This window comes from Capsicum annuum, chromosome 7 (assembly GCF_002878395.1).
Source record: "Capsicum annuum cultivar UCD-10X-F1 chromosome 7, UCD10Xv1.1, whole genome shotgun sequence".
In the NCBI taxonomy this organism is placed as follows: domain Eukaryota; kingdom Viridiplantae; phylum Streptophyta; class Magnoliopsida; order Solanales; family Solanaceae; genus Capsicum; species Capsicum annuum.
This window is the reverse complement of record NC_061117.1, coordinates 46,196,056-46,268,144: the sequence shown is the minus strand read 5'-3', so window position 1 is coordinate 46,268,144 and position 72,089 is coordinate 46,196,056. Positions and strand designations below refer to the sequence as shown.

Genomic DNA, 72,089 nt, shown 5'->3' with positions numbered 1-72,089 from the left:
TAGATTTTAAAGAGTCCTAGGATATCTAAAAGTCACATCAAGTAGAGTCTTGTGCATGGGTGTGTAGCACACCACACTTATAGGCAGGAGGCTATGAGGTATTTAGGAAAAGTTTCCCTTCTTTCAGTATTCATGTCGTCCGAGTGAGCATGAGTTCAAGTTAAACTTTCAGTCTAATCTATTTCTTTCTTCTGTGTACAGAACATGCCTCCCAAAAAGAATAACAGAAGAGGAGTGAAACCAGCTATCACCTCTGTCTGTCTAAGCAGATCCTTTGGATAAGCATGTCTCTTACGTAGAATTCAGGGCTGCATGCACCACTCTCACCAACTTCATAGCATCTCAGAATGAATGGAAAACTATTGTTCAGTCAAACCCAGTGGCTAATACTACTGTAGTCAAGATTTAGGACTTCACCCAAATGAATCCTCCTTCCTTCACGGAATTCAAGTCTGAAGATGATCCACAAGAATTCTTAGATATAGTGTAAAAGGTAATGGATATTGTAGGGGTAACATTTAGTGAGAGGGCTGAGTTGGCTGCATAGCATTTACAGGATGTAGCCCATACTTGCTTTAAGAAGTGGAAGGTTGATAGGGGTTTTGATGCAGGGCCTGTAGAATGGGAAGAGTTTTCTACAGCTTTCTTAGACAGATTATTCCCATTGTAGTTGAAGGAGACCAAGGTGTTAGAATTTATTAACTTGAGGTAAGGCAACATGAGCATAAAGGAGTATTCCCTCAAGTTTACTCAATTAGCTAGATATGCTCCCCATGTAGTGGCTGATAACAGATCCAAGATGAGCAAGTTTGTGTCTGGTGTGTCTGATAATGTGGTTAAGAAATATAGGACCGCAATACTGATTAGGGAGATAGACTTTTCTATGTTGATGGTCCACGCTCAATAGATAGAGGAGCAGAAAATTAAGAAAAGAGATAGGGAAAAAGAAGACTAGGACAGGTAGTTTCAATTTTAGTTAGCCAAGGTCAGAAGGTGGTAAACGTCCCAATTTCATCAGAGGTCTTCAGCCCCAGCACCCTCTTCAGCCAGTTCCCCAGTACCAAAATTCATAAATGATAATCGGGATAGGGCAATAGGCTCTAAGTCCCAAGGCAGTGTTAATAGTGACCGTACGAATCCTCTATGTCAGAAATATAGCAGACACCATTAAGGTAAGTATAGAGCATTCAATGATGTGTGCTTTAGATGTGGAAATCCAGGCTATCAGATTCGGGAGTGTTGGGTAGTTGCTCAAAGAAATAAGGAGGTGCACCAGCAGGGCCAGTCCAATCAGTCGTCAGTTCTATCCAATCGCCAAACTCAGTAAGGTGCCGCTTCCAGTGCAACTAGTGGTTAGCGTCCGAATAGATTATATGTTCTTTAGTCCCGACAAGATCAGGAAAATTCTCCTGACGTATTTACCAGTATGTTGTAGGTCTTTAACTTACATGTTTATACCTTAGTAGACCCAGGAGCTTTTCTTTCTTTTGTAACTCCATACATAGCCATCAATTTTGGATTCAGTCTCCAAACTCTAGCAGATCTCTTTTCAGTGTCTACCCCAGTAGGTGTTTCCATTATAGCTAGGCAAGTATACAGGAACTTTTCGGTCATAATAACTCAAAAAGTTACTTCAGTTGATCTTGTAGAGTTAGAGATGATGGATTTTGATATCATTCTCAGCATGGATTGGCTCCACTCATGTTATGCCATAGTTGATTGTAGAAACAGAATAGTTTATTTTCAATTCCCAAATGAATCAGTCCTTAAATTGAGGGGTAGTACTACGCTCTTAGGGGTCAGCTTATTTTGTACCTTAAAACGAGAAAGATGATATCCAAGGGGTGTATTTACCATATTTTTTGAGTCAACGACTCAAATTTGGAGACTCCAACCCTTAAGTTAGTTTCAATAATCAAGGAATTTCCAATTGTGTTCCCGAAAGATCTTCCCAGAGTTCCTCCCGGAAGGAAATCACTTCGAAATAGACCTTCTCCCAGACACTCATCTCATATCTATTCCTCCATACAGAATGGCTCTAGCTGAACTTAAAGAACTAAAATAACAGTTGAAGGATCTCCTAGATAAGGGATTCATCAGACCTAGCATCTCTCCATAGAGCGCACCAGTTCTATTCATGGGTAAGAAAGAGTTCTCTCAGAATGTGTAGTGACTACCGTCAGTTGAACAAAGTCACCATCAAGAATAAGTATCCACTTCCTGGAATCGATGACTTGTTTTACCAACTTCAGGGTGCCAGTTACTTTTTCAAGATAGACCTCAAATCAGGATATCATCAGCTCAGACTTAGGGAATGTGACATTCTAAAAATAGTTTTCTGAACCTGGTATGGTCACTTTGAATTTCTAGTCATGTCCTTTGGTCTTACTAATGCCTCAGCATCTTTCATGGACCTAATGAATCGCATGTTCAAGCAGTACTTATACATGTTCATTATAGTTTTCATCGATGACATTCTTGTCTATTCTCGTAGAGAGAATGATCACGTAGAATACCTTAGAATCATACTTCAGACTCTCAGAACCCATCAATTGTTTGCCAAATTTAATAAGTGCAAATTTTGGCTAAGGTCTGTAGCATTGCTTAGTCATATTGTCTCAGTGATAGCATTAGAGTTGATCCTCAAAAAATCAAAGCAGTGAGAAACTAGCCAAGACTCATCTCTCCATCAGATATCAAGAGTTTCTTAGGTTTGGCTGGCTATTATCATTGGTTTGTTGAAGGGTTTTCATCTATTGTATCCCCTATGTCCAGATTGACTCAGAAGAAATTCAAGTTTCAGTGGTTAGATTTTTGCAAAAAAAGTTTTCAGGAGTTGAAGACTCATCTCACCTCAGCCCTAGTTCTTACTTTGCCAGATGGGTCTGTTGTGTACTGCGATACATCTAGATTAGGTTTGGGTTATGTCCTCATGCATAGAGCTAAGATTATAGTCTATGCATCTAGACAACTTAATCCCCATGAGAAGAATTATCCTACTCATGATCTTGAGTTAGCAGTTGTAGTGTTTGTCTTAAAGATTTGGAGTCATTACTTATATGGGATGCATGTTGATATGTTCACAGATCACAAGAGTTTGCAGAATGTGTTCTTCCAGAATGATTTGAATTTGCATCAGAGAAGGTGGTTAGAGTTATTAAAATATTATAACATGAGTGTTTTGTATCATCCAAGCAAGGCCAATGTAATGGCAGATGCTCTCAGTAGGCTGTCTATGGGTAGTGTTGCTTATGTTGAGGATGGTAAGAAAAAATTAACCCAGGAAGTTCATCAGCTAGTTCGACTAGGTATCCAATTATTCGATTCAACAGAAGGTAGTGTATGGATATAGAGTAGTTAAAAATCATCTTTTGTTTTCGAAGTGAAGGAAATGAAGGATAGAGATCCCAGTCTTGTTAATTTGAAAGAATCAGTCAGAGATTAGAAAGTGAAGGTTTTCTCCAAAGGGGAGATATTATGCTGCGTTGTCAGGCTCGGCTATGTGTGCCTGGAGTAGATGATTTGAGGTAACAAATTCTTGCAGAAGCGCATGGTGCGCATTACTCGATTCATCCAGGGACAAATAAGATGTACCGTGATTTACAAGAGATATATTGGTGGAGCAAGATAAAGAAGGATATTACAGAGTTCATAGCTAAGTGCTCTACGTGTCAGCAGGTTAAGACTGAGCACCAGAAGCCTAGTGGGTCCATGCAGGAGTTCAGTATTCCCACATAGAAGTGGGAGGAAGTGAACATGGATTTTGTGACAGGCTTGCCTTATACTCGTCATAAGCATAATTATATTTGGGTTATCATAGACAGGATAACCAAATCAGCTTATTTCTTATCAGTCCATACCTCTTATTCAGCCAAGGACTATGCCAAACTCTATCTCAGAGAGTTGGTTGGGTTGCACGGTGTTCCATTATCTATCATCTCTGATAAAGGTACCCAGTTTACCTCTTATTTTTGGAAAGCATTCCAAAAGGTCTTGGTACCCAAGTCCACCTTAGTACATCTTTCCACCCTTATACAGATGGTCAAGCAGAAAGGACCATTCAAACTCTCAAAGATATGCTGAGAGCATGCGTAGTTGATTTTAAAGGTATTGGGATGACCAACTACCTTTGATCAAATTCGCGTATAATAAAATCTATCATTCCAGTATCAAGATGGCTCCATTTAAGGCTCTTTATAGTAGGAGATGTAGATCTCTAATTAGTTGGTTTGAAGTAGATAAGGCCGCAGTAGTAGGGCCTGACTTGGTGTTTGATAAATTAGAAAAGGTCCAATTGATCAGAGAAAGACTTAAGGAAGCCTAGAGCCAAAAGAAATCATATGTAGATATGAGGAGAAAGGATCTCGAGTTTGAGGTTGGTGATTTTATGTACTTAAAAATCTCTCCCATGAAGGGAGTGAAGAGGTTTGGCAAGAAAGGGAAACTCAGTCCCCGATATGTCGGTCCTTACAGGATTCTCAGTCGTTTTGGAAAAGTAGCTGATGAGCTTGAGTTGCCTTCACATCTAGCTTCAGTTCACCCAGTGTTCCATTTCTCATTATTGAAAAAGTGTATTGGTGATCCAGCTGTAGTTGTTCCCATAAAAAGTGTAGATATTCAGAACAATTTTTCCTATGAGGAAGTTCCAGTCGAAATTCTCGATCATCAAGTTCGTAGACTAAGGAACAAAGAAGTTCCACTAGTCAAACTTTTTGGCGAAATCAGTCTGTTGAGGGAGCCACTTGTGAAGTACAAGAAGATATGTGGACCAAGTACCCTCATCTTTTCTTCGCGAATTCAGATTTGGTTTATGGTATTAATCTTCTTAAGATTCCTCTCTATCATGCTCAGTTTTAGCTGCAAAACATGTTCATGTCAGTCATCCATTTATGAATCAGTTCAGTCATGCAGTCCATGCATCAAATATGCATTTTCAGTGTGTAATCTCAGTCCGTCAATTTCCTCATCTTAACCAATCTCATTCAAGGACAATAACCCCAAGGGGGAGATATTGTAATACCCCGTATTTCCCTAGCATAACTTAGGTCTCAATACATGAGTATTCATATATATAAAATTTTTGAAATACTTGTTATTTCTTAGTTTAGATCCCACCAAGATGTGGGAAATTGAATTAGCTTTCCAACGATATAAAATTTGCCTTAAGCCGATAACCGAGTAAGAAGTTATGGTGTTTTTACGTTTTAGTCGTAACCCCATGATTTGGGACCGTAGCGCATCGCGAAGAAGTGTAAAACCACAATTGTCAAATTCTAGTGAGACTCCATGATTCTACCGCATCGCGGTGATGTCCCATCTCACAATTATCCTTTTCCAGTGAAGCTCTACTATTATGGCGGATCGTGGAGGTGGCCAAAATGGCATTCCAAAGGCTTACCATGATTTCACCACATCGCGCCAAACTTCCAGGTCCCAGTTGTCAAAATCCAGTGGCCTGACGCGATAGCACCGCATCGCGTTGGAGCCAAAAATTGGGATTTTCAGCATTCAGTTGAGAGTTTTTAAATTCCTTTAAGGGTATTTAGGTCTTTTTTCACGGCCCTAATCAACCTAAAACACGATATTTAAGCCATTAGTGACATAAATAATCATCATTATTCAAATTCTCTTAAAAATTAATGATCCTTTTCTCAAGAACAAAAACCCTAGCTCTCAAATTTAAGTCCAAATCTCAAGAACTCTCCATCAATCCTCTCAAATTCATTAACTCGGGTATGTTAGATGTTCATCCATAGGTTCCTTGCTCCCATGGAGTCCAAGTATCCGATTTGAAATAAAAAATTATGATCTTTTCAAGTTATCTTGATTTTAAATTATGATTAAATCATGAATTTACATGAATCTTGTTTTATACCATGTTTTCATGAAATTAATGTCTATTACTACACTCCATATGGTTGAATATTCCTTTCCCCTGATCTAATTCATGATTTGTGATAATGATGTTGAAGTTGTGCTTTACTACAAGCTTTAAACTAATTCATATGCTCTATATACACCATGCATATCAAGTATTTGATACAATGTTTACAAGAATGATTATTTAATAAAAGCCTTCATGATATGTCCTCCAAGTTTTAGTGTTGTTTTATTATTATCGCTTTTGAGTCCTGGAGGCATTAAATACCCAAAAATCATATTTTTTTACTTAGTCTCATCTCAGTATCTTTAGAATAACTTCATAATACATCATGAGCATTACTAGACCAGTCAGTTAAACACAGAAATAGTCAGTAACTCAGTGTCATTCAGTTGGGAGTAGGATGTAGCACCGAGTGAGTGTAGGGATGGTGGCTTCCCCGTTAGATACGCAGAGTCACTAGTAGCAGTGCTTATACTCCAGAACTACATAGCCAGTATAGGATATGAGAAGTCACCCATCAGTATAGGCTTGACTATCTTGCAGGGGTCACCCGTCAGATTAGGCTTGACATCCTTCATCCTTCGAGACAATACAGTATACCAGACTAGTGGATCCACATAGACAGCATTAGAACTCGTGGCATGGTATTAACACTCTTCTAACTGGGGTTATAGGTTGGACCCTGATTAGCTCAGATTGGGGCATATCGGTTAGATGATAACTCCCACAGTCTCAGTCCAGTAATCAGACTAGTAGTTCAATCTCGGTGTTGTTTGACCGAGGCATACAGATATCAGTTATTTTAGTATTTTAGTGTACAAATTTTATTCAGTTCATGTTATATGCTTGGTCATGCATCCCCAGAATCTACAGATTTCACGTACCTTTAGTATTTACAAACTTTTATGTATACACAGTATTTATAGATTTCATATATTTTTAGTATCTATAGATTTCATGCTCTCTATTCAGCACTCCGTGTTTTACATGTATATTTAGACAGATATTATTCCTATTCATGAAACCATGCATCCCATCCGACCTCATTTAGCATACCAGTACATTCAAAGTACTGATCGCATACTTTTCTTTTGGGCTATGATATATTATATCATAGGTTCTGACGCTCAGTTCCTGGATTATGCTTCGACTTCTTAGACTCTCAGCAGTAGCAGTGGTGATTCCTCATATTTCGAGGACTGATTATTTTACTTTGTCTTTAGTTCAGTAGTTAGTGGAGTTAGTTGGGGCCTGTCCCATCAACTCACAGTCAGTCAATTTAGAGGCTTTTAGACATTACAGCTAGTTATTCAGTATTCAGACTTTGCTTGGCATGTCAGTCAGTTATTCAGATTTTCTTTAGATTCAAATAGTCATTTCTTCATATTCATAATTCAGTATTTATTTTAGATATTAAAACCTTATGGCATATCAGTTATTCTTCAAATTTATGATTATGTTATTCAGTGATCATACCAGGTACCAGCTCATGGGTTAGCTTGTGGTCCCTTGGGACTATAAGCACCGTGTTATGGCTGAGGTGTACTCTCGGGGCGTTACAGAGAATCACTACCTTTGACCCTTGAGACACTACAAAATCAACTAACCGAATATCACAGCCTCTTATTACTATACTCTTAGACATCATGATACATCTCCTTCATAAACATAGCATGATTAGAAATGTTAATTCCTACCAACAGTAACAAAACTCTTCATAGCCATAGGAAAAAGAAGTCTCAATCCTCAAACAAAGAATCAAACCCTCTAATAATTGATAGTCAAAATAGAGGTGGCATGCTTAGCCAACTCATAATATTGAGCCTTATACTCCAGAATAGTGATAGAGCCCTACATCAACATCAAAAATTGATCCCTCAAACAATCTCTAAGGCTACGAGGCATATACTTCTCTAAGAAGACCTCGAAGAACTGAGTCCATGTCATTAGAAGTGATCCAACTGGCATGGATCCAACTAGATCTTGTACCAATAATACTAGTAAATCTAATGTTGTAATACCAATTTGTCACGACCCGATGTACGAGTCATGATGGAACCTAATTTATCCCATGAGTAGTTAAACCCAAACATTGCTCGGAGCTAGAAGTAATGGGCTAATTTAATTTAAAAGGGCATAAAAGCCAAAAATTTGCATGTACGGACTTACAAAAATAATAGAAGAGATAATAATAATTAAAATACTAATACGAAGGATAAATAAGGTAAAGATAACATCCTATGAACTATAGTGTCGGTACAAGAGCTACTAGCAAAAAAGAACATAAGTAATGTAATAGTCAAATACAACTAAATCTTAACTAATGAAAGATTATATTAGATAATAAATGGAAAGATGTCAACTCCGACTCTAAGAGCTCACCCTATCTCCAAACCAAACTCAATATGAACATCACATTATTGGTGGCCACTAGTACTCGAATCTGCACCAAAAAGGTGTAAAAGTGTAGTATGACTGATAAAAGCATAAGTACTTAGTAGGCATCATCAGTCGACTAAGCTACATCATGATATAAGTATAATAATATGCAAGATAAATTAGCTAAGTCAAGGTAAAAGAGCAAACCTGGAATAATGATCCAAATGCTATAAAATAATGAATAAATAATCCAGATAATAATTTAAAGAACATACAATTATCACTACAACACTGGTCCTTATATGTCATAATATGTGGAAAAGTAAATAATGCAATGCTGGCCCAGAGGGTGCAATCACCAAAGTAAATAACTAGAGTATCATTAATTGCCCGTGTCTCAAGACATAACCAGTAATCCATCTATACCGTAAACCTCAGACTAGAACCAACTCCATAACCGTTATACCCATCACTGCCGGACTTGAATCGGAACTCATATAATCAAAATACTGGACTTGAATCAAAACTCATATAATGAAATGTCAGACTTGAACCAGAATTCATATATATTCCCAATCACCAAAATAGCATAATAATCATATAACAACCATTTTCAAGCTAACAAAATATCAATTTAAGGGATATAACTCATCTATAAAGATAAAATGTGCTAATAATAATCTTGGCCTAAGATGGTTGGAGGTGCCCATTTATTATCTCCCAAAATCTGTTTTAGGGTAAATTCTACCCACGACTTGGCTAAGGTATCTAATCTTTCTTTGAGATATAAATGCATTATAGTATGTCCTAAGCTAGCAATTCTATCTTAAATATGAGAAACTAAGCCAATCACACCTAATTTATGGTTACTTAATAGGCCAAAAGTCCCAAATTGTTCTAATTATACCTTTAATACTTAATTCATGACCCATGTCGAATACCTTATTATAAATATAATAAGATTAAGCTCAATCTACAAAAAAAGGTAAACCTAGACTACCTCAACATTGAAGAATGCCTGGTGAAATCTGCTAAATTGATGAATTTCCCTTCCAAAGAGCCTTCGTAAGATGCCACGCTATTAAAATTATAATATAATCATCAATGCAAGAATAATGATTCACTTATTAACTTTTTGTGTTGTGGATCCAAAATTACATAAAACTCTTATGTAAGGTCCGTTTGCAGAATCGCACCTTTAAAACTATCAACGCATCCCACTATGCTCAAGAAATATTTGCACCCAAGAATGGAGTGCTATAATCGACCAACCAATATTTTAAGAATTTTTGAAATGATAAGGAATTTAATCATAAAATTGATGAAAGCTTACCAGGAAATTAGATAAAAAATGTGTTACTCGAGCTTATGAACATCCCAAAATCACCCAATAATAGTTCTCCCTTAGCTTTCAAATTTCTTAGTGTTCTATGCTCTTGAAAATGAGTTAAACATATGGGAGAAAACAGCTAAGAGGGGTATTTATAAGGTTCTAAAGTACCCATGTATTGTTTAAGCAGACACTAGGTCGCTTAATCAATCACCATTTTTATGGCCCAATGTTGCTTTAGTGACATCTCTCATCTATACGGCTACCGCTTAAGCGGCCCCCTTACCGCTTTGCGAAAAGCACCATAGTTAGTCCAGCTTGGTTGGTTAAGAGGTTTTCTAGCTACTTTAGTGGACATCCTCTTAAGATATCCAAAGGGTGCTTAAGCGTGTGCAGCAGTTGGAGACTTGCATGTATTTTAAGTCTCCACCGACCCCTCAAAATTCATTTAGAATCCCATAAACACAAATGAACTATGCTACCCTATCATATTCAATATTTTGGAATCAATGGTATAGTCAAAATATCCATCTAAGGTCATTTGAATAAAAAGTGGGCTTCACATCCATGTGTCATTTTCATACGAGGTCATTTGACTGGAGTTTTTGTCCAATATAAAATTTCAACCATCGTAGACTTCAAAATAGAGAATTTGTTCTAAAATTCAAACAAACTACTCTGTAACCGAACTGTTAACTCCAGCAAGTTGTAAAATTAATTGGGGAGCTCTAGGAAATATTTAGATAGTAAAAATGAGTAGAAGTAAAGAAAATAACCTGGAGGGTCATTAAAAAAAGTATATGGTTGTGAACTCCCTATGGATCCTATTCGAAATATTGAGGATTGGAAGGTGTATACATGTTTATATTATTACTATCCTATTTTCATCATTACAATGTGTTTCGTTGTATATCCAAGTTGTGTTTGGTATTTTTTTTTTAGTATTTACTTATTATTGATTAACTGTATTTGTACCTAATTTGTGTTAATGTGTTTTTTGCATTCATCTCATTATATTACATCATTTTATACTACCTCTTAGCTGATTTGGTAGTTGATATACTATGATACATATAGTATGTCTATAACTTGGTTAGTGAGACTTATAGAGTTATAAATATTGGTTGTATAATACGCACATGATCTTACACTCTCATTATTGTATCCTAAATTATTGGTTGAACATAATGACTGAGCCTGATAATGTTTTAGTGAGTCTTCCTCCTAAATGACTTTCTTTGCTTGTTGATTGTGAAATGACTAGTGTTGACTCACTTGGGTTACTATTCCTACCATGTATATGGTGATATTTTAATGACCATTGAATTGGGATACCTTGTTAGAATGAAATAGTATATTTATCAATGCTAAATTGAGGGTAACTTTGGCAGATGGGGTGGTGGTTCTTGCCATCTGTTAGATTAGGTCGATTATTGATAATGTTTCATAATACACTTATTTTGTACTCTCTTTTTCTATTTTCTTTCTCTAGTTTTCAGCAACATGTACAGGTGTTGGTTTGAGTAGTAGATAGTAGAGTATGTTTCTTTAGTCTTGATATTGCATAGATTGAGGTAGTGGCAGATTCTTCATTAAGCTTACTTGGATCTCCCTTTACATATTCAAGCAACCTGCATAATCACAGTGCAAGACCCCAAAAATTTTGACTGATTTATTTTTTACCCTCTCGTATGTGTAATAATAAATTTTTGACTTGAATAAAGATAAAGGATGTTAAAAGAGTGTTTGGATATATTTTATGGAAGGATTCACCTAATTTTGGAACCTTGAGGCAGTGAGAGTCCATGATAACGGCGTGTCACGCCACTTATGCTCTATCATAAGAGCGTGGCACGCTGGCTAGTCATCACAATAATGGTTTGCCATGTTGCTTTGTCATTTTCACAAAGATTTATTTTATTCACTTAGGGGCATGGACTTTTTAGTCCTTTGCCCCATTAAATGACATAAAGTCCCTTTTTATTCCTAATACCCTTCAGTTATCAACCTTTCGCATTGCCCTTCTTCTCTCAAATTCCCTAAGTCAAGAAACTCAAGGTTTTCTCAAGGATTTCCATTCTCCAAGCTCTAAACTTAAATTCCACCTCAAATTCTTCTAATTTTTTAGCATGTTTGACACTCTCTACTTTAATTATGAAATTATTATATTATTTTACTTGGTATTTGGGTGTTTTGAGTGCTTGATTATACTAAGGGTTGGGGCTTTTTTGATTGTTTTACAATTTTAAGGTTTAAACCTTCTTTTAATATTTTTATTAATGGTTTAAATGGTGAATTGTGAAGAGAAATTGTGTCTTTTGATAACTGTGAAATTTGATACTTAGTTTCACATTGAATAAGGATTTGGAATGATAATGATATGAACCCCAATCTACTTTATAATTTGATCTTCGAACAAGTATTCTATAGAGTTAAACTCACCTTTTAGAAATATTGAATTACATTAAATGGTAATTAGATTAAAAGGTTTTGGTAATGACATTGGTGGCTATGGTTTTGAAATGCCTTTGGTGATAATGGTTTTGGATTTTAAATCAAAAATTGAAGTCTAATGGTTAAATGGTTTTCGTTTGGCATATATGGAATAGCTTGAAAGCTTATTGGTATGATGATACCATGTTGGAAACTACCTTAATTAAAGACTCCTTGCTTAATGGTTGGTTTATGTGGAAAATGATTTAATTAGGGCTTAAAGGGAATTTTATAGCTCACCGAGAAGATGTAGTCCCAGGGGGACCAACACTGGAAACCTCATTTGCCAATATTGGGGGTCTATATGATCATTGTTTCTGAGGCACACATTATATTTTTTATGGCTATTGCCTTGGTGCATTTAGTCATCCTCGACACATGTGGCTAACATAGACTAGGGCCCTTCCAGCAGGGGGAGCCAGACCCATATAGCCCGTGGGTGCTTAGAATATTGGTTCAACCTATATAATTTAGGTTAATGTTTTAAACTATCATATTTTATAACCCTTGTCCCTATCCCAACATCCTATATATATATATATATATGTATATACAATTGTTATGTGTGTGGTTGAATAACTAGAGTTTTGGTAAATGCATTATTATATCCCTTCCCTTGGGTTGCATATCAGTACTCGCCCCACTGAACGTTCTCAAATGCTATATCATTTCAAAATTTAGGTTCTGAGGGCTTCTCTATTGATCTTGTGCACTGTTAGGTGGTTTGGTACTCCTATTTTATCAGTTATGAAGTAGTGAACCTCCATTCTATGGAAGGACTAGTTATTCCATTAGTTTTATTTATATTCCTAGTACTTTTGGGATTCTTTGTCATAGTCGGGGGCATGTCCTGACTTAGTTTATATTCTTGGATTAGAGGATTTTTTTGGACAGTATTGGGGTGTTATGGTTGTTTTGTTTTGACTCTTGAATTTTCATTTGACTTATCAATCTCTCTTATTACTTTGGTTTTTTCTTGTTTACTTTTATTATGCTCTTGATATAAGGATAAGGGGGTTATGCCAGCCCCATGCTGGGCTTGAGATCCTCGTCATGTCCAGGATTGGGTTTGGGTCATGAAAAACGTTGTATCAGAGCATGGTTTAGGATTTTTGGGTGTCCATAAAGATGGGATACAATATAAATTTGGTATGTATCAAAAACAAGCCAAAAATAGTCCACAAACAAAGTAAAACATGAGAGCTCAACAAACACCAAATCTCGGTTCCAACAACATCAAGAAACAAGGTGTAAATGACACCAAAGCATTAACAACAACAAGAGATAAACAACAATAATGAGAGGAACAACACTACAATAACAATAGTCCAACAGTTACAAGATTACAAGAATAACAAGAACCAAAAGTTTAACTAGACTACACAACTAGTACATGATATGTAAAGATAGGAAGTGAGACATACACTATTATAAGGTTAAGAACCCAAAGATGTATTAAATCTAAGGACCCCTAAGACTTACAATAGCAACACCACATTCTTACATAATATAAGAGGGATTCCACCGCTCAAGCACTAACATTTCTAAGCAATTCACAATCACAAGTGAATCCACACTTGTTCATATCCTAATTTAGGCCTAGAGACCCTCTCTCTCAAGAGATATGTTCTTTCAACAATATTCAACAAAACTAATGAACTAAAACCATATATTGTTCTATTTATAGTACTTTACAAATAAAAAGATAAAATGACAAAAAGGCCCGTTAATGACCAAGTAGGCAAATAGGCACCCATGGAGTGTTTGTAGGGGCGGTTTGGAGCCCTTTTTAACACTTCAACTCGTACACCTCTAAGCTTATATCCAAAATACTCAAAAATGTTCATCTTCATGATCATGCTTGTACCATTGGGTCTTTAGGCCTAAATTAGGACATGAACAAGTGTGGATTCACTTGTGATTGTGTATTGCTTGGAAATGTTGGTGCTTGAGCGGTGGAATCCCTCTTGTGTCACGTAAGAGTGTGGTGTTGCTATTGTAAGTCTTAGGGGTCCTTAGATTTAATACATCTTTAGGTTCTTAACCTTATAATAGTGTATGTCTCACTTTCTATCTTTACATATCATGTACTAGTTGTGTAGTCTAGTGAACCGTTTAGTTCTTATTGTTCTTGCAATCTTGTAACTGTTGGATTGTTGTTATTGTAGTGTTGTTTCTCTCGTTATTGCTGTTTATCTCTTGTTGTTTTTAGTGCTTTTGGTGTCATTTACACCTTGTTTCTTAATGTTGTTGGAACCAAGATTTGGTGTTTGTTGAGCTCTCAGGTTTTCCTTTGTTTGTGAACTATTTTTGGCTTGTTTTTGATACGTACCAAATTTGTATCATATCATTTGGTGTTAGAGATTGTGGTTGATTTTGTTCCAACAAAATCAATCTTGGGCTTGCTTGAAAAATCAAAAAATAAAAAGAGAATAAAGTGTTCTTATTCTTGTTCTTATTCTTATTCTTGTTCTTGTTCATGGCCGAGAAACTTGTAGTGTTCTTGTTGTAGTCTTGGTCAAAATTTGTGGAATTTAGGTCTAGGATTTCTTTGTTGTTATTATTGTTTCTTGATTTACTAACACTAAAGGTATCTAGATCTATATTTGAGCTTAAAAACTTGTTAATGTTGTGTTGTGAACAAAGACCTAGACTGAAATTTGTGGACTTGTTGTGGAGGTTGGAGTGGGTGTTGAAGGTGTTGTTATTGTTGTTTTTGAAAACTTGTTGTGTTCTTGTTGTTCTTCGTCACTTCTCTTATCTTGACTAACTTAACGTAGTCAATAGATCTAGAAAAAGTGAAGACAAAGTTGGAAGACTTGTTGGTGAAAGGACTAGCTCACATCACTCTTGACTTGACAACAACTTTTTCAACCACTTTCCTTATTTCAAGGAGCCTTGTTTTGTGGAAACTAGTACAAGTCTAATCTCACCTTTTTGAGTTGAATTTGAAAAGAGTTACAAGACTTGGGTTTTTCCCTCCAAATATTAATTGTCTCCATCCCAAAAGTATAAGGACTAAACAATTCCAAGAATGGTGATTAAAACTTGTGTGGCCCTATGACCAATTAGGGGTGACACGTCACCAATTACTATTCACATGATAAATTTTAAGCTCAAATTTGATCTTCTAGTTTTATTTTGTTGTTTCTTTTGTTGATTCCAAGACTAGCTTACAAGCTACTAACCACTTACTAGATTGTGAGTTGGTTTGAAATCGTTCTTTGTGTTTACATTCTTGTGTATTTTTTTCATTTTGGAGTCGTTGTAAACATTGGAATTCACCTCTCAACACCTCACAGAGTACAAGCAAGTATACAACACTTGTGAGATTAAGTGTGAGGAATCCAAGAACAAAGAAATAAAGAGAGTGTGTGAAGACCTTTCTTTTACAACTAACCCATTTGTTGTTTTGTAGTGAAACTTCTTGGATAAAATCAATTGAGCCGGATGAGATTGAATACAAATCTCAAGATAGATAGGAATCCAAGGTGCAAAATGAAGACGCTGGCCGAGACTGGAAATTGTTGTGTTCTCGGTTTCTTCTTATTTTGGGGATTGTTTTGGAGCCATTTTCATTTGGCTAGTGCCATGAATTTGAGGTCAAATTCCTCTCAAGATGAAGAGGATGATACAAGCATGATCATGAAGATGAACGTTTTTGAGTATTTTGGATGTAACCTTGGAGGTGTACGAGTTGAAGTGTTAAAAAGGGCTCCAGACCGCCCCTAAAAATACTCCATGGGTGCCTATTTGCCTACTTGGTCATCAAAGGGATTTTTTGTCATTTTATCTTTTTATTTGTAAAGTATTATAAATAGAACAATATAGGGTTTTAGTTCATTAGTTTTGTTGAATATTGTTGAAAGAACACATCTCTTGAGAGAGAGGGTCTCTAGGCCTAAATTAGGACATGAACAAGTATGGATTCACTTGTGATTGTGTATTTCTTAGAAATGTTGATGCTTGAGCAGTAGAATCCCTCTTGTGTCATGTAAGAGTGTGGTGTTGCTATTGTAAATCTTAGGGATCCTTAGATTTAATACATCTTTAGGTTCTTAACCTTATAATAGTGTATGTCTCACTTCCTATCTTTATATATCATGTACTAGTTGTGTAGTCTAATGAACCGTTTGGTTCTTGTTGTTCTTGTAATCTTGTAACTGTTGGATTGTTGTTATTGTAGTGTTGTTCCTCTCGTTATTATTGTTTATCTCTTGTTGTTGTTAGTGCTTTTGGTGTTATTTACACTTTGTTTCTTGATGTTGTTGGAATTGAGATTTGGTGTTTGTTGAGCTCTCGGGTTTTCCTTTATTTGTGGACTATTTTTGGCTTGTTTTTTATATGTACCAAATTTGTATCGTATCAAGATGTGTCGAGTAAAGTCCCTTTAATGGGTGTGTAGTATGCCACACTTCTAAGGATGAAGCTACAAGGCAGTTAGGAATGTTTCACATCCTTGTGTTTTATTTCATGCTAGAGAGTCTAGTTATCATGAAACTTCTCTAACTCGTTGATTACTCACATTTCTGATATTGCCTTCCTATAGCTCTAACAGTCAAAGAAACTTAGTTGAAGCCTCTGTCCCACCTGGGGAAAATACATGTGGAGGAAAATCTCCTTATGCATGGAGTGAAAACTCAATCTAGGGTCCCTGTTCCTGACTACACAAGTCCACCTTGGGTTCCACCAGTCCCTACTAGTCCTTCCGAGGCTAGTGAGACTAATGCTCAATCACCTCAGGGAGATATTTCAAATGTATAGTTCCATCAGTTTATCCATATATTTGCACATACTAAGGCATCACAGTCTCATCGATTTGATCATGTTGGTCCTGTGGCAGTTCATCTGAGGTCACCCGAGTTGGCTAGTTTTTGAGGTTGAATCCCCCAACCCTATTAGGCTCTAAGGTTAAGTAGGATCCTTAAGGGTTTATTGATGAGATGGAGAAGTTCTTCGGGGTGATGCATGCTAGTGATTCTGAAGGTGTGGAGTTTGTTGCTTATCAGCTAAATTATATTGCTTACATGTGGTATGAGGAGTACGAAGAACTGAAAGGTGATGATGTAGAGCCAATTGTATGGAAGGATTCGCGGGTGCTTTTCTTGATTATTTATTTTCTCAATGGCTGAGGGAAGCAAAAAGTAAAGGGTTTGTGAATATGAAATAGGGCAGGATGAGCGTTAAGAAGTATGCACTGAAGTTTCAATAACTATCCCGTTATGCTTCAAAGTTGGTGTTTAATATGAGGTCCATAAAGAGGAAGTTTGCTTCTTATTTATCCAGCGATTTGGTGTTAAAGTGTAAGGCTACTATGCTAAATAATGATATGAACATTTCTAAGCTAGTGGTTTATATGTAGTAGGTGGAGGATTAAAAGAGGAAGCGGGAAAAAATAAAAGAAAGGCAGAGCAATAAATTTAGGTATGCAGTGAAGGGTGCAAATCAGCATGGCAGTGGGGAATATGGTAAGCAATGTACTATGAATATGAACTGGTGAAATTCTTATTCGTCAGCTAGTGCTCCTTATCATAAGCCTTCGGGCGATCATCATTTTTAGCTTAGAAGTGGTCCTAAGTCATAGGGTTCCAAACCTCAGGTGGTGGAGCTCAATCAGCCACACCTTACCTTCCATGTCATTTTTGTGGACAACTTCATTGTGGAAGGAGAGGAAAATTTTGGGTTTTTTATTGTGGGCAGCCTAGTTATTTGTGATGAAATTGTCCTATAGCTAGAGTTTCCATCAGATCTAATAATGTTTCGGTAGCAACTTCTTCGCTCCTACACCTAAGAGTGCACGTTTGGGACCAAAAATGGCCGAAATTATCTCAATGTACTTGCTACCCATCAAGAATCTGAGGAATCCCAGACGTTGGCACTAGCATGTTATAAATTTTCTCCCATGATATTTATTGCTTACTTGATCGAGGTTCTACCATATATTATATGACTGTATGTGGCTGTACACTTTTGTTTTAGTTTTGAAAATATTTCTGAACCTTTTTTAATTTCTGCTCTGGTGGGTGAGTTAATTATTGGTAGAAAAATCTATAGGAGTTGTTTGGACTCCATTCTTCATAGGGAGACATTGCTAGATTTGATAAAACTTGATATGGTAGATTTTGATGTAATATTGGGGATAGATTGGCTTTATTTGTGCTATGCTTCTCTGGACTATAGAACCCAAAAGGACAACTTTTATTTTCCTATTGAACCGGTAATTGAATGGGAGGGGAACTCTTTGGTACCCAATGGAAATTTTTTTTTTTTACCTTGGAGCTCAAAAGTTGACTTCTAAGTAGTGTCTTTATCATCTAGTTTGGGTTAGGGATTCTATCTCTGAGAGTCCCTATTTACAGTCTGTCCATATTGTTGATGAATTTCCTAAAATTTTTCTTGATGATCTTCTTAGAATTCCTCTTGGTAGAGAAACAGATTTTAGGATTAATATTTAACTAGATACCTATCCCATTTCCATTCCTCCTCATAAGATAGCTCTAGCTAAACTAAAGAAACTAAAAGGGTAATTAAAGGATCTTATTGATTAGTGTTTCATCCATCCTAGAATTTCCACATGGGGTGTTCTGGTGTTTTTTATGTTAAATAAAGATGGCTATCTTTGGATGTGCATAGACTATCATCAGTTAAATAAGGTTATGGTGAAAATTAAGTACCCTCTTCCTAGGATTGATGACCTTTTTTATCAGTGTTAGGGTGATAATTATTTCTCTAAGATAGACCTTTGTTCGAGTTACCATCAACTAAAAATTAGAGAGGTTGATATTCCTTAGACAGCTTTTCGGACAAGGTATGGCCTTTAGGAGTTTTTGGTTATGTCATTTGGGTTGACTAACGCTCCGACTGCTTTCATGGATCATATGAATTAGGTGTTTAGGCAATTTCTGGATTTGTTTGTTATAGTCTTCATTGACAACATCTTGGTGTACTCCAAAACAAATATGGTTTTATTTGGGTCAATGGGGATAGAATGACCAAGTTTGCTCACTTCTTGCCTGTGAGGACTAACTACTCAAGAGAGGATTATGCTATGTTGTTCATTCAGGAAATAGTTAAGTTGCATGTAGCACTGGTGTCTATCATTTTTTATCGAGGTACATAGTTCTCTTCTCATTTTTGGCATTCTTTTTAGAAAGGCTTAGGTACCCAGCTAAACCTTAGCACCACTTTCCACCCTCAAACGAATGGATAAGCGGATTATATTATTCAGACTTAAAGAATATACTAAGGGCCTGTGTAATTGATTTTAAAGGTATTTGGGTTGTCCATTTGCCACTTATTGAATTTGCTTATAACAACAATTACAATTCTAGTATCCAAATGGCCCCTTTAAAACCATTTATGGTAGAAGGTGTACGCCTCTTATTGGATGGTTTGAGGTGGGTGAGACTATGATTTTTTGACCAGACTTGGTTCACCAACCAATGGAAAAGGTAAAGGTAATTTGAGAATGACTTAAGACTGCTCAAAGTCTCCAGAAGTCTTATGCAGATGTGAGGTAGAGGGAGTTAGAATTTGAAGTTGGTGATTGGGTATTCTTGAAGGTTTCTCCTATGAAAAGAGTCATGAGATTTGGTAATCAAGGGAAGCTCAGTCCCTGTTACATTGGTCTATATTATATTGTGAGAATACTTAGGAATGCCAGTTATGATTTAGACATACCAGTGAGTTTGGCTTTAATTCATCCAATTTTCCATGTGCCCATGCTTAAGAATTGTGTGGGTGACTTTTCCTTGATAGTTCCCATTGAGGATATTGGCATTAAGAATTTGTTGTCTCATGAGGAATTCCCAATTGAAATATTGGATAGGCAAGTTTGGAAATTGAGAATTAAGGAAATAGCTTTGGTAAAGGTGCTTTAGAGAAATCAAAAAGTGGAAGAAGTTACATGATCTAAAGAAGATATGAAAGACAAATATCCGTTCTTGTTTCCCATGTTGGATGAAAGTGCTAAGGATATGAGTTTCATTTCCCTCTTGTAGCATTTTGGATTTTTTCTTAAATTCCACCGTATTCTTTCTATTATCATTGGAAAAATATGTTAAATTCTCATTCAGGGATGAATGATCAAAAGTGGGGATAATGTAAGACCCAAAAAATTTTTACCACTTTATTTTTTACCCTCCCACATGTGTAATAATAATTTTTTACTTAAATCATGATAATGGATATTAAAGTAGTGTGTGGATATATTTCAAAATTTTCAAAAAGGGTTAGGGGTAATTTTGGGACCCCCGAGGCAATTAGGGTCTACGATAATGGTGTTCCATGCCACTTACGCTCTGCAATAGAAGCATGGCACGCTAGCTACTCACTGCCATAGCAATGTGCCACGCTGCTATGCAATTTTTGTACTATTTTGGTCCTTAGCCCTATTAAGTGACATAAAGTCCCTTTTTGTTCCCATACCAATCAATTATCAACTCTTAGCTTTGCCCTTCTCCTCTCAAACCCTCAAGTCCAAAATCTTAAGGTTTCCTCAAGGATTTTCATACTTCGAGCTATAAACTTGAATTCCACCTCAATTTTTTCTAATTCTCAGGCATGTTGTACACTTCCTACTTTAATTATGGAATTATTGCATATTTTACTTGGTATTTGGGTGTTTTGAATGCTTTATTAAACTAAGGGTTGGGGGGTTTTTGTTGTTTTACAATTGTGAATCACCTTTGTTTAACCGGTTTTTCTTCATTGTTTAAATGGTGAATTTTGAATAGAAATTGTGTCTTATGATAATGGTGGAATTTCGTGTTTGGTTTCACATCGATTATGGATTTTGGAATGATAATGACATGAACCCCAACCCACTGCTTACTTTAATCTTTGAACATGGACTCTATAGAGTTAAACTCACTTTTTGGAAACATTTCATTGCATTAAATGGTAATTGGATAACAAGGTTTTGGGAATGATAGTTTTGGATTTTAAACCAAAAAATTAGAGTCTAATGTTTAAATGGCTTTGGTTTGCCATAAATGTAATTGCTTGTTAGCATATTTGTATAAAGATATCAAGTTGGAAATTGCCTTAATGAAAGACTCCTTGGTTAGTGGTTAGTTTATGTGCAAATTGTTTAAATTTGGGCGTAAAGAAAATTGTATAGCTCAGCAAGAAGGTGTAGTTCTGGGGGGGGACCAACAATGGAAAACATGTTTGCCAACGTTGGGGGTCTATATATGACCATTATGTATGATGTACACGTTATATTTTGGATAGCTATCACCTTGGTGTCTTTGGCCTTTCCTCGGTACATGCGGAACATGGATTTGGGCCCATCCGACAGGGTGAGCTAGACCCATATAGCCTGTGGCTTCTTAGAATATCAGTACGAGCTACACAGTCCCAACTAATATTTTAAACTATCATGTTTCATGACTCTTGTCCTTATCCCGGTATCTTATATATATATGTAATTGTTTTACATGTTGTTTTATGATTGAACTTTTAGTAAATGCATTTTTTATCCCTTACCTTAGGTTTCATTCAGTGCTCGCCCTACTGACCGTCCTCGGATTCTCGGATGCTACATCATTTTATGATGTAGGTTCTGAGTGATTTTCTATTTATACTATGTTGTGTTAGATGTTTTGGTACTCTTATTGATCAGCTGTGAAGTTGTAACCCTCCATTCTTCAGAAGGGCAGATCATTTCATTATTTTCTTTTATATTATAGTACTTCTTGGATTCTTTTGTCATAGTTGGGGGCATGTCCCAACTTTGTTGGTATTCTTGGATTAGAGGATTTTATGTACAGTATTGAGATATTATGGTTGTGTTTTTTTGTGTAACGCCCTGGGTTTTTTGTCCTTGAAAAATGCCTAAAATTTTGCAATCACTGCCTTGACTACAACTTGGCCTATAAGTCGTAGGATGTATGGACGGGATGTTGGGACAATTCACAACCAAATCAGTAAGGTTGTATCAAGATTCTTCTTCGAGTATGAGTCGCTCACTAAGAACCGTAAAGACTTGTTATGAGTCATTGGGTGCAAATCGTAGGATGTCCAGTGTTTACCCAATTGAGTTTTGTGTTATCTATGACTGGACCTTAAGAGTTGTAGGGTCTCATTATGAGTGGTGCCAGTTGAGTCGTAGGTTTAATAGTGTGTAGGGGTCCTAGAGACTTTCTTGGTTATGACTTGTGGTGATAAGTCGTAAGGAGTGGCTACGAGTCAATGGTTTTTTTTCATCTTTTAAATTAAGGTCATTCTGGACATTTCTCCTCTTATCCAAATTGAAACCTACATCCTATAAAACCTTTAGGCTGTTATTAGCACTCAAAAACAAATCTAAGTAACTTCTGAAACACTCAAAAAGACTCTCTAAATTTCCTTAAGCAAGTCAAGATAGGGTTTCATAAAGTTGGTCATCCAAGGGCTCTAGAGTTAAATTCTCTTTGTATAACTAGATATTTCAGGCATGTGAATCTACCCTGAAACTTAATATCTCTATCACATGATAGTACATGGTTATTTACGTGATTAAAAATAAGGGTTTTGACATGATTGAGGGTTTTGACATGAATGGTAAATAAATTATTTTCCCAAGGTTTTATTATGCATTACTGATGTCTTAACTATGGTTTTAAACTTGTGGATGCATTATGGTGAATAAACTAAGGGATTATGATTTCCCAAACTTATAACTTTTGAAGTATTTATGACCCTAACGCCATATTGTGAAGTTGCTTTTAGTTATGAGAAGTATGGGAATTTAACTATTTTGAAAGTATTGCATTATGATATTGAATTGAACTTTGTGGGTTGGTGTTTTCAAAAGCTATTGCATAATTTGACAAAGAGGGGTTGTGAATTCCCTAAGTAATGAAATTTTTTTAGCATGTTGATGTTACCTTACATGTATAGTTGGTAGGACGATACCAACAATGTATGCCTAAATGTATATTGTTGTTCAATGAACAGGAATGTGTGATAATTGTTTTAATTAGGCTTTAAAGAGGGTTGTGTAGTTGATGTGTGAAAGTAGAGGTCTGAGAGACCAACACTAGAAACAGTGATTGCTGACACGAGGGGTCTATATGACCGGGTGGTTCAAGTCCCCCAATTATTATTATTATTATATGATTGGGAGGTTTGAGTCCCCCATATATCATTACATGATGTGGTGCTTGTGTCACCTTGATATGCAGGGAGGTTTGAGTCCCCCATAGTGCATATGTTTACTCTCTGGTTCGACGGTCGCACGTACTGGGGTCCCAACCAGTTGGGGGAGAGCTGTGCCAATATATCCCTAGGTTCCTTGTATGTTATGATAGTTCATCTACATAATCAAAACAAAGCTTTTAAAATATATGTTAAGCCTCGTTCCCCCTCCCGACATGTGATATATATATGCGCATCAGATGATGTGCATGGTATATCATATGATTTTGAACTATAGATCATGGCATTATGTTATCCCATATCCTTGAGTAACATGATAGCGCTCCAACCACTAACCTTCTTTGGATGATGTATCCACTCACGATACAGGAACTAGACATACTTCTACTACTTCTGCTCGGTGATTAGGATTCGGGATCAGCTTTTGAGTTGACATTGAAGTGGTGAGCTACAATACATCGAAAGACTACATTTTATGTTTTGGTCTCTTATATTTTAGATTTTTTAGACTTTTTTTGGTTATAGTCAGGGTCATGCCCCGACGCTATTGATATACAGTTTTTGTTCGTGTCTAGAAGGCTTTTTTGGATTACTGTGGACTTAGGTCGTGTTGGCCAATTGTTTTGGTCGGTGGTTGGTTGTTGAACAAAGATGTATCAATTGTTCTTGAATCTATCTTGTTATATGTTCAAAATTCATCTGGTATTGGGAATATTGTGTTTACTTGTGTCACGACCCAAAAATGAGGGTCATGATGGCATTAGTCGTGGCATACCTTAAGAAGTAACCCTATCACCCAAACTGATACAAAAGATTAAAAAAAGACAAAAATATCCCAAAGTAAGGCTTCTAGAATAAAGTTAAACCATATAAGTAATCATAATAATGCGAAAAAAACTTATCCAAAATAGCAATCATGCCCAAATCTAGGTGTCATTAGTGTAAGAACTACTAATACAATCCAAGAGTCAAATATATTGGAAAAATAACCACAAAGGAATAATAATTGTCTCTAAATACTAGCAAAGACATAACTACTATAGAAAGAAAGAGGTGAACTTCGGATGCATGAATGTCCAACCGCTACCTTGGAAGCTCCAACAATCGCCCGAGTCAAGTAAGTTGAGGCTCTCTCGAGGTAGGACCTGCACCGAAAGGGCGCAGTAGGCATGAGTACGGTCCACTTATACTCAGTAGGTATCATAGGTCGATCAAGCAAAGTAGTAAATAAAGCATACAAAATATACACTAAGGGAACGTCACCTGCAATCAGAAAATGTCACACAATGGTAGCACTAACAGTTCTAATATATCTCACATATATTGCAACATCACACCAAGATAGAATAAAAGTACGTACTATATCAAATATAAGAAGAACAAGAAGGAACATTCATATACAAGATCATCAAATACAATTAAAAGAAGATACGATAAATACATAGATGACAAGTCAATATGCCAATACAACACAACATAACACAATAAAGTAAGTGCAATGTATATGATGATGATGATGATGATGCACGAGGTCGACGCACAACATCCGGAATCGTTGCACAATCCTCATATACACATACAGAGATAAATCTTCCCAATGCAGGACCTATGGGGATATCATCTTTCCGGTATATCCCTTGGAAAGGTGTTATCAGGTTTTGCTAGTGTTCTCAGATGTTGCCACGGTGGTACTAATATTTCATGAATAAGTATGATATTAAGATGTTATGATCACAACAAATCACAATGAGTATATTTCCACAACCAACCACATTATATATTCCCACAACCAACCGATGATATATTTCCACAACTACAATGATACATTTTCACAACTACGTGAGCCAATATCCATTCATTATCTCTGTTTCATTCATGAATTTCCACATGTCTCATATGCTAATAAAGTATGAATATAATCACAATACACTAATGGTACCATATTAAGCATCTTAACAATACAATACAGTTCACATGTATTCAAGGCTACTAACATCACATAGGACCCCACGCTTCATACATATCACATAATAACTCAATTTTAATAATTATATCACATATATGCCCCCACACAGGCACAACACATAAATAGCCATTTTTCATGATTAGTTCTCACCCTTAACATGCATTTTGTATTTACTACCTAGCACAGTCCGAAAGAGTTAAGCCATAACTTATCTCGAAAGCTGAAACCGATCCACTACACTTGAACCCGCGACCTAAATTTTCATGAATGATCCCGAACTCCACTAAAAAATCAAATATGACATCTACGCATCAAAACAAAACCAACGACACTCATATTGACTACATTTGGTTTGGGGTCAAAATGAACCCCCGAAATGAGTTTTTGAAAAAGAAGGGAAAAATATAAACTTCATTTCAAGAGCATGTGTCCCTGTATTTTGTAGGAACCTACTGATGAAAACCCAAGTTAAATCAAGTGAAAAACGAGGTTCAAATCGAAGAAAAACCATTTTTGAGCTTTACCGGGTAAAATCTTTGACATCCGGTTAAAATAAAGAATCGAAGTTGTTTTGAAGGTTAAATTGATGAAAAACTAGTAATTATAAGATAAAAATATTATTCAAGTAAAATCGGGGTTTAAAATCGAGCCCTAAGATTTTTGAAGTTTTGAGAAATTAATCAAGCAATTATTAAGAAAATTGTGAATTCTTACCTTAAATACGTAATAAAACCAAGAAATAGATGTTAATCTAGTTTCCCAATCTCCCACAAACTTTACTTTTAAGCTCTCACACTATTTTAGGGTTTTACTTTCAAGAGACGAGATGAAAAATAACAAAAATAAATCCAAAACTGCTATATAAATTGCAGAAAAGCTGCACAAAAAGCTGCATTTTTTTAAAGTCCAATCCGGACTTCGACGGGGTGCTCGAAATTCATTCGGAGTTCGATACATGCAAAACGAACTATGTAACCATACTAAATTCGATGTTCCAGACGCGGTGGAGATATCAGATTTTCAAAAAAACATCATTTTCACAAAGTTGACCCCTGAAATCCGAATCACAATTTTTCAAATCGAGGGTCGAAATGAGATTTAAAAGTCGTAAAATCATACCAAACTTGATAATACCTAAAAATTAACATTCCGAATCTGATGCGAAGTCGAATTTTCCATCCGAGGTTATTTCGATCAAATGTGGATCCCACACTCATATTTTCAATTTTCCAACTTTTTGATCAATAGGTCGAAATAAGCTCGGATGCACCGGGACCCAAACCAAAGGTCCACCTAGCCAAAAATTGATATTTCAGAGCTGATGGTGCAGTTCATTCGGACATCCATCGAACGAATCAAAATATATTCAACATAAGTCAAAAATAAGGCTCTCAAAGTCATCAAAAAACACAATATCGTATAAATGGTATCAAAATGCATCAAAATCATGTCAATCACTCTCACACCACAGAAATACCATAATGCAACTACGAGGAGGGTAAAACAGTCAAATCACACAAAATTATAAATATCACATATTTTATCAATTTTTTAGGTCGTTACATCTACCACTAAAAATCTAGTTCATCCTCGAACTAAGACAAAGAAATACCTGAATCAATGAAGATCTGAGGATAAGAACTACGCATATCAAACTCAACCTCCCAAGTAGCCTCATCTACAGGTCGATACAGCCACTGAACCTTAACCACAGGGATAACTCTAGAGCGAAACCGCCTAACATCCCTATCCAAAATAGAAACCGGCTCCTCAACAAAGGACAGTCGCTCATCTATTTGAACTGAATCCCAACGAATGACATGAGACTCATAAGGAATATAGTGATGAAGCATAGAAACATGAAAAACTGGATCAACAGTTGATAGATCAGGGGGCAAAGCCAACTTATAAGCCACATCACCAACAGTACGAAGAATCTCAAATGGACCAATATACCTAGGGTTAAGCTTATCCCTCTTCCCAAACTTCATCACACCCTTCATGGGTGAAACTCGAAGAAAAACACGATCACCAACACCAAATCTCAAAGCACGAAGTCTACGATCAGTATAGCACTCCGGCCTACTCTGAGCTGCTCTATGTCTACCCTAAATGACCCGAACTCTATCCAAAGACTCACGGAGCAAGTTCGTACCTCAAAGTATCACCTCTAAAGCATCAAACCAACCCACTAGGGAGCGACAATGCCTACCATACAATGCCTCAAAAGGAGCCATATCAATACTAGAATGGTAGCTATAATTATATACAAACTTTGCTAAAGCCAAATGTTGCTCCCACTGGCCACCAAAATCCATCATGCATGTGTGGAGCATATCCTTTAAAACCTGGACAGTCCGCTCTGTCTGCCCATCAATCTGGGGGTGAAATGTTGTGCTAAGATCAACCCAAGTACCCTACTCATCCTGAAAATTCTTCTAAAAGTGAGATGTGAACACAGAACCTCGATCTAAAATAATAGACACCGGCACACCATGCAGATGAACAATCTCATAAATATAGATACGAGCCAACCCCTCAGCACTAAATGAGATCTGAACCAAAATAAAATGAGCTGACTTGGTTAATCGATCCATGATGACCCAAATACTATTAGAACCATGATATGTACGAGGCAAACCAGTCAAAGTCCATGGTGATCCATTCCCATTTCCACTCGAGATGGGTAACCTCTAAAGCAATCCACCAATCTCATGTGCTCGGCCTTCACCTGCTGACAATATAGGCAATGAGCCATAAAATTTGCTATATCTCGCCTCATACCACCCCACCAGTAGTGTTGTCTCAAATCACGATACATCTTAGTCATACTTGGATGGATAAAATATCTGGAACATGGGTCTCCTCCATGTCAACCTAATCCAATCACCCATTCTCGGCACAAAAATTTGGCCCCCAATCCTCAAAACTCCATCTGAATCAAGTGAGGCTTCCTTAGCCTCCTCACTCAACACCTTACCTTGAATTAACGTCAATCCAACATCGTCAAACTAATGAGCTCGAATTTGCTCCATCAAAGAAGATCTAGCATCCACAAATGCCAAAACACGCCCCGATGTCAAAATATCAAGCCTAACTATCTAGTTAGCTAAAGACTGAACCTCTAAGGCCAAAGTCCTCTCCTGGTCAAAAGATGAGCCAAGTTACCCATGTTAGTTGAATTTCGGCTCAAGGCATCCGCAACCATATTAGCCTTGCCTGGATGGTAGAGAATAGTCAAGTCATAATCCTTAAGAAACTCAAGCCAACGGCGTTGCCTCATATAAAGATCTCATTGGGTAAAGAGGTACTGAAGGATACGATGATCTGAGAGGATCTCACAATGGACTCCATACAAATAGTGCCTCCACAACTTCAAAGCAAATACAATAGCGCACAACTCTGAATCATGGGTAGGATAATTTCTCTCATGAGGCTTCAACTGACGAGATACATACGCAATCACCTTGCCCTCCTGTATCAACACAATACCCAAACCAACACCGAAAGTATCATAAAATACGAAAAAGCCCACGCCCTCCTTGCGCAAAGTCAAGATAGGAGTTAAAGTCAACAAATCCTTGAGCTTTTGAAAGCTCTCCTTACAAGCATCGGACCATTGAAAAGAAATCTTCTTCTGTGTCAACTTAGTCAACAAAGCTGCAATAGAAGAGAAACCCTCAACAGAACGCCGATAATAACCTATCAAGCCAACAAAACTCTAAATCTCGATGGCCGAAGTAGGTCTAGCCCAATCACAACCGCTATAACCTTGGATAGATCAACCATAACGCCTTTCTTAGTAACCACATGACTCAAGAAAGAAATAGACTCCAACCAATACTCGCACTTAGAAAACTTAGCATACAACTTCTCATCCCTCAAACTCTGAAGTACAATCCATAAATGCTCCCCATGCTCAACCTCACTCTTGGAATAAAACAAGATATCATCTATAAATATAATAACAAAACAATCGAGATACGATCAAAACACGCGGTTCATCAACTCCATGAACGTGGCAGGGGCATTGATCAACCCAAAGGACATGACCAAGAATTCATAATGACCATATTGAGTCCGAAAAGTTTTCTTTGGAATATCTGAAGATCTAATCCTCAGTTGGTGATAACTGAACCTCAACTCAATCTTCGAAAACACTACAACACCCGAAGTTGATCAAACAAATCATTAATGAGAAGAAGATGACACTTATTCTTAACTGACACCTTATTCGACTACTGATAATCAATGTACATCCGCATAAACCATCCTTTTTCTTCACAAATAAGACAGGAACACCCAAAGGTGAAATACTAGGCCAGATAAATCCCTTATCCAAAACTCCTGTAACTGATCCTTCAGTTACTTCAACTCTGTTGGGTCCATCCTGTAAGGACGAATCGAAATGGGCTTGGTGCCCGGCTTAACACCAATGTCAAAATCCATATATTGATCCAAAGGCATACCAAGAAAGTCTGTAGGGAATACATTCGTAAACTCACGGACAACACAGACAGAATTCAAGAAAGGAGGCGAAATAACACTAGTGTCACGAAGATAGGACAAGTAAGATAAATGTCCCCTCCAACCAATTTACGAGCTTGGACATAATATATAATCCTCTTAGGATCCAAATAAAGTGTACCCTTCCAAGCTATCATTGGCACACCTGGCGAAACTAAAGTCATGGTCTTGGCATAACAATTTAGGACGGCATAAGAAGGAGCCAACCAATTCATACCCAAAACAACATCAAAATCGACCATGTCTAACACCAGCAAGTCTACCAAATTCTCACGCCCGGTAAAAGTTACAACACAAGATCGATGCACCTGATCCACCACTAAAGAATCACCTATCGGAGTGGATACACGAATAGACATGGGAAGAGGCTCACTAACAGAATCAAATCTGAAGTAAAATACACATACACATAGGAAAAAGTCGATTCAAGATCAAATAATACAGATGCAGGTCTAAAACAAAGGGGAACGATACCTATAATCACAACATCAGAAGCCTCTGCCTCAGGTCTGGCTGATAAAGCATAACATTGACAACGACCACCAACTGCCTGGGTGGCCCCATGACCACTACCACGGGCTCCATCATCTTTACCTCTTGCACTTCTAGTAGAACCCCTACCTCTCACAGCTAAAATAAGAGTGGCCCGAATCACCCAACGAGAATAGTCCCTGGTTACATGAATAATCTCATCACACATATAGAAACCTCTATGACCAGCCTCAACAGGAGAAGGTACAACTGAGCCCGAACAGCCACCCTGAACTGCTGAACTAGAAGATCCACCAGCTGAACTCTATAAAGTCACCTGCACTGGCCTACCATGATATCCACAAGAACCTCTAAAATCTCAACCACGATAGGTCTAACTCCTAAACTCACCACAACGTCGTGCCTTCTTGGAGCCTCCATGAGATACACTAAGAATATCTTTTTTCGTCTTAGCATGATCCATTATACTCTAGAAAAAAACCCCAAACACAACCATCTGAGATATAGCCACTAAAGAGAAACATCCAAACCCTTCACAAACTTTCTAACCTTCTCAGACTTGATGAAAAAGCTATCATAGGAATATCTGGATAGGGCATGGAAGTGTGCCTTATACTCAAAAACTACCATGAAGCCCTGCCCTAAATGATCAAACTCGTCCCGCATATGGTCTCTTAAACTGAAAGGCAAAAATCTCTCTACAAAAGCCTCGATGAACTTATCTCAAGTCATCTTGGGAGAGTCACGGGGTCTACAACTGACAAGATCTCTCCACTAATCTCTTTCCATATCTCTCAACTGATAAGATGTAGTATAAGTTATACCATCCGCACAGAATGAGTGAAACACAATTCAGAACACAAGATATAAAAAAACTCCGCACGATAAAGAATAAAATAAAGAAAGTTTCCTAAAGACATCCTATAGTCTCTCGAAGATAGATACAGACGTCTACGTATCAATCTGAAAGACTCTATTAGACATCCCGTTCTTACACCGTTGAGACCAATGAAACCTAGATGCTTTGATACCAATTTGTTACGACCCAAAAATGAGGGTCATGATGGCATTTGTCGCGGCATACCTTGACAAGTAAGTCTATCACCTAAACTGATACAAAAGATAAAAAAGACAGAAATATCCCAAGGTAAGGCTTCTAGAATGAAGTCGAACCATATAAGCAATCATAACAAAGCGAAAAGAACTTATCCAAAATACTAATCATGCCCAAAAGCAGGTGTTAATAGTGTACAACTACTAATACAATCCAAGAGTCAAATATATTGGAAAAATAACCACAAAGGAATAATAACTGTCTTTGAATATTAATAAAGACATAACTACTATAGAAAGATAAAGGTGAACTTCAGACGCATGAATGTCCAACCGCTACCTTGGAAGATCCAACAATCGCTCGAGTCAAGAAAGTTGAGGCGCACTCGAGCTAAGACCAGCACCGAAAGGGCGCAGTAGGCATGAGTACGGTCCATTTTTACTCAGTAGGTATCATAGGCCGACCAAGTAAAGTAGTAAATAAAGCATACAAAATATACACTAAGGGCACATCATTTGCAATCAGAAAATATTCCCACAATGGTAGCCCACACCACTTGCACTAATAGATCTAATATATCTCACATATATTGCAACATCACACCAAGATAGAACAAAAGTAAATATTATATCACATATAAGAAAAATAAGTGGGAACATGCATATACAAGATCATCAAATACAAGTAAAAGAAGAAACGATATATACGTAGATGACAAGTCAATATACCAATACAACACAACATAACATAATAAAGTAAGTGCAATGTATATGATGATGATGCACGAGGTCATTGCACAACCTCTGGGATCGTCGCACAATCCTCATATACACCTACGGAGCTAAAACTTCCCGACGTAGGACCCATGAGGGGTTCGTCAACCCATATACAATCCACATATATAATATCTTCTTTTCGACATATCCTTCAGAAAGGTGTTATCAGGTGTTGCCAGTGTTTCTCAGATGTTGTCACGGTGGTACCAATGTTTCATGAATAAGTATGATTTGAAAATGTCATGCTCACAACCAATCACAATGAGTATGTTCACAACCAATCACATGATATATTCCCACAACCAACCGCATGATATATTTCTACAACCAACCACAATGATACATTTTGTGAGTCAATATCCACTCATTATCTCCGTTTCAATCATGAATTTTCACATGTCTCATATGCTAATAAAGTATGAATATATTCACAATACACTAATGGTACCATATTAAGCATCTTAACAACACAATACAGTTATTCACATGTATTCAAGGCTACTAATATCACATAGGACACCACACGGTCATACATATCACATAATAACTCAATTTCAATAATTACATCACATGTATGCCCCCATACGGCCATAACACACAAATAGTCATTTTTCATGATTAGTTCCCGCCCTTAACATACATTTTGTATTAGCATTTACTAACCACCACAAGCTGAAAGAGTTAAGCCATAACCTATCTCGAAAGCTGAAACCTGTCCACTACACTTGAACCCGCGACCTTACTTTTTACGAATGATCCCGAACTCCACTAAAAATATCAATATGACATCTACGCATCAAAACAAAACCAACGACACTCATATTGACTACTTTTAATTTGGGGTCAGAATGGACCCTCGATATGAGTTTCCAAAAAAGAAGAGTAAAATCGAAACTTTATTTCAAAACATGTTTCTCATGTTTTGTAGGAACCTACAGCTGAAAACCCAAGTTAAATTGAGTCAAAAACGAGGTTCAAATCGAAGAAAAAATATTTTTGAGCTTTATCGGGTAAAATCTTTAAAATTCGGGTTAAAATCAAGAATCGGAGTTGTTTGGAAGGTTAAATTGATGAAAAACTAGTAATTATAAAATAAAAACATTATTCAAGTGAAAAAGGATGAAATTGAGGTTTAAAATTAATCCCTAAGATTTTTGGGGTTTTGAGAAACTAATCAAGAAATTACTAAGAAAATGGTGAATTCTTACCTTAAATCCGTAATAAAGCCAAGAAATAGATGTTAATCTAGCTTTCCAAGCTCCCATAAACTTTACTTTTAAGCTCCCACACTATTTTAGGGTTTAACTCTCAAGAGATAAGATGAAAAATGAGCAAAATGAACCCAAAACTACTATATATATTGCAGAAAGACTGCACAAAAAACTGCATTTTTTTTAAAGTTCAATTCGGACTTCGGCGGGGTACCCGAAATTCGTTCGAAGTCTGATGCATGCAAATGAACTATGCAACCATACTAAATTCGATGTTTCGGATGCGATGGCGATATCAAATTTTCAAAAAAAAAATATCGTTTTCACAAAGTTGACCCCCAAAATTCGAAATCATAATTTTTCAAACCGATGGTTAAAATGAGATTTAAAAGCCGTAAAATCTTACCAAAAATGCTAACACCCTAAAATCAACATTATGGATCTGCTGGAAAAGTCGAATTTTCCATCCGAGGTCATTTCGATCAAATGTGGATCCTACGCCCATATTTTAAATTTTCCAACTTTCCGATCAATAGGTCGAAATGAGCTCAGGTGCACCGGGACCCGAACCAAAGGTCTACCTAGCCTAAAATTGATATTTCGAAGTTGTTGGCACAGTCCGTTCGGCCATCCGTCGCATGGATCAAAAGATATCCAACATAAGTCTAAAATAAGGCTCTCAAAGCCATCAAAAACCACAATATCGCTTAAATGATATCAAAATACATCAAAAATCATGTCACTCACTCTCACACCCCAAAAATATCATAATGCAACTACGGGGAGAGGTAAAATAGTCAAATCACACAAAATCATAAATTTCACATATTTCATCAAACTTTTAGGTCGTTACAACTTGTTAGGTGCAGGGGTGGTCTCCGGTCCATGTAGGACTTGAGATACCCTTCACGGCCAAGCCCTGATTTGAGTCGTGACAAAGATGGTATCAAAGCTTAGGTTTAGTGTCATTTTGGGTCCAACAAAGTCATGTCTAGTAGAGTCTCGTTTATGGGTGTATAGCACGCCACACTTATAAGGGTAAGGCTACAAGACATTTAGGAATGTTTCCATTCTTGTTGTTCTATTTTCACGCTATAGAGTCTTAAGGTCTTGAATCTCTCTAATCCCCGCTTGTTTTCCTTTCTGATCATGTCTCCAAGAAGATCTGATAATTGTGGAAACTCTTTTATCCTGTCTGAGGACAATGTGGATAGAGCTCGTCCTACTCTAGGAGTTTTGACCCGATCTAGGGTCTCGCTGCTTCTTATTGCCCTGATGTAGCTCCACCGGTTCCTCTTGTCCCTCCTCAGGCACCCTAGGTTGTCGTGTCTAATACTGAGTTTGTCTAATACTGAGTTTCGCCAGTCGATTCATTTGCTTACCTAGTTGGTGGCCTCTCAGATTGAGCGGGTTGCTTCTGTTGCTCCATCCTCCGAAGCCACTAGAGTTAGGTAACGATATTGCTCGACTCAGAGGCCCACTATGGAGCTGAGGGATTATATGATCATTTGCCCAGCTATAATTAATTGGGCTGGAACACAGTATTACTCACAGGTTCAAGTACTATAGTATGTGGAGAGCTTGGCACCTGATTTTAGAGAAAGAGTACAAAGGAGCTTGATCACCAAGGAAACAAGATATGCAAGGGAATGTGGGAAATGGAAAGACGCCAAGACAAAATTTCAACCACGGAAGTGCAAGATTCCATGGCTAGCACAAGAAGATTTGAACACAAAGCTCTTCCACAGCATGCTAAAAGCTAGAAGAAATACAAATAGAATCTTTATCCCTTAGGATCCAACCGAGTAAACACGTAGTGATATGACAAGCATCACTACTGCTTTCGTAAGATTTTACATTGATGTATTGGGAACATCTACAGCCAACAGAGAGTATATATGCAGCAATGTAGTACAACATGGGCCATTAGTATCTGAAGAGCAAAGAATCATGCTGGAGTTGGATTCACTGAGGCAGAGCAGAAGGGTGATGGGCTATTTCCGGTGACAAGGCCCTAGGTTTGGATAGGTATGCGAGTCAAATATCTTGAGGAAAGTTGGGGAACAATTAAAGAAAATTTACGCAAATATACAAGTTAACTATTAGTTATTATATAATATCCCATTTAACAAAAGTAGTAATTACAAATATCCCAAATTAATTACACAATATCACATCCTTTACATTTTCTCTCTAAAATTCCCATACATATCAAACACACCGATTTCCATCTCTTAGTACTCCTTAATCTTTGTTTAAAATCAAGCAAATGTGATCTGGTAGTTTCAAAATTTTCAAATTTCAAGCATATTAACTGATCAAAGTGATTAACTTCATCTCCTTCAATAATTTTTGAAGTTTTTTTTTACCAAATCAATTTTTTTTTCCGATATGAGGGTTTTTTTTAACTTTACCAAATCAAATTCTTTTTTCCGATTTGAGCTAAGAAAAATTTCACGTAAACTACAAAAACAAAGCTCTCATCAAGCCCCTTCAACAGGTAACTCGCGTTGTTGTGTGAAAGCAATTTCAATTGTCATATTCAGCTTGATATAAATCATTGATGGCAACTTCAATCTGTAACATTTCAAATTCTTGCAAACAGCATGCGCTATTACTTGAGGAGACCAACAAAACTTAATGGTGTTACCCTCATACATTAGATTGGTTACATTATACATTAGAATAGTAATATCACTTACCTTGACTGTGTTAACCCCATACATAACAAAACTTATCTTAACGGTGTTAACCTCATATATTAGATTGGTTACATTATACATTAGATTGGTTACATTATACATTAGAATGGTAATATCACTTACCTTGATTGCATTAACCTCATACATAAAATTTTTATACTATACATTAGAATTGTCTCATCATACATTAGAATGGAAAAATAACTTAATTTGACGGTCTTAACCTCATATATTAGAATGGTAACACTATACATTAAAAATAGTAGCATAACTTACCTTGATTTTATTAAGCTCATACATTAGAAATGGTAATACTATACATCACCAAATTTTTTTTCAATTTAAATTACTGTAACTGATTTTAAGGATCCACCAAATCAGTAAATTAATGTGTTCCGTTAATTAAGTTAGAGAATAATGATGGTTGATTTAATTTCCTTAAACATAGGAAAAACAGTTTACCTTGTACATTCCACTAATGTATAAGGTTAGGTCGACATATATATGTATTTTTTCAAATTAGGGAGAGAAAGGGAATCAGGATACTATGTAATTAATTTCATTAGCTCTAGGATTTCTGTTGTTTATACAATTAAAGATGATCGAGTGACAACTGTGAAGGAATTTGCCAACGCTGAAAAAATGCTAAAAGTATGGAACAAGATACTGATAATACTAGTTCCCAAAACTGAATATGTTGAGGAAGTGGGAGATTGCAGACCAATTGTCTGTTGCAGCACAATATATAAGATATACAATAGGCTCAAGCAAGCGCTATCAAACATCATCTTAGAAACTCAAGCTATTTTTGTGGTTAGAAGTACTACTGCTCAAAATGTACTTATTTGTCCGGACCTAGTAAGCTTATATAACAGGAAGCAGACTATGAAGAGTTGCTTAATTAAGATAGACTTGGGGAAAGCATATGATTCAATTGAATGGAAATTTGTGAAGGAGATGTTACATGCCCTGAATTTTTCACCGCAGTTCATAAAATGAACTATGAATTGTATCACAACAACAGAGTAAACACTGCAATAATGGAGACTTGTATTGGGACATCAAAGAGATAAGGGGGTTGAGGCGGGAAGACCCAACCACCCCCTTATTGTTTGGCATTTGTATGAAGTACCAGTCAAGAATTATGATAAAGGTGACATTTGAACGGATTTGGATGATGTCCTAATGTTTTGCTGAGGAGATTTCCAATAAGTTGTACTTATGCTCAGGGGTCACAAAAAATTTTCTAACGCTTCAGGACAAAAAACAGATTCAACCAAATCAAACATATTATGTGCAAATATGGAGGCACAATATATAGAGGCACAATGTATAGAGGATATCTACGAGCTGGCATGAGATAAAAGAGGTACACTACCATTTAAGTATATAGGAATAACTCTCTCCAAAAAGTTTGTCCGAAGTGAACTGTGAAGTGTTTGCTTGATAAACTAACATCGAGAATTAGTAGCTGGGGTTCAAGGAATCTATCCTAGGCAGGGTTCTATTGATAAATTCAGTGTTGCTGCACATTCATAGTTACTGGCCTTCCATGTTTCCATTGCCTAGACATATGCTCAAGGGGATCACAGCAATATGTAGGAACTTGTGGATTAGGAAGGTTGTCACCAATAGGTTCACTCTAATGGCATTGGATTTAGTCTGTAGACCCGAACGGGAAGGAGGGTTAGGTCTCACTAAATGCACCAAGTGGAATGAAGCTTTTCTAACAAAATATGCTTGGCATCTGTTGGCCTGCTACATTTTTTCAATTTGGATGGAGTGCAATCAGAATTTTTTAAGCAAAACAAAAAAGCAGTGTTGTCCAGAGATTAATAACACTATTTACAGGCTAGCCCAGATTAGTAAATATGGTGGGAGAACATAACCCCCTATCCTTAACCGTAGGTTGATGTAGGATTGGCTATAGTCTTAGGTTGTTGATGTAGGATTGGCTATCCTCTTCTTGTTTGATCACTGAATTTGAGACTCTCTAGGTTTCATTTTAAATTTGATCTCGTGTATAATTCCTATTTGGTAATACAATTTATATATATATATATATATATATATATATATATATCAACACTAATTGATCATTAACTCACCCAACAAAAAGAGCAGTCCGAGTCCGATGCACTAAAGCTCCATTGCAGGGTCCGAGGAAGGGCCCGACCATAAGGGTCTATTGTATGCAGTCTTACCTTGCATTTCTTTTCTGCCAAAGGCTATTTCCAAGTTTGAACCTATGACCACCCTGTCACATGGTAGCAACTTTAGCAATTACACCAAGGTTTCCCTTCATTAACTCACGATAGTGGGACAGAAAAAATGATGTAGCAACTTTAGCAATTACACCAAGGTTTCCCTTCATTAACTCACGATAGTGGGACAGAAAAAATGATCTATTGCTGCAAATTCTATTAATTTAACAGAATACATGGGCAAAATCATTTAGATCCAATAACATCACAAAAGAAATCCTTTATAAAAGTATAATCACCAAAATTTTATGTGACAAAAAGATTAACAGAATCAAGACCTAGTTTATGTACAGAGGCAGAAAAACTGTTTGAAATTTAAAAATGGAACATAAATTCTATTAATTTAACAGAATACATGGGCAAAATCATTTAGATCCAATAACATCACAAAAGAAATCCTTTATAAAAGTATAATCACCAAAATTTTATGTGACAAAAAGATTAACAGAATCAAGACCTAGTTTATGTACAGAGGCAGAAAAACTGTTTGAAATTTAAAAATGGAACATAAATTAACTATTAGAACAATAGTTTCTTAACTATTAATACAACAAGCAATTGTGATTTTCTAGATTAGGAAATTAGCTTTACCATCTTCAGCAACTTGCGGAGGGGGATTACAGCCAAAAATAAATGAAAATGGAAAGAAAAATTCTAGCTCTTCTGTCTAGGGTCTTTTCTTCTTATATCTTGTCCCCTTCTCTGTTCATATATCTTTCAAATATAAATAGTACAGGAAGAACTACCTCAGAAAGGGAGAAGCTTCACCTAGTACAAGTCAGCTACACGAGGGCCAGAACAGTGAAAGTAAAACTTAATCGCCAGACACATACTTCCTTTCCGCATAGTACTTTTTCTCGCTTGCTGTTTTCTTGGTATTTCTTTTCTGCATAAGTGAACAAGCCATCATTCATGAAAGTCGCTAAAAGAGCTTAGAGATGATAAATTAAGAAGATGTCGGATAGCAAACAAGATCAGTTATTCTTTTGGACAAGTTGGATAGATCAATGTGGGATCAGGTATCCATCCAACCATTGGCAGCTTCTTTGTGGATATAAAGGTTATTATGGGAGAAACTCCTGAAATTTTATGGTAAGCTCCTTGAACTAATGGTTTGCTGACCTCCAATATTATCAACCATCATAGTTGATCAACGTTCAGGAATACATGAATCAGGAAGAAGGCAACCTAAATGCATAAAATTATCCATGGACATATATACTTGTGAAAAATCTTTTTACAATTTTTTGAGGCATCAGTGTATAGCCAAAAGTGAGATGCTTCCAGAGGTAATGGTATATCAGTAGGATTACATACATCTCGCCTCAAAGAGGACGGACTGAAAGCACAGTTCATAAAGCAATCCTGCAAACCTATGTTGTTACAATGGCAACACCTCTTTTTCTAAGTTGCCCCCAACCCCCACCCCCGCCCCACCCGCCAGAAGAAACCCACCACTTTCATTGGGGATATACACAAGCTTAGACACTCAAGATCCGAATTATGTCACTTAACAGCAGAAAACTTAACAGCTGAAGAGAAATCTTGTCAGAGATAAGAACATGTAGTTATTTCTGACGCACCAAGTATCTCTCATGATTTTCAATTAAGTTTTAGTGTACGTGTGAGAATGCGAACAGAAGCATCAAAGTCTCAAAATCCAAAATTGTAATTATCTGATCAGAAAGCTATACAGCTGTACAGAAATCCAAGAAAAACTAAGAAGCGAGAGAATGTGTAATGCAACATACCTCATAAATCTCATGGTTAGCAATGATTCTTTGAGCAACTGAAGAAGTTGTAATATCTTTTGGGCTTTCAATTACTTGGAAGATTCCCATGCTTTTAGGAACTGCATACGGATCCTGTCTCCCCTGTATCAGAGGAAATATTTTTCATTTATAACATGTTTCTCCATATTATATTGTTCAGCAGTTTGGAAAATACCAAACTACCTTTTTTTTCTTGTGATTAGTGGAAACTGGAAACAACCAAACAGTATATAGACTTACTTCCATGGAGGAGTTGCTCTCAGAAACTGTTCCGCGTACAACCACAGAAATGTTGAAAGTTGTTATCTAACCCATGCCAAACAAAAGGAGAGAATGAATCAGCAACGAGGACATACAATTTTCTTTTTCTATTTCCATCTAGTTGAAACATAGGATTTTAGGAACAACACCGACGTAACCAGTTAAAAACAAAATTCTGTGTGCAAGAAGTGACAAACACATTTACATCTGTTTTTATTTTATATTTTGCATCATGCAGCATTTTTCAGAAGTGTTGTGTACAGCACTATTAATTAGAGCATCACATTGCCAATCATAACAAAATGGATGTGTCATGCCAATGTACCATGTTAGCTGTGGGATGGTCCTAGATCAAGCATCGAACTAGTTCAAGATCTTGGTGAAGGATTAACAATATAATCATCAGTTAAAGGGCAAGTATAAGTTTGAACTCATTATGTAGTCCAGCGATTTGATATGATATGAGACACAAAAGTACACAACAGACTAGGACTTAATCAGATACTAGCATGGATCCAATTAATCCATCATCTATAGACACAGGCCTTTTCTTTTCCTAACATTTGGGATAAAGCCCCAATTGTATTACAGTTCATACCCTTCTAATGAACTTTTCCCAAAGGAAATTAAACTTTTGAAGCAAGGGCTCACAGATGCATATCCAAATAAAAACAAATGCTTCTTTTCTTCCTTTTTCATATTCACAAAAGGATCACCTCTAAAAAACAAGCTGTGGTGCACTTTCTTGGATAAGTAGTCCTACATTTATAAGAATACTAAAAAATAAGGAACACGTGCAGATGTAGCTGAAAGTAAGCATACCATATCCTGAGTTACTTCCCAAGGGGCACCAATGATGACCTCATCAACATAACGGCATGCAAGTACACCAAGACTGCGCTCATACAGATTCATCAGTGGATTCTGGTGTCCACGAAGTTCACTACAAGAAAAAGTAATTTTCATTAAATAAGGTCTTATTATACAAAATTCAGAAATTTAGAAGACAAAAATAACAATTATATTAGAAAGCAAGCATAATTAAAGTAGGGTCTAAGAACATAGATCAAAACAATAATACCATGTACCTGACTGTCTGGTCGGGATAAATACCAACTAAAAGAAAATCTCCAAGCTGCCTGGCACTTCTAAGAATCTGAGAAGGGGAAAAAGTAACTTGAGGGCAAAGTTATAATGATGCAGGACGACCTGAAACTATTGCCATGAAATGACAACATAAATAAACTTCCACAAAAAATCCTAGACTTACCTCAACATGTCCAGCATGGAAAAGGTCAAACGCGCCATCAATATACACCACTCGAGAATTAGGCGCTGGCCCCTACAATTGAAATAGAACACAAATGTTTACTTTTGCCCCTCCACTAAAAGAAAAGGCTACACAGAGATAATCAGAATAAAGGTGAATAAGATTTAGTTTGCTTAGACAATCATCATTGTTATATCCCAAAATCTCGATGATTTTATTTTGATAGCTATCATGCATTTTAAGGCGATTTTTGAGTTGAATAATGATAAGGAATGTTAACGGGACCATTGCGAAGTGTTTCAAGATTTTTGGAACAAGTTTCGGGACATTTCAGGAATCTGAAACAATAAGGGTCTGTGATTAGGGCGTGCCACTGTTTTCGTACTGTGGCTTTGTCCGTTTGTTTGTTGGTGAGGGGCTTTGTTTTGGTTTTTGAGTAGTGGCTGGAGGGGTTGATGGTGGATTAGGGTCATGTCCGAGGGGGGGGGGGGGGGGCTATTTGGGGGGGGGGGGGGGGGGGGGGGGCAAGGGTGGGTGTAGGGTATAGATCGGGTGTTAGGGCGGGTTTGGTGAGGGTTTTTAGAGGTAGGCGAGAGTAGATAGGTTGAGGGTAGGGTCTTGGAACACTGGGACCCTTCAGGGTAAGTCCGTAGAGCTGGTGAAGATTCTTAAGAGGAGGAGGGTTAATATTGCGTGTGTTCAGGAGACTAGGTGGGTAGGATCTAAGGCTAGGGATGTGGATGGGTACAAGCTGTGATACTCAGGGAGTGAGGGGCATCGGAATGGAGTGGGCATCTTAGTGAATGAGGAGCTGAGAGGTCAAGTGGTGGAGGTTAAGAGGGTCAGCGATAGGCTAGTTGGTCATAGGGGGTTCTATGTTGCATGTGTGTAGTGCGTATGCGCTGCAGGTGGGCTTGGAAAAGGAGGTGAAAGCGAGATATTGGGAGGATTTGGACGAGGTGGTGAGAAGCGTGCCTAGCTCGGAGAAGATTGTCATAGCAGGGGACTTCAATGGCCACATTGGGGTATTACCGGGAGGCTACGACGACGTGCATGGAGGTTTTGGTTTCGGGATAGGAATGGTGAGGGCGTTGCTCTGTTGGATTTTGCGAGGGCTTTTGGGATGGTGGTAGTGAATTCGAGTTTTCCGAAGAAGGAGGATCACCTGATTACCTTCTGAAGTGCGATAGGTAAGACTCAAATTGACTTTCTACTGCTTAGGAAGGGGGACAGGGCGATATGTAAGGACTGTAAAGTCATTCCGAGTGAGCATCTTTCGACCCAGCACAGGCTTCTAGTGATGGACTTGTCTATCAAGAAGTGCAAGAAGAGAAGATCTGGGGAGGATCGTCCTAGAATTAAGTGGGGTAGCTTGACGCCCGTTAGTGCACTGGAGATGGGGGAAAAGGTGGGGGGTTTGGGGGTGTGGGAGTGCAGGGGGACGTGGATGTTATGTGGGAGAGGGCGGCCAGCTGTATCACGGAGATTGCTAGAGAAGTGTTGGGGTCCTCGAGGGGTCGGGCAGGACGTCATAAGGGGGACTGGTGGTGGAATGAAGATGTGAAGAAGAAAGTGGAGATTAAGAAGAAGGAGTGTTAAGTTGATTGAGAGTAAAGATGGAGAGGAGAAGCGGGTGAATAGGGAGGTTTACAAAGTAGCAAGGAAGAAAGCTAAGTTAGCAGTTACCTAAGTTGCTCGGACTCTTCCAAATGTTGTGGGGTGCGGGTTGGATCCTTCAAAAGTAGTATATTTTCGGAGGATCCGACACGGGTGCGGCATCATTTTTGGAGAGTCCGAGCAACTTAGGCATTTATGGCTGCTAAGTCGGCAGCGTTGGAGAGCTTGTATGCGGGGTTAGAGGAGAAAGGCAGGGAAAAGAGGTTGTATATGCTTGCTAAGGCTAGGGAGCGGAAGGGTCGTGACCTCGATCAAATGAAGTGCATTAGGGGGAGGATGGTAGTGTTTTATTGGAGGATGTTCACATTAAGAAGAGATGGCAGGAGTACTTTCATCGCCTTTTAATAAGGAGGCGGACAAAGGCATTGAGTTAGGGGAGCTGGAGCACTCGGAGAAGAGTCGTGATTACTGTAGGCGTTTTAAGGTTGAGGAGGTTAGAGAGGCTATTCGTAGGATGCAGAGAGGTAGGGCGACAGGGCCAGACGAGATTCCGGTGGATTTTTGGAAGTATGCTGGTGGGGCAGGTTTGAGGTGGTTGACTAATTTGTTTAACGGCATTTTCAAGACTGCGAGAATGCCTGAGGCTTGGAGATGGAGTACGATGATTCCGTTATATAAAAAACAAGGGTGACATCCAGAGTTGCAACAACTACAGGGGTATTAAGTTGTTGAGTACACTATGAAGATTTGGGAGAGAGTGGTCGAGCGGAGGCTGAGGAGGGTCGTGTCCGTTTCGGAGAATCAATTTGGATTTATGCTTGGTCGCTCGAAGACAGAGGCAATCCACCTGATGAGGAGATTGGTGAAGCAGTATAGAGAAAGGAAGAGGGATTTACACATGGTGTTTATCGACCTAGAAAAGACGTATGATAAGAGTCCCAAGGGAGGTTCTTTGGAGATGCTTGGAGGTGAGAGGGGTTCCGGTGGCGTACATCAGAGCTATTAAGGACATGTACGATAGAGGGAAGACCCGGGTGAGGACAGCGGGAGGAGACTCAGAGCAGTTTTCGGTCGAGATAGGGTTGCATCAGGGATCGACTCTTAGTCCGTTCCCTTTTTACGCTGGTGATGGACGTGTTGACGCGGAGTATTCAAGGCGAGGTGCCTTGGTGTATGTTATTTGCGGATGATGTAGGGTTGATTGATGAGACGCGGGGGGTGTGAATGACAAATTAGAGGTCTAAAGGCAAACCCTTGAGTCTAAGGGGTTCAGGTTGAGTAGGTCAAAGATGGAATATTTGGAATGCAAGTTTAATGACTTGAGGCAGGAGGACGAAGTGGTGGTGAGGTTTGACTCCCAGGACGTTTATAAGAGGGACAGTTTTAAGTATCTTAGGTCTACGATTCAAAGGAATGGTGAGATTGACGAAGATGTCTCTAAGCGTATTGGAGCAAGATGGATGAAGTGGAAGTTTGCCTCGGAGATGTTGTGTGATAAGAAGATGCCCCTCAAGATTAAAGGCAAATTCTATAAAGTGGCAGTCCGTCCGGCCATGTTGTATGGAGCGGAGTATAGGCCAGTCAAGCGCCCCCACATACAAAAATTGAAGGTGGCGGAAATGAGAATGCATTGGATGTGTGGGCTTACTACAGGGGACAGAGTAAGGAATGAGATTATCCGAGAGAAGGTGGGAGTGGCTTCAGTGGAGGATAAAATGCGGGAAGGAAGGCTGAGATGGTTTGGGCATGTGATGAGGAGGGGCGCGGATGCCCCAGTTCGTAGGTGTAAGACTAGCTTTGGATGGCTTCAGGAAGGGTAGAGGTAGGCCGAAGAAATACTGGAGGGAGGTGATTAGACATGACATGGAGCAGCTTCAGCTGACTGAGGACATGACCCTAGATAGGAAGGTATGGAGGGCGCGGATAAGGGTAGAAGGCTAGTGTGAGTGTGTGGATCGTAGCATGCAGTTAGGAGAGATCTTGCGTAGCCGGGGAAGTAACCCTAGGACTGTGTACATAGGTGGGTGCCCTTTTTCTTATGTCTTAGTTCCTATTTGTCTTATTTCGTGTCCCTAGTATTTTCTCATATTTCGTATTTCTACGATTACTATTTCTATCATTTCTTATTCCTGATTTTCTTTTATGTCACCCATCCCCCCTCCCTTATTTACTATTCTTTATCTTAGCCGGGGGTCTATCAAAAACAGTCTCTCTACTTCTTCGGAGGTAGCGATATGGACTGCGTACATCCTACCCTCCCTAGACCCCATTTTATGGGAACACACTGGGTTTTTTGTTGTTTTTGTTGTTGATTAGGGCGTGCCACAGAGGCAAGGCACACCCTAAATGCGAAAATCAGTTGCCTGGCACGGTACATGTCTACTAGTGCAGCGTTAAGGACGTGCCACGCCCTTGGCATGGCGCGATAAGGGCATGCCACACCCTTGGCATGGCGCGATAAGGGCGTGCCATGCCAAGGGTCGTGGTGACGCCAAAATTTCGTTTTCGAGGGTAATTAGGTGATTTACGTCCTAATTGATCCTACAACTAGTACTAAACGTAATTCACCATTCCCCAACTCAAATTACATTGTTCCCCTTCTCTCAAACTCTCAAGAACACACAAAAAAAGGTTTCTTCTCCAAAATTCAAACTTCCAAGGCTTCAATCCAAGTTTCCTTCAAGAAATTCATTAAGTTTAGTATGTGGGATTTGAACAAGGATCATCTTCCGTCCTTGTGCTCAAAAAATAAGTTTTTACATGAATTTTAAGGATTTAATGGCTAGAGTTCATACCCATTTTTCAAGCTTTTAAAATTATAATGTTTCCCTATGATTTAAAGTTCATTTAGCACAAGAATTCACATGTACTCATGTTTTTACTCACATGATTGATATTATGAGATGAGCTTTAGTATTTTGACATGAAGTTCCAAGAGTTGGTAAAATGTACATGATTTTCTGCATGATCCAGCGAATTTACAAGCAATTCAAACTTATTATTTTAGATTAAAGTTTTTCACAGAATGATTAAGATTTTAGTTTTGATCCTATGATCTCAGATAAGGTATGAAATTCACACAGTTATTCATGAGCATGATTTAGCAATAGAAGCATGATTGGTTTTCAGACTTATAAATCTATATGCTTACTTTAAGGTAAATTTCAAATATTATGAGCACTAGTATGTTTTAGGAGTATTATTTAGCACTAGGGGATATGGGTTCAGCACCCAAATTTCCAAAAACTACGTGCCACTATAGCTTAAAGAGGTCCACGCCAGAGAGTGTCTCCCTTGCCCAAATGGACTCAATTTAGTGATCACACCAGTTCAAGTTCTATACCGATGGCAAGGTATGAAACAGCCTTCCTCAACATGAGTCAGACGTTGGACTCGATGCTAGCTCACATGGTTTATATCGGTTATAAGAATCTCCCACAACAAAGATAATTTTAGAAACTAAGTGTAATGAATCATAAACTTTATTCAACTGTCGATTTATGACTTATGCTTATGTTGATTCAGCTTTCAGTTTTATTCATGATCGTGGTGAGTCTATTTACACTTAGCATGAATGTTCTACGATTTTCGACTATATCAGTTTTACTTATTGCATTCACCTCATATACTCAGTACATTCCAGAAGTACTTACCACATATATGTTTGTGGGGCTACATTGTTTCATAATGTAGGTTTTGGTGTTCGTCCTCTTCAGTACAATTAGCTGCGATCATCACCTCCTACATCCCGTCAGTTGGTGACTCCTCATAGTCCGAGGGCCAAATTTATAATTACTTTCAGTTGTTCAGTCATTAGTATGTTCAGACTTTATGTTTTTAGTTTGGGTCAATTGGGGTCTGTCCCATTGGCTCTTCAGTAGACTTAGAGGTTTGTCAAGACTAGTCAGTTGGTTTACTTTTCCTTTAGATTTTCATGAGTTTTAGATGATGTTTAGTTCAGTGTTTAGTTGAGATTGTTTACTCCTTTTGAATTCAGATTATTAATTCTAGTTTCCATTCGTTTTTTAAGTATATTATTCATGGTTCAGTATTGAATACATATCATGGGTTAGCTTGGGGGCTACTTGCAGTCCTAAACACCGTGTATGTCCAGGGGTAGCCTCAGGTCGTTACGAACTTGGTATCAAAGCCTAAGGTTTTAATAGTCCTAGGAAGTCTGACAAGACACGTTATGTAGAGTCTTGATCATGGGTGTGAAGTGCGTCACACTTATGAGCGAGAGGTTAACTATGCCTTTTTTTCATGATCACTATCGTGCTTTGAAGTTACCTCTATCTGCTCTAACTCGTGCTTTACATGTCAGTGAATGTCGCATCGCAGAGCTTACACCCATAGAAATGCGGACCAACCGCCCCACTACCACCTCCAGACCCTTTGAACGAGAATGTCTCCCATGTTGAGTTCCAGGCTGCCTTTTAGATTTTAGGTTTTAGCTCAGGCAGTGAATCCTCAGAGAATCAGCCAGCAGTAGTCCCGAGTCCCAATTTAGCAAAATGGTGACCTAGCTACAGCCAGAGTCCGAGACTTCATGAGAATGAATCCACCAAAGTTCTTTGGGTCAAAGATGAATGAGGTCCATAGTTTTTCTTTGATAAGGCATGTCACAGAAGAGGAGAGTGTGGAAATGGCATCCCATCAGTTGAAGTATGTTGCTGATGACTAGGTTACCATGTGAAAGGAAGGTAGGGGTGAGAATGCAGCCCCAATGAGTTGGAATGTGTCTCAGACGGCCTTTCTAGACAAGTTCTTTCCCCGTGAGATGAGGGAGGCTAAGGTGGAGGATTCATGAACCTTAGGAAGGGCTCTATGTCAGTGAAAGAATAATGGCTCAAGTTCACCCAGCTACCTAAGTATGCACCAGAGTTGTTGCCAGATTCCCAAGCTCGTATAAGTAAATTTGTCACTGGAGTGTCTGACTTGGTGGTCAAAGAGTGTAGGACTATCATGTTGATCGGGGATATGGATCTTGCTCGATTGATGACCCATGTCCAGCAAATTGAGTATGAGAAACTGAAGGAACCAAAATGGGAGACCAAGAGGGCTAGGACCGAGCAGTTTTGAGTACGGTCAGCATAAGTCGGGAGGGGGAAATCGTTCTCAGTTTCAAAACTATTTGTCAGCACCCACACTGTCTTCAGCCAGTGCCCCCGCACCCAAGACTAAGCAGGAGCAATGGGGTAGGGCGCCAACTTCTAGATCTCAAGATGGCATTTCTAGGGGAAGAACTTATCCAACGTGCAAAAAGTGTGGTAGAAATCATCCGAGTAAGTGCATGATGGGTAGAGATGATTGTTGTGGTTGTGGTAAGATAGGCCATAGGATCAAGGAACGCCCTTTTGCTAAGCAGGGAAATAGAAATGCTCGCCCTCAGGCACAGTCCACCACTTCAGCAGCTCAGTCAGGCCGCCTAGCTCTACAGCAGGGAGCATCATCCGGTACTGATGGCAACCAGCGTCAGAACCCATTTTATGCTCTACCTTCCCACCGCACAGCCGCACCTTGATGTTTGTGTTGTTAGATCCGGGGTCAACCCTCTCTTTTGTAACCTCATTGATTATTGTGAACTTTGGTGCACATCCCAAGAGTCTTTCTGAAGCTTTTTCAATTTCCATTCCCGTTGGTGAGTCAGTTGTTGCTAGATGAGTATACAAAAAGTGCCCTATTACAATCCTTCATAGGGTTACTTTAGCAGATTTAATAGAACTAGAGATGATAGATTTTGAAGTCATTCTTGGTATGGATTGGCTTCATTCATGCTATGCCTCCGTTGATTGTCTCACTCGAATGGTGAAGCTTCAGTTTCCTAACGAGTCAGTCCTCGAGGGGGGGGGGGGGTTTTAGTTCAATAACTCCAAAGGGTCGTTTCGTCTCCTATCTTAAGGCCAAAAAGTTAATCTCCAAAAGGTGTATTCATCACCTGGTTCAAATTAAAGATACTAAGTCTGAGACCCCAACCCTCCAATCAGTTCATGTAGTCAATCAGTTCAAAGTTCCTGTTAGGATCTTTGGGGAAGGAACGATTCATAGGGCGATACATAAATTCAGCTCGTTAAAGGGAGGTTGAAACCTTAGAATTCAATGTAAGAGAGCACTCCAATCTCTTCATCGTTTAAGAGAGGCTGAAACCTTAGAGTTCAATGGAAGAGAGAATTCCAATCTCTTGCTTTTTGCTGAAATTTGACTTATGAATTTATTCTTCAAACAGCTTATAGGAGTTATGTTACATCAATAGTCTAATCCCTATGAAATTAGGAAACATAAAACCCTATTCTAGAAAGTTTAATCCTTATGAAAGTAGGAAACATAAAACTAACCCTAATCCTTATGTACTAGGACACTTAAAACACTATTCTAGAATAATAAAAAAAGCTACTTAGAATATAATTTAATTCATTGAGTTCCACGCATACATAATATTACTCACCTCATGTTGAAAGAGCTTGTCCTCAAGCTCGAATTTCATGGCAATCATCCCAAACTTCTAGAATAGTGTCAACTGAATCATCCAATTACAACCCTAGCAAACTTATCTTGAAATTGACTTTGATAACTTTCAATTGTGCCAATTTGTCGGGGCATGACTAATTTGCCCATTTGCTGATAATTCCATAATTGTGCTTCTCCCAAAATGGGAAACTCAACCATTCCAAAAATAGTTCATAATGATGTGCCCAAATTAATGGATCGTTGGTGTCGTTAAGTTGAAAAATCCATCTTTGCATACCTTGGTACGGTTGAACGGGAATTACCACTTGTTGGATGATTCTATCGGCTAGTTGAATAGGTGATGTATTGCCTTTAGTAGAAGAAATAGTTGATTTGTCAATTGTCGGGGCGCTACTCGACTCAAGTCTGTGGACTGCTGGTTTTGTAGAGCCAATTCCCAAGCTAGAAAATTGTTCTAGGATGACTTGTACAATTCTTTCGCAAATCATAGTTCCATTGCTGCAATTTTAGAGTCCATTAGGGTTTCTGTAATCGCACTCTCCACTCTCCCTGGATTCTGAAATTGATCTCATCGCCCATTGTGTTAGGCTCAGATACCAAATTGTTAGGATCTTTAGGGAAGGATCGATTCATAAGGCGATACATAAATTCAGCTCGCTGCAAGGAGGCTGCAACCTTAGAATTCAACGTAAGAGAGAACTCCAATCTCTTCAGCTCGTTCAAGAGAGGCTGAAAACCTTAGAGTTCAATGGAAGAGAAAACTCTAATCTCTCGTTTTTTGCTGAAATTTGATTTATTGATTTATTCTTCAAAAACCCCTTTAAATAGGAGTCATGTTACATCAATAGTCTAATTCCTATGAAAGTAGGAAACATAAAACCCTCTTCTAGAAAGTCTAATCCTTATGAAAGTAGGGAACATAACACCTCAACCCTAACCCTTATGAAACTAGGACACTTAAATCCAATCCTAGAATAATAAAACAACTACTTAAAATATAATTTAATACTTAATTCATTGAGTTCCATGCATCCTCCCGGGGTAATTCGAGATTGATCTCCTTCCAGATAGCCCGCCCATCTCCATTCCTCCCTACAGGATGGCTCCGACTGAACTTAAGGAGTTAAGGAAACAGCTTAAAGACCTCTTAAATAGGGGGTTCATCAGACCCAGAGTTACTCCGTGGGGTGCTATTTGTGTGCAAAAAAAATGGTACTCTTAGAATGTGTATAGACTACAGACGGTTACATAATATCACCATCAAGAATAAGTACCCTATCCCCATAATTGATCACTTATTTGACCAGTTTCAGGATGCACGTTGGTTTTCGAAAATTGATCTCGGGTCGGGATATCATCAGCTGAAGGTCAGAGAATGTGACATTTCAAAAACTGCTTTTAGAACTCGGTATGGTCACTTTGAGTTTGTGGTTATGTCTTTTGGGCTAACAAATGCTCCTGCAGCTTTTATGGACTTGATGAATAGGGTTTTCAAGCAGTATCTAGACATGTTCGTCATTGTCTTCATAGACGACATACTTGTCTATTCTCGGAGTGGGGGAGGAGCATGCAGACCATTTGGGAATAGTATTGCCAACCCTCAAAGATCTCCAGTTGTTTGCGAAATTTAGTAAGTGTGAATTTTGGTCAGAGTTGATTACCTTTTTGGGACATGTGATTTCGGATGAAGGTATTCATATAGACCCTCAGAAAACAGATGCAGTGAACCGCTGGCCTAGACCCATTACTTCATCCGACATTAAGAGTTTTCTGGGTTTAGCCGGGTATTACAGGAGATCTGTTAAGGGTTTTTCCTTAATAGTTGCACCATCGATCAAGTTGACACAAAAGAAGGTGAAGTTCTCATGCTCAGTCAAATGTGAGAAAAGTTTCCGAGAGTTGAAGGATAGATTAACTTTAGCACTGGTATTAGCTTTGCGAGATGGGTTAGATGGATTTGTAGCGTACTATGATGCCTCCAGAATTGGGTTAGGTTCTGTTTTGGTGCAAAATGGAAGAGTGGTAGCTTATGCCTCCAGACAACTTAAACATCATGAGAAGAATTATCCAACTTACAATTTGGAATTAGCAGTTGTGGTGTTCGCCTTGAAAATTTGGAGACATTATTTATATAGTGTGCATCTGGATATTTTCACTGATCATAAGAGTCCAATTCGTGTTCGCACAAAAGGAGTTAAATCTTCGTTAGAGAATGTGGTTGGAGTTGCTAAAGGATTATGACATGAATGTGCTCTACCATTTGGGTAAGGCAAATGTGGTAGCTGATACTTTGAGTAGGTTGTCTATGGATAGTTTAGCCCATGTGCAAAAGGAGAAGAGAGAGTTGGCCAAAGAGGTGCATAGATTAGCTCGATTGGGAGTCCGGTTGCATGACACAGATGATAGTGGTTTAATGGTCCAGAACAGTTCAGAGTCCTCCTTAGTAGCTGAAGTGAAAGAGAAACAATGTGATGATCCTATACTTAGCCAGTTAATAGATGCAATTCATCAACAAAAGGTTGAAGTTTTCTCCCCAGGGGAGCTGGTGTCCTCTGCTATCAGGGTCGTTTATGTGTTCCCAGTATCGATTGGTTGAGAGAAAGGATATTGGCGGAAGCTCATAGTTCTAAGTATTTGATTCACCCTGGTGCCACCAAGATGTACCACGATCTGCGGAAAATTTATTGGTGGAATAGTATGAAGAGAGACATAGCAGAGTCTGTGGCTAAGTGTCCCAACAGTCAATAAGTGAAAGTTGAGCATCAAAGACCAGGAGGTACGCTTCAGGATATTGCAATTCGTACTTGGAAGTAGAAGGTCATTTATATGGATTTTATTACAAGACTTCCTCGCACCAGACCTTAGTATGATTCGATTTGGGTCATCGGGGATTGAATGACCAAATCAGCCCACTTCTTGCCAGTTAAGACCACCTCAGATACGACTAAAGATAATGCTAAGTTGTATGTTCGCGAGTTAATAAGACTCCATGGGATTCCTCTATCCATCATTTCAGATCGAGGTACTCAGTTTACTTATCAGTTTTGTAATCATTTCAGAAAGGCTTTGGTACAAAGGTGAAGCTTAGTAACGTTTTCCACCCGCAGACAGATGGTCAGGCCGAGCGTACTATCCAAACTCTAGAAGAACTCTAGAAGACATTTAGAGAGCTTGTCTGATTGACTTTAAGGGAAGTTGGGATGATCATCTACCTTTGATTGAGTTTGCTTATAATAACAGTTACCATGCTAGTATTAAAATGGCTTCATTCGAGGCCTTATATGGGCGTAGGTGTAGATCACCTATAAGGTGGTTTGAAGTTGGTGAGGCCGTTTTGATTGGACCGATTCTATTCTCGAGGCTATGGAGAAGGCTCAGTTGATTCATGAGATATTGAGAACTGCTTAAAGTTGTCAGAAATCGCATGCAGATGTGAGGAGGAAAGAACTAAAGTTCGTTGTAGGTAATTGGGTATTTCAGTTTGGAAGGAAAAAAAAACTCAGTCCCCGGTACATTGGTTAATACGAGACCTTAAAGTGTGTTAGAGATGTCGCTTATGAGTTAGATCTCTCATTAGAATTAGCCGTCGTTCATCATGTTTTTCATGTGTCTATGTTGAAGACATGCACTAGAGACACATCCTTAGTAGTGCCAATAGAAAGTATTGGCGTGAAAGATAGTTTATCCTATGAGGAGATCCCAGTTGAAATTCTTGATCGCCAAGTTCAAAGGTTAAGGAATAAGGAAGTGGCTTCAGTGAAAGTTCTATGGGGGAATTAGTCAGTTAAGGGAACAACGTGGTAAGCAAAAGCAAACATGATGAGTCGATATCCTCAGCTATTTGCTCCTAGCACGGAGTCAGCTTGACGTAAGAAATCCCTTCTAATCTATTCTACTCACCGACATCCTACTCATATCAGTTTAACCTATAAGGTTCATGTGTAGTCAGTCATTTCAGTTGCATTTCAGTTGCATACTTGTTCTTTGGGTGAGTAGTTTAAGTTGTAGCGCAAGATAAGCTTCAGACATTAGCCTAACGCACCCATAAGATAGAATTTTTCCCACCCAACCATCATTCGAGGACAAATGGTCCCAAGAGGGAGATAATGTTACACCCCAAAATCTCGATGATTTTATTTTGATAGCTCTCATGCATTTCAAGGCGATTTTTTAGTTGAATAATGATAAGGAATGTTAAAAGGATCATTGGAAAATGTTTCAGGATTTTTGGAACAAGATTTTGGACATTTCGAGACTCCAAAACAATAAGGGTCCGCTATTAGGGCGTGCCACGGAGGCAAGGCACATCTTGAACGCGAAAACCAGTGTCCCGACATGATAAAGGCGTGCCACGCTTGCTGGTTGCCGCGCTAACGGTGTGCCACGCCCTTGGCATGGCGCGATAAGGGCGTGCCACGCCACGGGTCGTAGCGATGCCAAAATTCTATTTTCTTTGCAGTTTTCAAGGGTAATTAGGTCAAATAAGTCCTAATTGATCCTATAACTAGTACTAAACCTAATTCCCCATTCCCAACTCAAATTTCAGTGTTCCCCTCCTCACAAACTCTCAACAATACTCAAGAAGGGTTTCTTCTCCAAAATTCAAACTTACAAGGCTTCAATACAAATTTCCTTCAAGAAATTCATTAAGTTCGAGTATGTGGGATTTGAACAAGGATTATCTTTCGTCCTTGTGCCCAAAAGTTAAGTTTTTACATGAATCTTAAGGATTTGACGGCTAGGGTTCATACATATTTTTCATGCTTTTGAAATTATGATGTTTCCCTGTGATTTAAAGTTCATTAGCAAAAGAATTCACATTTACTCATGTTTTTACTCACATGATTGATTTATGAGATGAGCTTTAGTATTTTGACATAAAGTTCTATGAGTTGGTAAATGTACGTGATTTTCAGCATGATTCCATCAGTTTCCAATCAATTCAGACTTATTATTTCAAGTTACAGTTTATCACAGCTTGATTAAGATTTCAATTTTGATCTTATGATCTCAGATAAAATATGAAATTCACACAATTATTCATGAGCATGATTTAGTAACAAAAGCATGATTGCTTTTCAGACTTATAAATCTACATTCGTACTTTAAGGTGGATTCCATATATTATAAGCACTAGTATGGTTCAGAAGTAGTATTTAGCGCCGAGGGGATGCGGGTTCAGCGCACCCAAATTCCCAGAAACTACATGCCACTAGGTTAAAGGAGTCCTCGCCAGAGAGAGTCTCCCTAGCCAAAATGGGCTCAATTTAGTGTTCGCTCCATTTCAGGTTCTATACCGATGGCAAGGTATGGAACAACCCTCCACAATGTGGGTCAGATATTGGACCCCATGCTAGCTCACATGGTTTATGTTGATTATAAGAATCTCCCATAGCAAAAATAATTTTAGAAACTAAGTGTAATGACTCAAAAACTTCATTCAGATCTCGTTTTTTACTTAAGCTTATGTTGATTCAGCTTTCAATTTTATTCATGATCATGGTGAGTCTATTTACACTTCACATGCATGTTCTAAGATTTGGAATTGTATCAGTTTTACTTATTGAATTCACCCCAACTACTCAGTACATTCCAGAAGTGCTGACCACATATATGTTTGTGTGGCTACATTGTTTCATAATGTAGATTCTGGTGTTCCTCCTCGGCAGTACAATTAACCACGATCACCACCTCCTACATCCCGTTAGTTGGTGAGTCCTCATGTGTCTATCAATTGATCAGTTATTAATAAGTTCAGACTTCATGTTTTCAGTTTGGGTCAAGTTCTCAACAGACTTAGATGTATGTCAAGACTAGTCAGTTGGTTTACTTTTCCTTCAAATTTTCATGAGTTTCAGATGATGTTTAGTTCACAGTGTTTAGTTGAGATTGTTTACTCCTTTGAAATCAAATTATTAATTCCAGTTTCCATGCGTGTTTTAAGTATATTATTCATGGTTCGGTGCTAAGTAGATATCATGGGTTAGCTTAAGGGCTACTTGTAGTCCTAAGCACCGTGTGACGTCTACGGGGTAGCCTCGAGTCGTTACAATCATGATCATGGTTCCGTATGAAATATAAATTCTATCATCTTCCTTCATCATTTCAACTTCAGAAGGATGCTTTAACTTTAACAGAAATGATGTTCGACCCATAAGAAATTGCATTCTCCCAACAAAATATGATTCAGGTTTATAATAGAATATATAATTTTTATTAAGTTAACCAGTGAAGCTCAATATTCTTTACTCATCTATAATCTCCTAATAGCCACTCTTATACCTAACTTGATTCTACTGGATAACCAGGTAAACACTTATGTTCTTGCAAAATTTGAATTTCATAAGAAGAGACAAAAATAATAGTTGGGAATAATAAAAGATTATATAGATGGTGAAATGGGTCAAAGCAGAGCGAAATGAATTGTAAGGATTCATGTAACTGACCGCAATTAGCTTGTGTTTGAGGCATAGTTGTTGCTAGTGGGATTTTAAAATACTTCAAGGAGATTAGCATAAGACACTCATTTCAAGGACTCTTCCTTGCCACTTTATCTTTTCTTTCTTGTCAAGAGGTTGTACAGGTAATATGGAAAGTAATTATGATAGACTTCAGGAAGTGTTTCTCAAAACCATCTAGCATACTTTAATTAGTATTAGAAGAGATTATCTGACTCAACCAGCCCAAAGCCCAAAAGCAAGGTTTATATTAAGTTAAAGTCACTATTGAAAGCTCCATTTCAACTGTCAGCGGAGAAGATACTTACAAAAAGTTCTAACCGTGACGCGAGAAAGGGTAATGGTCTCCTCAATTTACACTATTTAACTTGCCATAACACATTCATTCAGAAGAAAATCTTCCAAAGAATTTTGTCGTACAGTTTAATTTATCCTTTAAAGTACTACTCAAAAAGTTCACAATAAACTCAACAAGAAAAAAGTAAACATACTCAAGTATAACATGAAGCTTTATTAAGAATAAACAAAGAGTACAATTTATGGTACCTTCCCATTTGAAAATTGCACGATTCGTCTTGAAGTGGGCAAGAAATGTGATATCTGACTGCCCTTAGCCTGTTTTTCAGCACCACATTTGTGTTTTATATCATCAGATTCGCCAACAGGAGTTGAATTGGAGCAATCTTGAGGAGCATCTCCACTTTTAGAAGCAGAAAGAATCCTCCCTACAAAATGTGAGTCAAAACAAGCATTTAGCAATCTCATTGTTCTTGGCCAGTATCTGATTCGTGGAAACAATACTTATTTTAGTTTTGGAATACTTAAAAAAAGTATGTTTGATCTATTTTTATTCACTAGTTTTTGGCAAATCAAGTTGGGAGCAATCGATTTTTGTTACTCGTAGGCAAATAAAATAGTCCTATTGTGAACCATAAGAGGAGACTCAGGCAAAAAAAAAAGTTAGATGTTCAAGTGGCATCGAGGAGCATGCTTCACGAACATTTAAAACTTTGAAGGCAGATAAATAGCAGAAAAAATGGGAGATCAGCTGCCCTCGGTAAGTTTCTATGATATAAATACTTTACATACACGTATGTAGATTATATAAATATAGCACTTGTGGCAACAACAATTTAGAGAAAAATTCTGTTATTTTGTACGACTCATTTGGTGAAGATGCTTCCCAACAGATAAAAAATTTCAGAACTCATGAAGAAAGGAGAGATGTAATACCTACAATGTCTGTGCTGGAGACACCTTCAGTTCGTTTAATTTGCTTGTACCGACCAACTTTTTTGGCTAGGGCATAAGCATCAGTTCCATCAGGAAGTAGACAGGGATCATCGCCATGTATAATGTAGTCAATCTTATACTCATTGAATAGACGGTTCATGAAGTCTTCAGTAATTGCATAAGGAGCACTGGAAATCACTTCATCCACCCACTTCAAGCCACTAACAAGAGCAAGTCTGCAGAGGACCTCAAATTAGTGACATACAAAAGTTCCAGTTAACTCAAGCGTCAAATCCCATCGAAGTGTTTCCCCATAAGAAAATGAATGAAATAAGTGGAACTACATGCTTGACCATCTACTTGAAGTTAATCTTTTATAATATAAGTACATAGAGTTTTAACTATTAAACACAGCTCAACCTCAGACCAGACATACTAACATATGGAAAGCAAATACTGCAGGGAAAGATACTAAAAGTTTAAAAAAATTTCCTCAATAGTCCACGTTATGTCTCAAATAATCTTAGCATCTCATTTTGTTAGGCTCATCATGTTACAAAATCAAAGGCAACTTCAGCAACGATTGATAGACTTGTTCCTGCTAACAGACTGCCCTACTAGGGTTTCTATTGCAACCTCAAGCCCAGAGATGGACCTGGAAGAACACGATAACTCTAGTCAATACACATGTTGATGATTCCTAGCAACATCCTTCACTAATATCTCTGGATTTACTGTTTCAAAAATATCTCTGGAAATGTCCACAACATTAGGAACCGGAACCCTCATGAACCATATAGGATAATATAAACACATTCCTACAGTAAGACCGGAAAATAAAGCATATAAATAATATTTTACTTTATCCTTGAACAACCTATTTCGCAGAAGGAAAATAAAAGATAAAAGATTTACTCATACCTTTCTTCCATGCATAAAACAGGAGGACCCTTAGTGGCTATGATTTCCTCATCACTGACAACCCCAACTACCAGTTCATCTCCCAAGGCTTTTGCTTGTCTCAAAGCATTTGCATGACCATAGTGCATAAGGTCAAAACAACCATCTATATATACACGAACACGCTTCTTCTCATGCTTTTTTTTATGAAAGATACTTAGATAAGGAAAAGGATAAAGCAGAGAAGGAACACTGATCCCGCCAAAATAGCTTGTGGATAACCCGAGCAAGGCTGCAGTCAGCATGATTCCACCAAAAAGGCGTGGATAGTAATACATCCCCTCCCAAACCCAATTGTTGCTTTCGAAATCCATTGACCTCCCTCGTCTCTTCCTCCTAACTTCTCACACTCCTTGAAGGGCCTCTTTATGCTACAAAAGAGGAAGAAAGGCCCTGCAATTAAAAGCAACAAACAAAGAAGCCAAAAGGAAGATAGTGAATTACGGAGATCAATTTTTTATCCAAACAAGATTGATAAGTCCCCGTTCAATCTGGAATGAGAAAAACAACATATTAACTTCACATACAACAACAACATACCCAGTGTAATCCCACAAGTCTAGTCTAAGGAGGGTAGAATGTATGCACACCTTACCCCTACCTCACATATGAATAAAGAAATTAGATCGGAACATTCTATTAAGGAAATCCGTACATGAATCAGAGAAAGGAGGAAGGAGGGATTTGAAAGCTTGAAAATTGAAATATGAATCAGAGAAAACTAACTTTTAATATTGTAATACTTGTCTCCAATGTTTTACAAATTATAATTAAATCCCAAATTCACTTAATTGACTTTGACTATGTATCTTTTTAATCAATTCAACTCTCAAGTGTCCCTTTTTAACTCACTTTTCCTGGAAAACCCAAAACATTCTCCATTTAATGCAACAAAAAGAAAAATTAAAATCAACCATAATTCAAGAATGTTGCACAACCAAAGAAAGTGAATCACAGGAGCTGGGTTTGAGCTGAGAAAAGCATAATCTTAACCTGATTAACTATGCAAAACAACAACAACAACAACAACAACAATAAGCCCAGTGTATTCCCACACAGTGTGGGGTCTGGAAAGGACAGCTCGGTGCACTAAAGCTACCGCTATGCGCAGTGTCCGGGGAAGGGCCCCACCACAAGGGTGTATGTACGCAGCCTTACCTTGCATTTCTGCCGGAGGCTGTTTCCAAGGCTTGAACCCGTGACCTCCTGGTCACATGGTAGCAACTTTATCAGTTACTCCAAGGCTCCCCTTCAACTATGCAAAACAAAGTAGATGAAAATTTTCAATAATTATCACAAAATGAGCAAAAAGATGCAACTTTATTGTTCCTACCAACCTAAAATCAAACAGAAATCAATAAATAAAACCAAAATCAGAAAATAAGATCTGAATATGATATAAAAGTTCCAATTGAACATTAACATTCATCAAAATTCCAATTCCAGACACAATGCAATATATCATCCAATGCCTAAATCCAGCTGACAATTGGAACACAAAATTATTAAACTACAAAAAAAAAAAATCCACAATAACAAGAATAAACATTTAATCTAAAAATGGGTATGCAAAAAAATAATAATGAACCTGAAGGAAGGTGAGGAAGATAGGCTGATTTAGAATTTCAAGAAAACTAAATGGTGAAATAATGAAAAGGGTGTATGATTTGTTGCAGTATTTAACATTGAATTTAACGCCACATCCAAATCAGAATCCCAAAAAGGGGAATCTTTCAAAAAAAAAAAAAAAAAAGGAGAGAGAGAGAAATTGGCAGATCGAGTCCTAACCTTTCTTCCTCCTTTTTACCCTTTCTTCGTTTCTTTCTTCTTTTTCTTTCTTCCCTTAATCGTTAAGGAGATGCAAAATATCATATGTTAGTCTTTCTTTTAGCATTTTTATATAATAATCTAATCTAATATTTATCTATACTAGTATATAACTTAAATTATATATGTATAATAGTTTCACGGGGCCGTGTATAAAAAAAGAGTAAATATATAATTATACCACTGATTTTATTTGAAATTTTCAAAAGACAAGAACTTTAACTTCGATCTATCACCCCACGAATCTTCTTTATTTCATGACAAATACATTATTTTGATCATCTACGTGTATACACGCGCCACAAGCGTGTGAAAAGGCAAAAATTAACTTTTTTAACCAATTAGAAGTTGTCTCGTGTAAATAATTTAATATAGTATAATTTATATTTTTCTTTTAAAATTAATATTTATTTATTTTTAAAAATTATTTCATAACCCCCCACCCACCCCACCCCTACAACCCCACTCATCCATCATTGTCTTCTTCCCCAACTTCTTATTCATCACCATAACTCAACAACAACATCAATTAACGCAACAATAACAACATCATCATCACATAATTTTAAAAAGGAAATTTGATGTACAATCTCCATTTAATGGAGCTTTAAGCTTTATTTTAATAAAGGGAACTGGACGGAAATGGGGAGGGAGGTGTTGGATGGGGTAGGGTCATAAATAAAAATGAAGCTTAAAGCTTCATTTAAATAAAGATTGTACAGGAGTTTTAAGCTCCATTTTAATGGAGGAAACTGGACGCGGGGAGAATTGTTAGACCTGGATGCATGGGGGAGGGGGGAGCTGTTGGACGTGGGGAGGGGTGGGGTGGGGAAGAGAGGGGTGATAAATTAAATAAAAAGAAAAAATTTATTAAAAAATAAATAAAATATGAAATTTAAAATATTTGACACATGGCAGCACCTGATTGGTGCATGCATTCACTTTCTAGTGTGACTGAGATTCAGTGAAAAATGGTGTATTTGCAACGAAATAAAGAAGAATCGTGGGGTAATAGGTCGAAGTTAAAGTTTAGGTGTCTTTTTACAAAACTCGGACAAGATCAAGGGGTAATTGTGTATTTACTCATAAAAAATAATTTTAATTTAAAATTATAATTTGTATTATATATATTTTTTTACTTTATAATCAGTATAATCTAATGTTATGTTAAACAAGTCATGTTGATAAATTTTCATAATTATTAAAGTCGTTAATCTCATAATTGCATAATTTTAAATAAAATATTATTTGTGAGAAAGAAAGTATTACCAAAGAATTAGAATATATCAAAAGGTTACAAGTAACTCGATATTTATATAATAATATGATTTAAAATATTTAGTAATTACGCTCAATGAAGATCATAAATAGAAAAAATATTGATACTTTATAAATTTGCTAGTATGTAATTTTTTAGTTATAACTAAAAATAATTTTATTTTGATTTTTGTTGAGTTTTAACTTCGCTCATAATTTTAGTGGCTATAGTTTTTGTAAAATCATTTTCTTCATCGATAGAATCATCTAAAACAAAATCAATGATTTCAAGTTTATACTATAATAACTATAACCTTAATTTAGAGTCTTTATATAAATTAATTAAAAAATAATCTACAAGGATATTAAATGATAATTAAACTACATTAATAGATTACTCAATTGGATCCATTAACTTATCATGTTTATTTTTTCACGCCCCTTACAAAAGTACTCCGTTCATCCCATTTTAATTATATATTTTGAGAACTAAATAATATAGAAAGGAACTATGTATAAGGTTGTAGTTGAAAATCATTGTAAATTTTTATTTTGGATTAAAGTTAGCTTGAATATTTTCTGAATTAAAGTGATTGTTGATTTAAAATGAAGGGAGGTTTAAGTAACGATCTAACAAGTGATGAAAAGAGGTTTAACAAGCGAATTTTTGAGTTAAAGTGGTTGTTTATTTAAAATAATCATCTAACAAGTGGTAAGAAAAAATCAATTATAAAAATTAAATTATTATACAAACGCATTTGCAGGTTAAAGAAAAATTTATTTGTATTTTCGAATCAACATGTAATATAAAAGTTGTTTTCATGGAAAGTTCTCAGAATATAACATCCAATAATTCAAATTGAACTTAATCATATGTTGATTAATTTCTTCAATAGTTGCACTCCTATGTGAATCAATATATATTTTGAGATTAATTTTTTCTATAAAATTTATAACAAATTAAATACTTGCAACACATATATATTTATCATGAAATAACAAAAGAGAGAGGGTGGGGGTGAGGAAGGGGGGGGGGAGGTTAGAGATTGAATTTAAGTCTTGCAAAACATATTTAAAATTTTCTTATCTATAATATATTAAAAGTGTGAAGGGCGTTAGAAATATTGTTTGAACTTTTTGTCCTTCATTAAAAGTCTTCGTTTTAGACAAAATCGTCTTTTTACTATTTTTTCTAATATTTAAGAGTTAAAAATTAATTAAATATATTTATGGTAAGACCTTTCCTTATTAGAAGTCAACAGAATTTCACTATATTTTCCTAATTTAAGGGTTGAAAATTAATTAAATATATTTATGGTAAAACCTTTCTTTATTAGAAATCATGAACATTAATACTTTTTTTCAATAGTTTAAAAATACTAAATTAACTAAATTTGATTTTAAGAAGAGTTGAAAAATCTAGAAATAAATGCAAAATCGTTAGAATAAGAAAAATTTAAAAGTACCAGATTTTAAAAAGTTTTAAGTACGTAATAAGTATGTAATCAATGATTTTGTAAAGATAAGACTTTATAAATAAGAAAGGATTTTAAATATAAAAAAATAATAATAATCGTAACACAAATATGGTTCAAATTGATGCGTCTCTCTTAATTTGTGGCAACAAAGGAAAGAGGTACTGTATGGCAAACGCAAATGTAATAATTTATCAGCCACTTGAAACTTCATGTGGTAAAATATATATGTTTATATATTTATGTTTACATTATTTTATTAAAGCGTGAAAAATTTTTGAAAAGTGATTTGAACTTTTATACTTTATTAAAAATCATAGCAATAGATAAAATCATTTAATTTTAAATAGTCAAACGTTGCACGTGCGAGGCACGTCCGATTAAATTAGTTAATTAAATTATGTAAAGACAATTGAAACTAAAGTAGTAATTTCCCTACTCTCAATTTTTTTTTTTTTTAAAAAAGATAATTAAGCAATTGAAACACAATGAAAAATTCAATAGTAATTTTTCATATTATGACACTCCATCAAGTGCAAAGATTCATGTGGCAAGGAGGAAATACCTCATCTTTATCAATCACATGAAATTGTTTTAGATTTTAATAAATTAGAAAATAATTAAATAAATTTCAATATGAAAAATATGTAAAAAAAAAAAAAAAGAACATGTAATCTAATAGGAAACAAGAAGGGATTTATAAAAAATTATTATATATGTTCAATTATAAAGGTCCAAATAAAAATAATCATTAAATAATAAATGATGACAAAAATAATAACTTGTTGGAAAAAATAATAGATACATGTAGCAATTTCATTGTATAATTATTTTTTTGAGGACTACCAAATCTTATCTTATTCTCTCTTATATATAAGTATATATATATATATATATATATATATATATATATATATATATATATATATATATATATATATATATTATATCTGCAACATGTAAATATTTCTTATCATGTTTATTTTTTTCACGCCCCTTACAAGAATACTCTATTTGTCCCATTTTAACTGTATATTTTGAGAACTGAATAATATAAAAAAGAACTATGTATGAGGCTGTTGTTGAAAATCATTGCAAATTTTTTATTTTGGATTAAAAGATAGCTTGAATATTTTTGAGTTAAAGTGATTGTTGATTTAAAATAAAGGGAGGTTTAACTAATTATCTAACAAGTGATGAAGGGAGGTTTAACAAGTAATTTTTTGTGTTAAAGTGATTGTTGATTTAAAATAATCATCTAACAAGTGACAAGAAAAAGTCAATTATAAAAATCCAAGTGGAATAGTTTTATCGGAAAAAATTAGGGTGAAAATGAAATATGTAATAAAAAAACACTATTAATTGTCATATGTAATAATTTTCTTTCACAGAAAAATTGAAATACCAAAAAAGTCCTTGTGAGGACTACCAAAATCAAGATTCTATAACGCCCCGAAATCTCCTCCCGGAACGTCACACGGTGCTTAAGACTACAAGTAGCCCCAAACTAACCCTTTGAGCCTATTACTGCATATAATAACTCAATTCGAGATGAAATAAACAAAACACTGGCACTGCCATATCAAATGATAGGAAATACGAAGAAAATACTCGGTCCAAACGACCACAAAACTGGAAATCTCAACATACTGACAATCTGATAACTAGTCTAACAAAGACTCTACTACTCAAGTCTACTAAAGAGCCATTTGGACAGGTCCCCAACTGACTCAAACTGAACTGAAAGCAATAATATGTCTACTAACAATACTAAAATGTCTGAAGATAGGTCCTCGAACCATGAGGACTCACCACAGTAGAGATGTAGCCAAAAGTACTCGAAAATCACTGACGAGGCTGGGGCTGAGCACCTGAACCTACATTATAATACAATGTAGCACATAAATGTATATGTGGATCAACATTTGGGAATGTACTGAGTATATGGGGGTGTATGCATGTACATAAAATAATATCCATGTTCTTTAATCTATTCATGCATGCAAATATGAATGACTCACATAGCTTGAATAAGTCTGAAATATAATTCTCATAAATCGTGAATAGTGAAGCATGAAATACAAATCTCCTGAGTCATTATACTTAACTTTAAAAATCTCTACTCTCCTCTTATTCTCAATACTTGACGGCTAAAAGAACTTTAAACAATACTTTCAAACTCCTAATTTTATCTCATGGAGAGTAAAACTTCTTTAAAACTCAAGGACTCAGAGTTTTTAGGAACTTTCAACACTTGTGAACTCTAGAACTCTTTTAGACTTGGGATACCTAGAACTTGGGATTATATAACTTTGGACACTCGGAAGTTTCTTCTAACCGACATAAACCATGTGAGCTACATGGAGTCCAACATCTTGTCCTCTTAAGAAAGAAACCTCACGTTGGGGAGAGGCGTCATACTTTTGCCAGGGAGTATAACCTCAACTCAGTAATCACTTATCTCGGCCTCGGATTCATAAATCTCAATCCTACGGTGGCACGTAGTTCTGGGGTATGAGACCTCAGAATCATACACAACTCAGTGCTAAATACTACTCCGATACTCAGCTCAGAACTCTTAGGAAATCTACCTCAAATAACTCAAGGGTTTATACTGAAGACCAAAATGTTTACTATTTGTTTTAACAAAACATCATTGTGGATTCCAACTCTACTAGGACTAAAAAGGTCAAATATTACTCAATAATCTCAAAGTACTCAAATCATAGGTGCTAATAGCATAGAAGTTCATAAAAACTGAAATCTCAAGTAGGGTTTAATGACCCATAATCAAATCTCAAGTTAAGACTAATCAAAATGCATACTAGATGTCATAAGGATACACAAATCATATAGAAATCTGGAATTTACAGTAATTTATCTCAAAATCTCAACATACTCATATACTTCAATTTCTAGAACATTGGCAAATCTCTAAATCTCATGCATAGTAATATTGGGTATGAACCCACACTTCAAATTCATAGGAAAACTCATAAAGTCATAGATCTTTGTAATTTAAAACAAGTTTTGGGCACAAGGACGAAAGAATTGTCCTTGTTCAAACCCCACATACCTTAGATTGTAAAACTAGATGAATAAGTTTGCTTGAAACTCTTCTTCTTACTCTTTGAGAGAGGGTTCTTGAAGTCTTGGACTTCGGGAACTCGAATCTCAACTCAATTTGTAGAATCTATGGTGAGTTCTTGAATTTTTTAGAGAAGGGTTTTGGATTTGCTCTTGAGGGAGAAACCCTAGCTCTTGGAAGTTTTGGGAGATAATGAAGTCATATGCTTCGTTTTGAATATATTAGGGTATTAAAAGGGAAAAGACCCAAAAGATCCTTTTTAAAATGACTTTAAAATAATGAACGGAATTTGCGACGGTCAGAGTGACGGTCCGTCGCTATTCTGACGGTCCGTCGCACGTTAGTCAGAAAAAGGCCACACCGCCTTAGTTGCGACGGTCCTAGCGACGGTTCGTCGGTAGCTTGACAGTCCGTCATCTTGGCCTTCACACTTGGGCTAGAAGAGGGAGTCACTGCCTAGGTTGAGACAGTCTGGACGACGGTCCATCGCAAACTCGACGGTCCGTCAACCAGTCTGTCGCACCCAGGCGGTTCCGACAACTCTCAGTAAAACGGACATAACTTCTTACCCCGATATCGGATTTGGATGAAATTGGTATCGTTGGAAAGCTAATTCAATTCTCTATATGACAAAAAAGTTGATATTAGGGAAATTCTACATGGTTTAAAATATTTCTTACTTGGAAAGTCAGCCCTTAATCTTCTTAAAGATGAAACTCGACTTAAAGAAAATCCGGGATATTACAGATCCTTTCTTATACATAAGAATAACTAGATATTAAAGGGCCTCAATATGTTATTTTTTGTCTTAATTTATGTGCTATAAATAAAATTAGATAATTAATTATATTTTTTTATGTTTTTAGATTTTTAAGTTGTTAGCTATTGTAATTTATAATACTTTTTCGATATTATAATTTACTATTTTAAATTATTTGATATTGTAATTTATAATACTCTTTTTGTTCAAACAATTGTGGTATTGATAGTCAATTTAAATTTTAAAAGTAGTTTAAGTTTTTAATTATTGTGATTTATAATATTTTTTTCTATTTAAATTTAAGCACTGATATAATTTCGAGAGTCAATCAAATATCACAGTTGAAGTAGATAAATCGGCAAATGAGTCATAATAACTAACTAGAAGTGATATAACAAAATTGCTATAAAAATTACCTGTGAAAATTTTTTAAGTGGGTCTCATATAAGATGTCAAATTAATTTAAAATATTAAGAGTTAATTTATCATTTTATGTCTATTTTATCCTTTTTATTAAATATTATTAATTTTTTAAATACTTAGATGGCCTATAATAATTACTTAAAGGCGATATAGTAAAATTACGATTGAAGTAGCTGCAACGGACATGTCATAAATATTTATTTTATATTTTTTAAAATTAAATTTTATTAATTTTTTAACACGTAAATGTCATATAATAATTAGTTAGGGTGATATAGTAAAATTACTGAGCAAACAAACAGCTAGAAGCGGGCATGTCGATCGCCAGCTGCCTGCTTCCAGCAGCTGCCACTGGCTCTTCTATATAGTACTAGATACTTTAGCCCTAGCCAGCACTGACCCAACATATGTTATTTGCGTTATTTCAATTTACTAGTTTAGGTATACGCGCTTCGCGCGTGTATCTCATTTTAATAAAATTCAAATGTTACACTAAATAGGATATTTATTTAAATTGATAAAGATGAGTATAATAATTAAATTCAACATCTTTTAACTATGTAAAGATAGAGAATTTATTTAATTAAACCTAACCTTTTATCAAAAAATTCTCAAAGCCGATCGATATTCATCTACCACCTATAAACTACAATAAAACAACACGATGATAAAGATATATAAAAACAATGCAATTAAATCTAACCTTTATAAAAAAAATTCCTCAGAGCCGACAGACATTAATCTACAACCTTTAAACTATAATAAAATAATATGATAATAGTGATATCAAAACAATACATCTAGACTTAACCTTTATACAAAAAAAAAAAAAAAAATCTTAAATCAAAGATATCAAAACAATACAATTAAACCTAATCTTTACCTTAAAAAAATATTCGAAGTCAGTCGATATTTATCTACCACCTGTAAACTATAACAAAATAATACGATAAAAGATATATCAAAATATTACAATTAAATCTAACCTATACACATAAAAATTCCTCAAAGTTGATCGACATCCGTCTACGACCTGTAAACTATCATCTACGACCTGTAAACTATCACAAAATAATACACTAATAGAGATATTAAAACAACATAGTTAAACCTAACCTTTGCCTAAAAAAGATCATCAAAGCCGACCGACATTCATTTACTATCTGTAAATTAAAATAAAATAATACGATAATAAAGATATCAAAATAATGCAATTAAAACTAACCTTTCAATTTTTGCCTGAGAGAAAATTTTGATCCTAAAGGACGACTTAAATGAAAATAAAATGAAAAAAATAGTAAAAGTAGAAAAAGCTATATATATTTATATACACATATATACACACACGTTGAATTCAAGTTTAAAACAATTTATACATATTTTTAGACCTTTTTTTTTCAAAAATAAAGAAATTGTCCAAAGATAGGACAAATTTATTATTTTAGCGTATATGTTGAATTCTATTTCAAATTTGGCAAATTTATATTTATTTGCCAAATATAAGGCACTATAATTAAGACTCTTTTAATAATGGTGGTTTTTATTTTTCCAAAAATATATATTATTTGTATTTATACATAATTATAATTTAAAAAATAGTAAAAAGTTGATTTTGTCTAAAGGGGAGTGTTTTAATGAATGGTCAAAAGTTCAAATCACTTTTCTAACGATGTACACACTTTTAATATATTATATAATGTTATATTATATATATAGAGAGAGATTATATATATACATATATATATATATATATATATATATATATATATAATTTTTGGTAAACTTTAAAACGGTGATATTTTAGGTAAGTTGTACCACAATATTAATTGCTCATATAATTGGCCATTGAAGGATTTTCAATTAATTGACTTTCTTTTAAAGATTTAGTTAAGGTAATATTTTCATTAATTTGAAAGTCTAAAATTTAAGGTATATAATTCAAAAAAGGAAAGGTTTAATAACAAAATTAAAATGAATTTTAAGTTTTAAATATTAGAAAAATAATGAAAAGACAGTTTTGTCTATTGCAGAGTCTTTTAATAAAGGGCAAAAAGTTCAAATCACTATTCTAAAGGTCTTCACATTTTTAATATATTATAGATGTAACACAAATAACATTTGTAGTGTCAATCAAATTTATATTAATATAAATTTTTAAATAATTTAAGTTGTTAATCATTGAAATTATAGTACCTTTTGCATACTTATCAAAAAATTTATGTTGCTCGTTTTGTCTCAATTTTAGAATTTAGAGAGTCAATCAAATTTTTACTAATATTTTTAAAAATTTTTTTAAGTTGTTAATCGATGTGATTTATAGTATCTTTTAATGTAAATTCAAATAATTTATGTTATTTGTTTTATCGCAACTTATGTGACATTATTAGAATTTCAAAAGTCAATTATATTTTTTACTATATTTTTTTAAAATATTACAAGATGTTAATAGTTATAACTTATAATTATTATTTTTTTGCATAATTTTAAATATATAATATTTTATCAAAATAAAATAAATAAATTAAAATAAACAAAATACTAAATTTTCAAAACATGTTAAATTCGAAAACATCATTTGGATCAACAAATTACTAAATTAAAACATCTAAACTATAAATGCCAAAACTATTCCTGGATTTATGTGACACAAATATAACTTAGATAATCAATCATATTTTTAATATGTTTTTAGATATTTTTAATTCTTAGCTATTGTAATTTATACTATTGTTTATGTAATTTTCAAATAATATATGTTACCCTCCTTATAAATTTTTGTTGCATTGATAGTCAATTATATTCTTAAAATAATTTAAGTTTTTAATTATTATGATTTATAATATTTTTATTCTATTCTAATTTAAGTGACGCTGAAATAATTTCGAGAGTCACCCAAATTTTATGATTGAAGAAGTAAAGCGGATATGTCCTAAATGACTTATATACCTAATTAGAAGTGATGTAACAAAATTACTATAAAAAATTATTTGTAAAAAAAAATTAATGAGTCTCATATAAGATTTCATGTTAATTTAAAACATCAAGACCTAATTTATCATTTTATGTCAAATTTATTTTTATTAAATATAATTAATTTTTTAATACCTAAATAACTTATAATAAATAATTAGGGGTGATATAGTAAAATTACGGTTGAAGCAGCTGAATCAGACATGTTATAAATATCTATTTTTTCTTTTTGTTAAATATTATTGATTTTCTTATATGTAAATGACTTAAAATAATTAATTAGAGATTATATAGGAAAATCATAGAGCAGGTGAAGAAGCAGACATGTTGACAAAGAGTTGCCTGCTTCTTTATACTTATTAAAATACTAGATGAAGTGGCCCGTGTAATCGTGAAAAACTAGGAGGAAGATAGTAAGTAATAATACGTACATATATTGTACAAACATCACAAATTTTCATTTGTAACCTATTTATACAAAAAAACTATTAACATATAGGTCTGTCACATTAAGTTGTGACTATACATTGAATATGACGGTTATTAGTTACACCAAAATGAAAAAGTCTGTTGATGCGGCTGCTTGTATGATATTGGTGGAGGCAGGCAAAATCAAGTTGTACATGCTACCATGTATTGGCACAGGTAGAGGAAACCAAAATCTAGTTGTACATGACACACCACTTAGGCAAACTTGGTTGCATCCAACTTTAGCCACCTTTAGAGATAATTTAAGCAGGCAAAGGAAAATATAGTGTTCTATTTTTCTAATAAGATGCAGTAAATAGCAGGGAGTAATGAAGGGGTGTAGGATCATTCTATTTACCTGTCGAGATCGAGAGACTACAAAAGAGGGAGACAAATTAATTTTGATTGTAGTGAGTACAAATAAGTAATAAAGGGGAGCATGAGTATTATTGTAATACCCCGTACCTTTCTTAGTTTAGTTCAGCTCCTAGTTGTATGTATAAGAGGTTTAAAGCCTGAAAATTTCACTAAGTGTTGGGGACTTAGTCTTATTTTTGTCCTCTTAACTTTCGGATCTTTAAACGAGTCTTCCCGACCTCGAGATGTTATTTTTTGAGTTAATTTATGTTTAGGAGTGTAAGGACCATGTCTCGGGGAAGTTTTGGATTTTTGGATGAGGTTTGGGGCATGTTTAGATCATGAAACCCGAGAGTCAGTGAGATAGGGCTGCGTCGCGGTGTTAACCAGATAGAACCTTCACTGTGTCGCGGTGAGCCTTTAAAACGCGTCCCAGTTGTGAATTTAATTCTCTTAGGGGCAATTGAGTCTTTTCCCCTCAAACCAATTCGTAAATCCATGACTTAAATCTTCAGTTAGGGCATTATTTGCCCATATTCTTCAATTTCCTCTAAAAAGCAAACCCTAATCATCCACCAAGTTCATCAATTTCATTTATTTCTCTCCAAAGAAACCAAGAATTAAAGTTCCCTAATCCAAGAACTTTCAAGAAAAGCATCAAGATTGTATTTCTTTTCAAGCTTAAGGGTTTAAGCTATGTGTTATATTCAATAGGCTCTTTCCACCCACGGAGTCCAAGAATCCCCTTTTTATATCAAATTATGAGTTTTTACTTGTTTATGATGAATTATCTCCATGAAGTTGTTATTGATTTTGATTACAAGTTATGTCATAAGTGTTTTTCGATGGAATGAGCCCTTATATGATTTGAGTATTGAAATCCTCATATTAAATCCCTAATTCATGGTTTTAGTATTGTAAATATGTTTTCAATTACATGCTTTACCCATTCCCATGCTTAAATTCACGACTCTCATGTGTTTGATGAAATGTCTAAATGTTGGGTTTTGAGCAATGATCCTTTATTATAGGTTTTCAAGCTTTACATGTCCTTATTGATACTTTCATTCAGTACTGGAGGGTTATGAACACCCAATACTTAGTTGCTTACATAATTTTAGTATCTTCAAAATGAATTATGATATACCATGAGCATTATCATTTAGTCAAGTTATTTATGATCAGTTATTTGTTCAGTTAAGCTT

General features: G+C 36.2%; 1 protein-coding gene across 3 annotated transcripts; it reads right to left on the bottom strand.

Moving 5' to 3' along the window:
• Positions 1-38,706: 38,706 nt before the first annotated feature.
• On the bottom strand, positions 38,707-60,181 carry LOC107850108 (ethanolamine-phosphate cytidylyltransferase). Of its 3 annotated transcripts, none has more exons than XM_047393525.1 (10): positions 60,048-60,181; positions 58,221-58,652; positions 57,300-57,535; positions 56,613-56,791; positions 41,524-41,595; positions 41,342-41,409; positions 41,076-41,196; positions 40,233-40,298; positions 39,972-40,094; positions 38,707-39,106 (listed from the first exon to the last, which is right to left on the bottom strand). In XM_047393525.1, exons 2-10 carry the CDS (start codon positions 58,571-58,573, stop codon positions 39,035-39,037), a joined length of 1,290 nt encoding a protein of 429 aa, XP_047249481.1. In that variant the 5' UTR covers positions 58,574-58,652; positions 60,048-60,181; the 3' UTR covers positions 38,707-39,034. The 3 variants fall into 3 exon arrangements, with proteins under 3 accessions (XP_047249481.1, XP_047249479.1, XP_047249480.1); XM_047393523.1 differs by having other exon boundaries at positions 59,848-60,059; XM_047393524.1 differs by lacking the exon at positions 60,048-60,181 and adding an exon at positions 59,418-59,511.
• Between the last annotated feature and the right edge of the window lie 11,908 nt (positions 60,182-72,089).

What these genes read in the sequence shown, in the direction of transcription:
- LOC107850108 (XM_047393525.1), bottom strand. Translation starts at nt 58,573, where the DNA reads ATGGATTTCGAAAGCAACAATTGGGTTTGGGAGGGGATGTATTACTAT. An exon ending in TATCCCGACCAGACAGTCAG is followed by an intron (nt 41,197 to 41,341) that starts GTACATGGTATT and finishes TTTTTCTTGTAG; the next exon opens with TGAACTTCGTGGACACCAGA. An exon ending in AGAGCAACTCCTCCATGGAA is followed by an intron (nt 40,095 to 40,232) that starts GTAAGTCTATAT and finishes CCTCTGATACAG; the next exon opens with GGGAGACAGGATCCGTATGC.